The sequence below is a fragment of the Hordeum vulgare genome, chromosome 3H (genome assembly GCF_904849725.1).
Source record: "Hordeum vulgare subsp. vulgare chromosome 3H, MorexV3_pseudomolecules_assembly, whole genome shotgun sequence".
Classification (NCBI taxonomy): Eukaryota; Viridiplantae; Streptophyta; class Magnoliopsida; order Poales; family Poaceae; genus Hordeum; species Hordeum vulgare.
In genome coordinates, this window is record NC_058520.1 from 452,508,699 (window position 1) to 452,580,787 (window position 72,089).

The window sequence follows — 72,089 nt, forward strand, 5'->3', positions numbered from 1 at the left end:
AAGTGGATGCAGAAGTAGTATTCCACTTAGTACAAGTGAAGGCTAGCAAAAGACTGGGAAGCGACCAACTAGAGAGCGACAACGGTCATCAAGATGAAATGAGTTTGACTAACATTAAATGCAAGCATGAACAGGATATAAATCACCATGAATACGAACATCATAAAGGCTATGTTGATTTTGTTTCAACTACATGCATGAACATGCGCCAAGTCAAGCCACTTGAAACATTCAAAGGAGAATACCATCCTATCATACTACATCATAGTCATCTCAAAATCTATGTTGGCAATCAAGAAAAACCATTATAAGCTCTCAGCTAAATAAGCATGGCATCAGAAACTATGATCTCTAAGTTGTCATTGCAAACATGGTTCTCTCACAACAAAGCTAAATCTGGGTTGACAAGCTAGTCATATTTACAAAAACAAAATAGATAGAGTTCGTACCAGCTTTTCAGTCTCAGTCACTTCATCATATATCATCATTGTTGCCTTTCATTTGCACGATCGAACGATGAAAACGATAATAAGCACATTGGACTAAGCTGAATCTGCAGGCAAACACAAAGGAGAAGACAAAGTAATATGGCTCTTTGGAAGCTAAACAGGTAAGCATGTAAGAACCATCAAGCATTGTAACCAATATCTTCTACCTTGACACAAAGAAAAAGAAAACTAGTTACACGGGAAAGCTCCCAACAAGCAAAAGAAGAAAGAAAAATCTTTTTGTGTTTTCTCAAAAGGACACAAAACAAGAAAACAAGAAAACAAAAAGAAACTAGCATGGATAATACAGTGGAAAAGTGTGAACACCGGCTAACAAAGTGAAAGCATAAGCATGAAATATAAAGTCGGTGAGAACACGTACTCCCCCAAGCTTAGGCTTTTGGCCTAGCTTGGTTTACTCCCATGGATGATCCTGGCGAAACCCGAAGTCATAATGGGTGTTATACGGGAGTGCTGCAGCCACTGCCTGAATAGCTGTCTCGCGAAGTCGAGCAGCTGTCGCCTCTCTCTCATACTCCTCTGCCTCTCCTATGGCTATGTAGTATCTTCGTTTAACCTGAAAGTAAAAGAAAGCAGGAGCGGGAAGGGTTATATGGAAAACACGTTGCCAGTTAAATATCAAGCGGTATAGAAGACATCCATGATCTCTCTCAAGGAACTGGTAGCGTGTTAGAGCGACACGATCAAGGTAGGCTGTACGGAGAGGAGGGTCTTCTGGACGGATGGATACTCCCAGAAAATTTGCTAAGCGTGTAGCATAAACTCCACCAAAGGAATCCCCCTCACTGGCATTTTTATTCAGCCTCCTTGCTATTATAGCTCCCATATTGAAGCTCTTGTCACCAGTTACTGCGCTCTTAAGGATACTAAGGTCGGAAGTGCATAGGTGACAATGTGCACCCTTACCGTTAATGCACCTACCTATGAAGAGGGCAAGGTTGTGCAAGGCAGGGAAATGGATGCTTCCTATGGTGGCTTGTGTGATATCTCTGGTTTCTCCAACAGTAATACTGGAGACAAAGTCTCTGACCGAAGACTTAGGAGGATCAATAACACTACCTCCATCGGGAATCTTGCAAATCCTATTGAAATCCTCCAGATCCCGTGGACGAGGGTCACGGATATCCCCAACATAGGGTAATTTGCATATATTGCAAAAATCCTGCAGCGTCATGCACCGCGGGACATCGTAAATCATGAACTCAACCATGGGAGGATTCTTCCTCGGATAAAAGTTGAAGCTTTGAACAAAAATATTGGTGAGGAGGAGATATTGTGGGCACTTATCTTCAACGAACGCAGTAAGACCTGTGTTCTCCACCAAGTAATAAAAGTCTTCATAAAGTCCGGCGGCACGCAAAAATTCATCACTTGGCCACTCACACGCTCGAACTTCTGTGACTCGAGGGACTACGTACTTGGGGTGGTTCTTCTCATCCTCCTTGTGGTTATGGCTTGAAGAGCCTCTCAAGAACCTCCTCATCTTTTCCTTTTTCTAGCTCTGAAAAATTCTGAAATTTCTAGAGACTTGGAAAGAAAAGTGAACAAGGATCAACCCAACTTGTAGCAGCTACTCCTACTAGTGCCTAGAGACTGTATCACGCGCTAAAACTACTTGGGGCCAGCTAAAATCAACCTTTTAAGCTCAAGAACAGGGTCACCAAGGTAGCAAAAATTCGTGAAGGATAAAGCACTAGAGCAAAAACTAATTGGACAGATGGAGGAGTCACTTACCAAGGAGCAATTTCCCCAAAACGGTTCAGAGAATGGTGCTTTGAGCAAGGAGATCGAAAATCACAGCCAAATGAGCAAGAACACGGGTTTGAGCTGCGAAACAATTTTTTCTGGAGGTGGAAGAAGAGGCTGAGAGCTGGAATGAGTGGAGGGGGTGACTGTGGGGCCCACAAGCTTGCACCCCGCCACCAGGGGGTAGGTGGCGGTGGGGGGCTTGTGGCCCACTGGTCAGGCCCCCTGACCAGCTCTCAGGCTCAGAAATTTTCAAAAATTCCAGAAAAAATCATACTAAAATTTCAGGACCATCGGAGAACTTTGATTTTCGAGGTATTTTTCTGCGGGACGCTAGAACAGAAAACAGGAAAAGCTAAACTAATTCCATAATTTTTCTTCTAAGCAAAAGAAAATGAAGACTCAAAACAGAGGTATGTGACTCTTTGATTCATCCATTTCATGGTCATCAAAAGAAATCCGTCAATGGGATTGATGAAGTCCTTATGACAAAACCTTCTTGAATCGCAAGAGAGAACGGATAATTTTCGAATAGCCACTAAGTCACCTCAATGGGGATATGAATCTCCCCAACAAGCAAATCATACTTCATCTTGACACGAGGAATAGGGCATTCAAAGCTCCCAATGAGAATCGATGAAGTCTTTTCGATAGCATTGATGCAATGTACTGGATATCGTTTCTTCGGAAAGTGCACTGTGTGCTCATTACCGTTGACATGGAAAGTGACATTGCCTTTGTTGCAATCTATAACAACCCCTGCAGTGTTTAAAAAGGGTCTTATGAGGATGATAGCCATGGCATCGTCCTCGGGAATATTCAAGATAACAAATTCTGTTAAGATAGTGGTATTAGCAACCACAAAAGGCACATCCTCGCAAATGCCGATAGGGAAAGCAGTTGATTTGTCGGCCATTTGCAGAGAAATTTTAGTGGGTGTCAACTTATCCAATTCAAGTCTACGATAAAGAGAGAGTAGCATAACACTAACACCGGCTCCAAGGTCACATAAGGCAGTTCTTATGTAGTTTCCTTTAATGGAGCAAGGTATAGTGGGCACTCCGGGATCACCAATTTTCTTAGGAGTTCCACCTTTGAAAGTGTAATTGGCAAGCATGGTGGAGATCTCAAGATCTGGTATCTTCTGTTTACTAGTCACGATATCTTTCATGTACTTGGCATATGGAGACATCTTGAGCATATCAGTTAACCGCATCTGCAGAAACACGGGTCTTAACATCTCAACGAAGCGCTCAAAATCCTCATCATCCTTTTTCTTGGATGGCTTAGGAGGAAAGGGCATAGGTCTCTGAACCCATGGCTCTCTTTCTTTACCATGGTTCCTAGCAGTGAAGTCATTCTTGTCGTATCTCTTAGGTTGTGTATTATCAGGATTAACCGTAGGTTCAATCTCCACATCCTCATCATGGCTAGGTTGAGCATTGTTATGAACATCACTGTCCACATTGTCACCGGGTTCATGTTCATCACCTGATTGTGTTTCTACATCAGACGCAGAAATATCATTAGGTTCTTCAGGTGTGATAGTATTTGGTGAACTAGCGTGCAGGTTTCTATAATCCTTCTTCTTCTCCTTAGGATGACTAGGTGAATCAGCATTGATTCCTTGAGAATATTGATCAACTCTCTTAGGATGACCTTCAGGATACAAAGGTTCCTGAGTCACTTTGCCTCCTCTAGTAATGACTCTGACAGAGTTGTCATTTAATTCATTGAGAAGGTCGTTCTGAGCTTTAAGTACTTGTTCTACCTGAGTAGTAATCATAGAGGCATGTTTACTCAGAAGCTTCAGAGCATTGACATTTCTGTCTACACAAGCACTTAGATGGCTAAGCATACGAGCACTTTGTTCCAAATGTCTGCTAACATAATCATTGAAACGCTGTTGTTTGGCAACAAAGTTGTCAAATTCATCAAAGCATAGGCTAGCAGGTTTATCAAAAGGAATATCACTCTCATCAAACCTACGCAGAGAATTCACTTCTACTACCTGTATCGGGTTATCGAGACCGTGGATCTCTTCGATAGGTGGTAGATTTTTGACATCTTCAGATCTAATGCCTTTCTCTTGCATAGATTTCTTGGCTTCTTGCATATCTTCGGGATTGAGCAATAGAATACCTCTTTTCTTAGGATTTGGCTTAGGAGGTGGTTCGGGAATAGTCCAAGCATTATCGTTGATCAAGAGGTTATTCAGTAGAGTCTCAGCTTGTTCTACAGTTCGTTCCCTAAAAACACAACCGGCACAACTATCTAGGTAGTCTCTAGAGGCATCGGTAAGTCCATTATAGAGGATATCAAGTATCTCGTTCTTATTAAGAGGGTGATCAGGCAAAGCATTCTGTAGCTGAACAAGCCTCCCCCAAGCTTGTGGAAGACTCTCTTCTTGGAGTTGAGAAAAGTTGTATATTTCCTGCAAGGCAGCTTGCTTCTTATGGGTAGGGAAATATTTCTCACAGAAGTAATAGACCATCTCCTGGGGACTACGCACACATCCAGGAGCAAGAGAGGTGAACCAGGCTTTAGCGTCATCCTTTAGAGAGAAAGGAAACGGCTTAAGGATATAGTAGTGGCGGATCTTCTCCTCATTAGTGAAAATGTTGGCTATTTCGGATAGTTTGGCAAGATGGGCTATGACCGTCTCAGACTCATAACCGTGAAAAGGATCAGATTCGACTAGAGAGATTATCTCAGGGTCGATAGAGAATTCATAATCCTTATCGGTGACAAAGATAGGCGAAGTGCCAAACTTTGGATCATTTTTCATCCTAACTTCCCGAGATTTTTCCTTCCACTTGAGAATTAATTTCTCAGCGTCATAGGCATCCTTACACGCAAGAAAATCCTCATCTATCTCTCCCTCCATAACGTAACCCTCAGGTATATCAGGCAATTCATATCTAGGAGAGCTAGGTCTAACAGGAGCAAAAGCAAGTTCTATCTCAATAGCATCAGCAGTATCAGAAGCATCACGAGCATTGGAAGTAACTCTAGCAATATGAGCATCAAGGAACGCTCCCAGTGGAACATCAGGCAAAGGAGTATCTCTAGCAGTAGTATCACAAGCATCATCAAGCACATGCGACATATCAAGATTTCTAGGAGGAGGTGATGTCGCAAACTTACTCATAACTGAAGGTGAATCAAGTGCAGAGCTAGATGGCAATTCCTTACCTCCCCTCGTAGTTGAGGGCAAGACTTTGGTCTTCGGATCCTTCAGATTCTTCATAGTGATCAGCAGATATAAATCCCAAGTGACTCGGAGAATATAGCAATACCTCCCCGGCAACGGCGCCAGAAAAGTGCTGACGTCAGTTGTGCTTCCCTGGCAATGGCTCCAGAAAAGGGCTGATCCTGCAATCTCTAGTGTTTTCTAGACGAATGCTTATAAACAACTAACCTTCTCCTGCAACGGCACCAGAAGAATGCTGATAGCACTCCCCGACAATGAAACTGGAAGAATGTTGTTGATGGCCGACTAGCGCGTGGGTTCGCAGCAGTTTTCGAGGGTAAAGTATTCGACCCAATTTGTAGGTATGCCAGACAGGAGGTGAGAGTATACTCTCAAGTATTAGCAGCTGAATTTGTCAGATTCAACCGCACCTGAAAGATTAGTATCTGCAAGCACAATTGTAACAGCGAAGTAGCAGGTATCGGCAGTGTAACGAGCAATAACAATGGCAAGGAACAACAGTAGTGACAGCAATAGCAAGTAGCAACAGTAGCAAGCCACAGTAGTAGCAACAGTAGCAGCAGTAGCAGCAGAGCAAGACAAGTAACAGCAGTAGCAACAGTAGTAGCAGCAGAGCAAGACAAGTAACGGCAGTGATAACAGTAGCAGCAGAGCAAGACAAGTAACGGCAGTAGTAACAGTAGGACAAACTCGTAGGCATTGGATCGGTGATTTGTTTGGATGATATTCATCATGCAACAGCTATAACACGGAGAGATATGTGGCTATCTCACGTTCATCAATGTGATGTAGGCATGCATTCCGTGTGTCGTCATACGTGCTTAGGGAAAAGAACTTGCATGACATCTGTTGTCCATCCCTCCCGTGGCAGCGGGGTCCAAAAGGAAACTACGGGATATTAAGGTTCTCCTTTTAATAAAGAACCGGACCAACGCATTAGCACTTGGTGAACACATTAACTCCTCAAACTATGATCATCATCGGGAGTGGTTCCGGTTATTGTCACTTCGGGGTTGCCGGATCATAACACATAGTAGGTAACTACAACTTGCAAGATCGGATCTAAAACACACATATATTGGTGACAACATAATAATTTCAGATCTGAAATCATGGCACTCGGGCCCTAGTGACAAGCATTAAGCATGGCAAAGTAGTAGCAACATCAAATCTGAGAACATAGTGGATACTAGGGATCAATCCCCATCAAAACTAACTCGATTACATGATAGATCTCATCCTACTCATCACCGTCCATCGAGCCTACGAATAGATTACTCACGAACGATGAAGAGCTTCATGGAATTGGAGAGGGAAGAAGGTTGATGATGACGATGGCGACGATTTCCCCTCTCCGGAGCCCAAGACGGACTCCAGATCTGCCCTCCAGATGAAGAACAGGTGGTGGCGGCGCCTCCGTATTGAAAACGCGACGAAAAATTCTCTTTTAATTTTTTCTGGGACGAAAGACAACTTATAGAGCTGGAGTTGGGGCAGCAGAGGCCCGTGGGCCCCACAAGCCTGCCCATCGCCACCAGGGGGTGATGGAGGAGCAGGGGCTTGTGGCCCACTGGCCCACCCCCTGAGGTGGATTCTGGCGCAGGTATTTTTGATATTTTCCAAAACTGCTCCCCGTAAATTTTCAGGACGTTTGGAGAACTTTGATTTCTGCACAAAAATAACACCAAGGCAATTCTGCTGAAAACAGCGTCAGTCCAGGTTAGTTCCATTCAAATCATGCAAATTATAGTCCAAAACAAGGGCAAAAGAGTTTGGAAAAGTAGATACGTTGGAGACGTATCAGTGAGCTTGTAGCTGGATGTGATCTTGCAGCTGGAGGTGAGCTTGAAGTTGGATGTGATCTTGCAGCTGGAAATGAGCTTGAAGTTGGGATATGTGTTCTTCCAGGTGCCTTGAAATTAAAAAAGTAAACCTTGTACTTATTCATACTCAAGCATGATAGTTACTAAAGAATACATAAATACAAAAAAAATGAAACTACAGTGGGAAGGGAATTGCCACATGCTTATTTTTCCTCATTGCCAAATCTGGTTTCAAAGGTTGCTTAAGTTGGTGTACCTATGGCTTTGGAGCCCACAATTACCACATTTTATAGTGGCCATTCTAGAAGTGTCCTTTGTCTTTGGAACTTCAAACCTGCCCTTAAACATCTTTATTTTCTTCCTTCCTCTCTTCACATGGAAGTCAGGTGGTTCTATGTATGGTCCAGGAGTCTTTGTCCAATCATGTTCACGAGGAACAAGGTATATCATGGGTTGATATGATGCCAGGTACATAGGTTTTTTGAAGAATTTTGAAACATAGTCCTCTCGAAACTGTTTTGCCTTATTAATTGCTGATATAGCATGGTTGCATGGTATGCTAGACAAGTCCCACTTTCTGCAACCACATGTGTACTGTTCTAGGTTAACTGGATGTGTTTGCTGCCCACTTGTCACTTTCCATAGATTAACACCAGCTTGAATTGGTTTGCAAAATCTGGCCCTCTCCTTTTGCACCTCTAACTTCTCAGCATAATGAGGTGTGATCTCCCACATAGCTTCTTTTCCTCTCTCTCTATTCCTATGACACCTCACCATCTGCTTGTCCTTAATACCATCAACCATAGTCCTAATAGGTTTTTTCCTAAAATCTAAGATGTACTTATTGAACACGTTTGACAAGTTGTTAACAACCAAGTCTGTCTTACACTTAGTGTCAAATGCATGTCTAGACCATGTGTGTCTTTGTATTCCACTCAACCACTTCCAAGCTTCCTCACTCTCATTTTTCAGATCATTCATTCAATGTTAAACTTGTGTTGATTATAAGCATAGCTGGCATTATCCATACATTTCTTCAGATCTCCCCCCCCCCCTCTAAACCCAGCATTTTGGAAATTTGCATATAGGTGTCTAAGGCAAAATCTTTGATGACAGTTTGGAAAAACATGATTTACTGCATTTAGTAGCTCATGTTCAAATAATATAACATACTAAGCTACTGCATTATTGATGGTATAACATAAATATAAACAGGGACATGCATGCATACCTTTTGTCTATCAGACATGATTGTGTAAGGGCATTATTTCCCATATTCACCTCCAATACATATCTTGAGCTGGTGTAGAAACCAACACCAATTTGATGTGTCCTCCTGTTCAACTATAGCAAATGCGAGTGAAAATATGTTGTTATTTCCATGTTCCCAGTGGCAGCTAGGATTTGAGCACCAGTATTTAGCTTAATAAAGCATCCATCAACACCTAATTTTACAAGAAAGCAACATTTAAAGTCAACATCTATCATTAACAAGGTGTGATCTACAAACACTCTATATAAATGAAATAAGCATGTTACTAACCAATGAATGGCCTGCATCCATTGATAAATCCCTCTCTTGCTCCATTTATGCAGAAGAACATAGCATGAAACCTTGGTCCAGGATGTGGCCTTTTGTTGTAGGTTCTGGAGTTACCGCTGTCACAACAACTCTACTTCCAGGGTTTGTGTCCATGATGGTTCGAGCATAGTCCCTCAGCCTGAGATACTGCTGCTTGTGCTCTCCAATACAGCTTCCACAGCAAGGTTCTTGGCCCTATAGGCCATGTGCCTGGGCACATCAACACCATACTTCTCCTCGCAGTTGTCAATCATAGTTGTTATACTGGTGCTTGGATCAGATCTGAACAGTGTCTCATAGGTATTTGCAAGCCACTTAGCACTAACCCTAGATGACTCTGTACTGCTAGGACAAGTGTGTTGCAGCCTCATCTTCTTAATAGCAAATATCTTTTCCTCTTTGATCACTACAACAACTATGAAGAACTCGCACTTTTCATTTTTGCAACATGCACTCATCCTTTCGTCTGAGTTTTTGTGGTACCTGAAATTTCTTGCTTGTGTAATGTGCAAGCTCATGATCTTCATAGTCAAACAACAGCCCATGATCTTCCTCATCTGATGAAGGAATGAAATCAAGTTGCACATCCTCTAAAAAAATAGAGTGTGACCTGGTTGTGGGACCTCTCCTAACTGGTAGCTTGTGTATCTTCCTTACAGGTTGGTGCATGGGTGCTTCTTCTGCTGAAACACAATTCACCTCCTCCTCTGTAATGCCCCAAGAGTGTATCTTTCCCTTTTTGGAACCTTCTCTATGTGGGTCCACCTTGTCATTGATATGAGAGCTCAATGCATATGATTTCATGTGATGTCACCTTGTTTATTCTTCCTTTGCATGCATGCATTCCATATCATTCCATGTATTGTGTTTGATGCCTTGTGATCTTATGTGATGGTGTGATGACCTGTGGTGTGATGTGTTGATGCTATGTATGAAGTGGGTGTTGCTTGTAGTAGGGAGTATCTAAGTTGCTTTGCACTAGAGTTTCAAAACCATCTCCCTCTCTTTTACCTCAAGCCCAAATATTCTTTTGCTCCTTCTCTGTTTTATAAATGTCCATGGTTTAGGATATTTTGTGGTGGATTTGAGATGTGGATTTGCTATTTTGAAAAGGTGTTTTAAAGGTGAAAATAATGACAAAACAGATCCAATAATACTGTTTTGTAAATATTTAGTTGCTCCAAATATTCCTTTTATAATTTATTCAAATAGGTCATAATTTCTTAAGACTAGGGGTGTGCTGGTTTTATTTTTAGCTTCTATAGTTTAGCCTGTGCTTTTATTTGTTTTCTGGTGTTGTTTGTAATTGGATAAACCCTAGGGATTAAATTTCCTTCTATCTGGCGCCAACTAGTGGGCCTCCTCCCACTAGCAGGCCGAGCTGCCTCCTTCTCCTGTAGACATCGTCCTGTTCTCCTTCCTCCGTCGGTTCTTCTTCAAAGACAGGGATAGAGCGACGGCAGCAGACGCCATCACGGACGTCGAGGCGCGTCCCTCGCCCCTCCTCCTCCATAAAAAGACACCCCTCGGCGTCCGTGCAGCTTAGGGTTTCCCTCTCGCGCCGCCACCTCCATCCCATCTCCTTCTCCCTCTCTATCGACGACACCAGGTAAGGGGATCGGCTCCTCCGCCATGGCCGCGAGTTGAGGAGCTCCTCGCCGTCGCGCCCATACATCTACTTCCCCTTCGACGCCTCGGCGAGCACACGGGATCCTTCAGGAATCCATTCCCGCGGCTAGGACGACAAGATCTGCTCTGCTACCTCTCCTCGACGACGGCGGCCTTCTTCCCCGACAATTTTCCCTGAGTGGCTACTTCCCCCTTCTTCCTCTACTTCCTCTCCGGCCGAAGCATCCACCTCGTCCAGTAGGTGAGGTAGATCCATCTCCCCTTCCTCCCTGTCCCAGATCGAGAGCGGTAGGCCGTAGAGTTGCGGCCGTTCCTTCCCTGTCGCCGGAGCCGCCGTGTCACGTCGAGCCGTCATTGTAGGTCCTCTCGAGTAGATCTAGTGGTTGGAATGGAACCGTGGGAACTCCTTTTCCCTTCCATCTAGTAGCCGTAGCTGGATTTGTAGTGTATCGCCGGCGAGCACCGTCCCCTGTTCCAGCCACCGTCGGGCAGAGGAGTTGCTGAGAGGGGTTACTCAAAAGGGTAAACTCCCCTCCCCTGTTAAGATCCCATCTAGTAGCAGAGTGGTAGTGGTGGTTTTGGTGATAGTAGCTGGTCGTGGGTTCAATTCCCCCTCGGCACCCTTTTGCATTTTATTTCTTTCGGCAGAGTAGCTTAGCAAAGAGCATTTCCTGCTCTCTTCTCTGTATGTGTCGAGCCAGAGCACCTTAGCCAAGTGTCGTTCCTGTGTTGTTCGTGTGTTATGACCAGGAGGTCTAGGCTTCGATTCCTACCCCCTCCTTTTATTTTTTATTTTGCATTCTTGTGCTGTTTACCTTTGGCATGATGTAGTTGTTGCTGTGGTGTGCTTTACACCATGGGGGGAATTTTGTATCCCCTCAAACAACTTGTACTTCATAGTGTTTTGCTAATTTGTGAATAGTTGATGGAGTAGGCTTGTGAGCATGTGTGTAGGTATGTTCTTGGTAGATATGCATGTGTAGGTTGATTTGCATATATGTATGTGTAGGATCAGGTATGTGTGTGTGCACCTTGTGGATGTATGGCACTAATGAGGTGAGTCCATGTTGTGCAAGTGAGAAGCATGTGTGGGTGTTTTCCCATGTGCATGTTGTATGTGTGTGTGTCCTATCTAGTGTAAGTATGTGGTGCATGTGAGAGTGTGTGTGCTTGTGTGTGTGTGTGTGTGTCACACATGTAATGACATGATGTGCCATGACAAGCACATGTGCTTGTATGTGTAGGGTAGAGAGGCAAGTTGATGTGTGTGTAGTTAGTTGTGAATTCTATTTAGCATGTGTTGATGATTGTGATGCTTGTGCTTGTTGTATGTGTGTGGGAATGGTGGTGTGCTAAGTCACATGAGCATGAGGTCTACCTCTCATGTGCACCATTGGAGTTTTGGACATGTGCAAGAGCATGCATAAGAGATTAGCTAGTGGAAGCACATGTGATGATGCACTATTCATCTCTATGTGATTCCATGTAGGTTTTATTTTCAAGTTTGTGTCCATTTGTTCTATGCAAGTGCATAGGTATTATATATGTTTTTGGGGTAGAATCATCCCAGGAATCCATTGGTGAAGTCAGTTTTGCCTTTGGAACACTTTCTGGAGATGACATATTTCATATTTGTTCTATGTTTGGAGCTTGGTTCCATGAGATGTGGTGAGCCCAAGAGGTTGATTCTTTGTTGTGGCAGTAGAGGGTGACCCCCTCTACCACATGTTGGTTTTCTTTCATGCTTAGGAATTCATATGTGCAAGTTGTGCCTAGTCAAAGTAGGCATGTGGCTGAAATTCCAGTTTAGTGAAAATCTGTGATTTTCACTAAGTTTGAGAATCTGCTTATATTTTCTTCTCTTGTTGTTGAGCTTGTAGAGGTCCATGTGTTCGGAATAAGCCTTTGCTATCAACTGGAAAGTTGTAGATTTTGTGTTTGTCTAGCTCTCTGTAAATTTTCATTCCATTTGGAGTCCTGTAGATATTGTTTTGGGTGCTGTCAAAATGCTTCAGAGCATAAACACCTAGTGAGAATCTGGAATTTTCACTAAGTCCCTGAAAACTGATACTTTTGGCCAAGTTAGCAGCTGTGTAACTCCTTTGTGTTATCTTTTTGCTTGTGCTTGTAGTACTCTTGGATAGCTTCTGCCACATATCTTATTTGGCATATTTGGGTGGTTGTAGGTGTTGTGCATGTAACCCTCAAACTGCTATGATGCTGTTTATGGCAGCATGTATAGTTTTGATGTTTTGATGCTTGTGAGTGCATAGTTGATGGTGTGGTGATATTTCTTGCACCACCCCATCCATGTTGGTTTGTTTTATGTCTTGGCAACCTAGAAATACCAGAAGTATCCCATTGGTGTGTGTTGTGATGATTTGGATACGTAGGACGTCATTTCTTGTTTCATTGTTTACCGTTGATCCGTAGCTCCGTTTGTAATGTTCTTTATATGGTTTTGTATCATTTTCACGTGACGCATCTGTTCATGACATCCTCATGCATGTCAAGATAGATTAGAGTGAAGTTTTGTCCAGGAACTTGTATTTTCTCCTAATGCTTGTTTTAGTGAGTAGAATAGAGATGCATGTTCATATTCATCTCATGCATCATGTGCTTGTTGCATCTTGAGGTGTTGTTCTTCATTGGATGCTATTTTTACGTTGGGTAGCACCGGGATCGAAGAACGAGTACATGGATCCGGGAGAGTACGGGCAGGACGAACAAGAGCAGTTCCAAGCCGAGGACATCGTAGGCAAGATGATATGACATTGATTCCATCTCTAGACTTATTATGCTAGATTACGTTTCCTTCGTCATATGCTCACTGCCTACCACTGAAATAATTGCCTCCTGACATTTCCATGAAACCCAAACACTTATCCCTTCCTAGCAAATCTTGAATGGCTAAGTAGGCTTTGCTCAGCTACTAATGTTAGCATTGCTAGTTGCAGGTGAAATTGTCTCATGTGATAACATGAGTTTGATATCATTATGCTAAATCTGTTATTTAATTAATGCACCTATATACTTGGTAAATAACGGAAGGCCTAGTTACCGGCTACCGGTGTTTGATTCCATAACTGATCGCTCCTAACACGTTCGGGGTTGTTATGGGGACCCCCTCGATAAATCGCGTAGTGTTAAGACTTGTCCGGCAGGACCCAACATTGGTTTTAATTTGCTAATCACTTAATAATAATCTGCATAGGGATTAGCTACCCCGAGGAATTTAATCAACAACCCGGGCCAGTGCTCCTCATGAGTGTTGGTCCACCCACCTAGCAGTCGGCAATACCACCTCGGGGAAACTTGAGGTTTGGCCATTGTCCACTATGCATAGACGGTGTTGTCCTGAGACTGAGATACGCGGCTCTTATCAGGGTCGTCGACACACCGGGAGGTCCTGCTAGTCTTGTCTTACCTTAGCGATATATCTTGCATATAGGAATCCCACTGAAGCTTTGGTTCTCCCCAGAGTTGAGGTTTTCCTCTAAGGAATCCGACGAGATCACGAGATTCGTGATAGAGGATTACTTTGCGGTCCGTGACCGTTTGTGATGGACTAGTTGGAGCACCCGTGCAGGGTTTAATCTTTCGGAAAGTCGTGCTCGCGGTTATGTGACAACTTGGAATATTTGTTAACATCTGGTTATAGATAACTTAAACATAACTCTAATAAAATTGCCAACTGTGTGCGTAACCGTGACTGTCCCCTTCGAAGACCTCTCTTCGATCGGGAACACGATGGGGTTATGATTGACGTAAGTAGGTGTTCAGGATCACTTAGTGATCAGCTAAACTTCGATCGCTAGTATAGACCACCCACTATTGGGGACGGGGCCTTTAGCCCCGGCCCGTAAGGGGCTTCAGTCCCGGTTCACCAACCGGGACTAAAGGGGCGGGACTAAAGGCCTAACCTTTTCGTCCCGGCCCTCCTACACGCCGGGACTAAAGGTGCTCCACGTGGGCGCCTCGTAGCGCCCCAGGGGCATGCCCTTTAGTCCCGGTTCGTTACACGGACCGGGACTAAAGGTTTTCAGATTTTGCTGGTTTTTGGGTTTTTTTGAATGAAATTATTTTTGGGTTTTAGGGTTTTAGGGTTTTAGGGTTTAGGTGTTCGGGAGATTAACGTGATGCCTCGTTTGGTGTTCGGGAATTAGTTTTCATATAATTTAAATAGAAATAATCATGCATATATATAAGATTAACTTATCTTACAAGCGATCATATATATACAATTATATGGAGATCTGAATTATCGGGACTAGAGCCCGTCTATTCGATTACATGAACGAACATCAGTAATGGCCCTTAGCTACACTAAATCGTCCTTTGTCTTCTATAGCTTCCGTCCTCAGAAATCCCGCAAGCTCCTCTGCAACAGCAATCGCGCGTTGCTGTGGTAGGACCTTCGTCCTCATGGCCGTGTGCTATATAAGAAGAGGAGATGAATATGAATATCAATCATGATAACAAAGAATGACGGGTAAAAACAGAGGTGTGAATGTTCATTGCTTACGTCGAATCTGTGATCCTTGAACTCAGAGGTAAACGTGCGAATGGTCTCGCAAACATAGTATCCGCATAGATGCGTTCCCTGTGGCTGCTGGTCGCACTTTACGAGAATAGAATATATATAATCAAAATAATAATCTAGCATCATAAATGTATTGAAAATTAATAGAAGTATATCATACTACTACTTACCTGAGCCGCTCTAAAGGTCAGCTTCTTCGGAAAGTTACCGGTAGTCACGCACTTGAACCGCTTCCAAACCCTGCCCGACAAGGATAATGATTTGCTAAGTTTTTCATTAATTGATATATCAGAAAATCATCGAAAGAGACAGATAGAGCGCAAGAATGATTAAAATTACCCTTGGAGCATGTCCTGCGGGCTTTCGAACTGTTCCAAGGGTCTCGATAATGGGTCGAAGGCATCAACTCTTCCCTTATCAATTTGAATGTCCAACAGAATCCAATGAAAGCTGCACATGTATATATGTGTGTGTGTGTGTGTGTGTGTGTGTGTGTGTGTGTGTGTGTGCATGTGTGTGTCAGTAACTTATCAATTACACTTATAAGTGAATGGACACAACAGAGTAAAGACCCTCACCTGAAGTTGTATGGAAACAGTATGTGGTCACAGAAATTTTGATCTGTTAGAAACCTTAGAAGGTTTTCCTCCGTCTCCTTGGGTTTGTCAGTTAGCGTCGCTATATGTATTTTATCTGGGTCAATAAACCCAATATTTAGGATGCTCTTACTTTTACACTCCAGAATCTTCATTCTGCATAATAGAGTACAAGTTATATATAGACAATGAATTGAAATAACTAAACAAGTTATATGTAGACAACGAATTAAAAAACTTACAGACAATAGCAACTCATAAGCGATTTGTCGAGGGCGTCGCCATCGTACATCTGGAAGAGTTCATCAAAGTCGATATGGATTTCTTCGGAGCGGCCGTAGTACTCCCGTGGGACACTCAGCACGATCATCGTTCTCCCATTCTTTGATTCACTTAAGTAACATTTATGCAAGTAACGCATATTTGTTGGGAGATCATCTTTGCTGACCAAAGGCTCTGCCATGAAAAACTGTGGCTTAGGGGCTACCACAGCCTTGGGTATCCTGTCGTCTTGGGAAGCCAGCAAATCTTCAACCGAGATAACACATTCATCTACCAACTCCTTTGATATTTCAAAAGCTTGCCCCTGCACCGGAGGGGGAACATTCTCGGTTAACACCTTGAGGGGTGGGATCGACTGTTTGGCCTGTTGTCCAAGCTGAGGAACGTCTGATTTTTTTCTTGCTTGTAGTTGAACTTGATTTGCTCCCACTTGCACTTGCACGTGAGCTGCTCTTTTTCACTTCCTTCTGCAATGTGCGTGTATAGTCATCAGGCTTATAGTGTAAGTCATACTGTGATGGAGTGGTTATGAAGTCTTTTGCCCATGCTATGTGCTTCTCGGTGTATTCCGGGCGGGGCTCGGGTTCCTTCCTTTTCATCTGCGCATCATGCTGTTCCTTTGCTATCCTGGCGTTTTCCTCGGGGGTACGATCATAAGGTCTGATAGGAAGATTAGCATGAGGTACCTTTGGAAGGGGCGACAGTTTGCACTTTGGGGAGCTCCGTCGCTTAGAAATCATCGACGGAGCGTTCTTGCTGGCACGCTTCCGCTTAGTATCATGTGCGGGCGGCGGCGGAGACGGACGACCCAAGTCCGGCGGCGGTGATCGAGATGGACTCGTGTTGTGCTGGCCGACGTCATGTGGAGGGCTTGGAGGTAATGGAGGTGTAGGTGACCTGCGACGACTCGGAGGCGGTGTTGTCCTTGGGGCCGAGCCTGGAAGCTTGATGTAGTTCTTGTCCCATAGGATGACTCCACCCAGTACTTCTCCGAGTGTCCTCTCATCTTCGGGTCCAGCTATGTCGAGCTCCATATCATTAAACCCCGTCATGATTTCATCCACCCCGACTTTAGCAAAGACAGCTGGAATCTCACGGCCATGCCAGCGTGCATCAGGGCCAGAAGGTAAAGCTTGTCCGACGGCCACCTTCATGGATATGTTCTTGAATTTCTGATGGAGTTCACATGATGTTGACTCCTTGATTCCATCCACGGGGTAGCCGGGACCGCCCTCTATCATTCTTCGTTCATCGTCGGGCGGGGCCTCAGATTCAGCCACGCTGCTTTTCCGCTTAGATGAGGCGCCGGTAATATCAAGTGCAGGATCTTCCTGGCGCGGTACTCCTCTAAGCTCATCAATCTGCTTCTGTTGCTCGTTAATCCTGGCAAGCAACTGGTTGAACTTGTCATTCTCCTCATCCTGCTGCCGCTTCTTTGCTCTCTCTCGGCTTCTGTAAGTGTCTTGGTCTCTGGCAAACCCAAGCCACCACGGGTAAGAAGGACCGAAGCCTCGCGTTCGTCCTCCATGTTCGTCATTGCCGAGGACCAGTGTGAGCAAATCTTTATCTCTATCTGCAGTGAACTTTCTTTGTCCCTCCTTAATTTCTTTCACTATCCTTTTCCAATTCTCCATGGGTATCCTAAGATCGTCATTGCAGATGAGGTCCCCTGTTGTTTCGTCGTACGACCCACCATGCGCAAGGAACCAATTTCTTGCTCTCAATTCCCACTCATCACGGAGTGGTTCAGGTATGATGCCTTTATCTATCAGATCTTGCTCTTTCTTATCCCACTTTGGGATGGCAGTCTCATAGCCCCCTGGCCCTAGCTTGTGGTGATATTTCTTCTTGTCAGCATTTATCTTGTTCTTTTCTGATAATGCCTGGGCATCTTCTGACTCCTTGTACTCTTGAAATGCCTTCCAGTGATTCGCCTGCTTGGCTAGATACCCCTCGAATACTGGCACTTTCTGTGTCTTCAGATAGTTTTTCCATAGCTTCTTCTTCTAGCTACGGAACAGTTCGACCATCTTCTTCAGAGTCCACTGCTTGACTTTGGCCCTCAGTTTGTCTGCGGCGTCTTCATTCTCACATTCTGGCAAGTTGAAATGTGACATGAGATCATTCCAAAGATTATCTTTGTACCTTTCGGCGACATAGTCACTATCGGCCGCCCCTTTGCGCTTGTTCCACTCCCGAACGCTGATCGGGACGTGATCCCTCATGAGAACTCCGCATTGCTTCTTGAATGTGTCAGCAGCATTCTTAGGAAGCTTGGGTTCGCCCGTAGGAAATATCACCTCAAATGTGTAATGCGTCCGTGCATCCAACTTTCTAGTCGGGCCTCGTTTCGTAGTTTTGCTCGATGTGGAGGCCTAAGAGGGAGAAACATTCGTCAAATGAATGTATATGTATACAATATAGAGCTATCTCCAATATTTTTCACATATTACAAGTGATTGTCAAACTTCATATGTATACCTCGCCAGACTTCTCCTCTTCACCGGCTTCTCCATCAGTGGAGCTATCACCTTCTCCGTCATTGGACCTATCTCCTGCCCCATCGGCTTCATCTTCGTGTCGCTCGACCTCCATTCCAACGTCCTGGTTTAGATATGACGACGGAGATTCAGCTGGTTCAACGTCGGGGCCATCTTTGATTATATCTTCGAGAAGTTCTTCCTCTTCGAGGTTCCTGATATGTGGATCCATAGTTCTACAAAACACGGATTCTCTTAACCTTTGTACCAAAAAAGAATTATTCTATCAGGAACTCCGTTCCAAAACAACTTAAGTCCCGGGTCGTGGCTCCACCCGGGACTCCTAGATTTCTGCATAGTATTCAAAGTAGGAGTACTTTTCCAATTTGAGCATTCAATAAGCAAAACCAAATCGTAAAATAAAGTAGTATTCAAATTAGCATGCATTCAATTATAAGCTAATACATCATCCCTTTTGTCCGTACATCGTCGAATATTATCACTAATACTCCTCGAATACTATCATACATATAGCATCACTAATACATCTAGAACCGTAGCGCCCGACGGGTATCGGCGCGGGCAGTGGACACCCAAAGAGAAGGAACCATCACAGGATCCTAGCTCCAGTGAGATCCCCGAAGAACCTGCCAGGTATGCTCGAACCTGCCCTCCAACGCAACCATGTAGCGACGGACGTGCTCATCCTCCTCGCTGACACGGTGACGTACCACCTCCGCGGTGTCCGGAAGCCTCGGCACCCTCACTGGCCCACGCGACCGCCACCAAACAAGGATCGGGTCAACGACTGACTGGCTCCTCACCAACCTATGCCCCCCGGAAGGTAGCACCTCCCAATACCAGCCGGCGGAGCCTAGTCCCGGACAGGGCCCCTCTGATCAAGTAGGTGTCCTCCGCCGAGTCGACGACGAGGATGCGGGATAGGCATCGTAAAATGAACTAAAAAAATAAACTAGTTCTATTAATTTTCTTGCTAAAAATAAACTATTAACACTTAAGCATATACAATAGCAAAATTAAACTATTAACACTTAAGCATATACAATAGCAAAATTAAACTATTAACACTTAAGCATATACAATAGCAAAATTAAGCAATAATCTAAGAAACACTATTAACACTTAAGCATATACACTATACAATAGCAAAATTCCTCCTCTTCTTATTTTCATTTTTCTTCTCCTCCTCTTCTTTTCTTCTCTTCTCCTCCTCTTCTTTTCTTCTTTTCTTATACACTATACACTATATACACTATAGCAAAATTCCTCCTCTCCTTATACACTATACACTATATACACTATACACTTAAGCATATACACTATACAATAGGAATTAAATAACAAAAAAAATCTTTTTCTTTTTCTTCTTTTCTTCTCCTTTTTCTTATTTTCTTCTCCTTTTTCTTCCTTTCTTCTCCTTTTTCTTCTTCTCTTCTCCTTTTTCTTCTTTTCTTCTATACTGGCCGGAGTGTTGGGGAGGAGGGGGCGGGCGGCTTACCGGCCGGAGGTGTCGACGACGCGCGGCGAGGAAGACGGCGCGGAGCACGGCGCGACGGCGAGGAGGACGGCGCGGTGGCGAGGAGGACGGCCGACGGCGAGGAGGACGGCCGACGGCGGCGAGCAGGACGGCGGGCAGCCTGACGGTGTCGGTTAGTTCGTCGTTGTGCCGCGCCGGGCAGGAGAACGGGAGGAAGAAGAAGAGAAATGGACGAATTGGGTTGGAAATTTTCGAAGTCCCGCTTATATAGGTGGATCTATAGTCCCGGTGCGTGGCTCCAGCCGGGACTAAAGACCCCCTTTAGTCCCGGGTGGAGCCACGACCCGGGACTAAAGGCCTCTTTTCGGGCAGACCAAGAGGCGGGAAGCAGGGGGTCTTTAGTCCCGGTGCGTGGCTCCAGCCGGGACTAGAGGGTGTCTTTAGTCCCGGGGCGTGGCTCCACCCGGGACTAAAGCCCCTCCTCGGCCGCACGATAAGTTTAGTCCCACCTCGCCCTGCGAGGGGGACTAAGACTTGTTTATAAGCCCCGTCGCAGCTTGTCCATCGAGATCCTCTCTAAAGCACGCTTACGGGCCTCAACTTACTGAAAATTGAAACTATATTCGAAATTGTGGATAAAATTCAATCTGAATTCAAAGTGAATTCAGGTTGAATTTTGTCCATGATTTCTCATATAGTTTCAATTTTTTTCTATTTTCAAAATTAATTATTTTGACTATCCAAACTATTAACTTATTTTGTTATTTTCAATTAAAAACTATGTTTATTAAAAATTCTTTTTGCATATTTTAGAATTTGACAAAACTATGATAATGAAAAGTGTTTGAAATTGAATAAATAATTCAAAACTATTTTCTATTTTCATAATTAATAATTTTGACTATCCAAACTATTATCTATTTTGTTATTTTCAATTAAAAACTATGTTTATTAAAAATTCTTTTTGCATATTTGAGAATTTGACAAAACTATGATAATGAAAAGTGTTTGAAATTGAATAAATAATGCAAAACTATTTTCTATTTTCATAATTAATAATTTTGACTATCCAAACTATTATCTATTTTGTTATTTTCAATTAAAAACTATGTTTATTAAAAATTCTTTTTGCATATTTGAGAATTTGACAAAACTATGATAATGAAAAGTGTTTCAAATTGAATAAATAATGCAAAACTATTTTATATTTTCATAATTAATAATTTTGACTATCCAAACTATTATCTATTTTGTTATTTTCAATTAAAAACTATGTTTATTAAAAATTCTTTTTGCATATTTGAGAATTTGACAAAACTATGATAATGAAAAGTGTTTCAAATTGAATAAATAATGCAACACTATTTTTTATTTTCATAATTAATAATTTTGACTATCCAAACTATTATCTCTCGAAGTAGCAGGGTTTCGAACGAGAACTCATCTCTTACAAAGGGATTTCAATTTTTTGAACTTATTTGAACTCCATACTTTTTGTGTGTTCAAAATTCACCATTCAAAGGCACATCACAAAATTTCAACAATATCTGACTTCATTTCGTATATTTCGTGCATTTACTTAATTTTTTTTGAGCTAGTTGACCCTGAAATTGAAAAGCACTACAAATGAACTCTGAAAATGTTGAAAGTTGGCATGTTATCATCATTTCACCCACATAGCATGTGTTAAAAAGTTGAGAGGGCTACGACAAAAACTGGATGCAGTTCGTGTACAAAACGGACAATCTCTCTCGAAGTAGCAGCGTTTCGAACGAGAACTCATCTCTTACAAAGGGATTTCATTTTTTTGAACTTATTTGAACTCCATACTTTTTGTGTGTTCAAAATGCACCATTCAAAGGCACATCACAAAATTTCAACAATTTCTGACTTCATTTGGTATATTTCGTGCATTTACTTATTTTTTTGAGCTAGTTGACCCTGAAATTAAAAAGCACTACAAATGAACTCTGAAAATGTTGAAAGTTGGCATGCTATCATCATTTCACCCACATAGCATGTGTTAAAAAGTTGAGAGGGCTACGACAAAAACTCGATGCAGTTCGTGTACAAAACGGACAATCTCTCTCGAAGTAGCAGCGTTTCGAACGAGAACTCATCTCTTACAAAGGGATTTCATTTTTTGAACTTATTTGAACTCCATACTTTTTGTGTGTTCAAAATGCACCATTCAAAGGCACATCACAAAATTTCAACAATTTCGTGCATTTACTTATTTTTGTTGAGCTAGTTGACCCTGAAATTGAAAAGCACTACAAATGAACTCTGAAAATGCTGAAAGTTGGCATGCTATCATCATTTTACCCACATAGCATGTGTTAAAAAGTTGAGAGGGCTACGACAAAAACTGGATGCAGTTCGTGTACAAAACTGACAATCTCTCTCGGAGTAGCAGGGTTTCGATCGAGAACTCATCTCTTGCAAAGGGATTTCATTTTTTTGAACTTATTTGAACTCCATACTTTTGTGTGTTCAAAATGCACCATTCAAAGGCATATCACAAAATTTCAACAATTTCTGACTTCATTTGGTATATTTCGTGCATTTACTCTTTTTTTTTGAGCTAGTTGACCCTGAAATTGAAAAGCACTACAAATGAACTCTGAAAATGTTGAAAGTTGGCATGCTATCATCATTTCCCCACATAGCATGTGTTAAAAAGTTGAGAGGGCTACGAAAAAAACTGGATGCAGTTCGTGTACAAAACGGACAATCTCTCTCTATGTAGGAGCGTTTCGAACGAGAACTCATCTCTTACAAAGGGATTTCATTTTTTTGAACTTATTTGAACTCCATAATTTTTGTGTGTTCAAAATGCACCATTCAAAGGCACATCACAAAATTTCAACAATTTCTGACTTCATTTGGTATATTTCGTGCATTTACTTTTTTTTGAGCTAGTTGACCCTGAAATTGAAAAGTACTACAAATGAACTCTGAAAATGTTGAAAGTTGGAATGCTATCATCATTTCACCCACATAGAATGTGTTAAAAATTTGAGAGGGCTACGACAAAAACTGGATGCAGTTCGTGTACAAAACTGACAATCTCTCTGGAAGTAGTAGCGTTTCGAACGAGAACTCATCTCTTACAAAGGAATTTCATTTTTTTAACTTATTTGAACTACATACTTTTTGTGTGTTCAAAATGCACCATTCAAAGGAACACCACAAAATTTCAACAATTTCTGACTTCATTTGGTATATTTCGTGCATTTACATATTTTTTTTGAGCTAGTTGACCCTAAAATTGAAAAGCACTACAAATGAACTCTGAAAGTGTTGAAAGTTGGCATGCTATCATCATTTCACCCACATAGCATGTGTTAAAAAGTTGAGAGGGCTACGACAAAAACTGGATGCAGTTCGTGTACAAAACTGACAATCTCTCTCGAAGTAGCAGGGTTTCGAACGAGAACTCATCTCTTACAAAGGGATTTCATTTTTTTGAACTTATTTGAACTCCATACTTTTTGTGTGTTCAAAATGCACCATTCAAAGGCACATCACAAAATTTCAACAATTTCTGACTTCATTTGGTATGCTTCGTGCATTTACTTATTTTTTTTGAGCTAGTTGACCCTGAAATTGAAAAGCACTACAAATGAACTCTGAAAATGTTGAAAGTTGGCATGCTATCATCATTTCACCCACATAGCATGTGTTAAAAAGTTGAGAGGGCTACGACAAAAACTGGATGCAGTTCGTGTACAAAAGTGACAATCTCTCTCGAAGTAGCAGGGTTTCGAACGAGAACTTATCTCTTACAAAGGGATTTCATTTTTTTGAACTTATTTGAACTCCATACTTTTTGTGTGTTCAAAATGCACCATTCAAATGCACATCACAAAATGGACAATATCGCTCGAAGTAGAAGCGACCCCCACAATAAGAGACGACATTCTTCTTCTCTCATATATGGTGGACACTAGCTCACCTGATTTTTCAACCGTCGATGATGGTCGCTACTCCTACTTCCCCTAGTGCATAACCAATATCTAGCACAAGGAGAAGAAGGAGAAGCGACCCCCACAACAAAAGTGGTTCCGCGGCACGCCACGTGGTTCCGCTGCACGCCACGTGGGACTAATGGTCTTTCATTTTTAAATGATTGTTTTAATCAAAAACAGATCTGTTACAAAAGGGATTTCATTTTTTGAACTTATTTGAACTGAAGACTTTTTGTATATATATGTGGTCGAAATGCATGATACCATGAAGTTATAAAGGGCTAAACCATTCAAAAGTAGCAAATGAAGTTAGAAAGGGCTAAACCATTCAAATTTGGAAACTATAATGGCACAAACAGAAACTAGACATATATAAATTGGTCCAAGAAGTACATGATACTAGTCCAAACAGTACATAATAATAGCTACCATAGATATATATACAAGTGTTCGACGTTCAGAACACTACTCGTCTGAATCATCTAAATCAGAATGTCCACGTTCCTCGAGGTGACGCTGGCCATAGTTGACGACTCGAATCTTGCGGTACAACTCGTATGAAACGTATGCATCTTTTGTTGCATACTCAATGTTGATATCATCAAGTGGGCCCTTCTCCCAAAGTTTGTGCTGATACTTTGGGAAACTGGTCTTCATATCACCATATGACTCGTTCGATCAAGGCAGCTGCCATATGAGCCATCGAAGTCCTGTCATGTCGAAGCCTGAATATCGTTTGGAGATCAACGAGGCAACCAGCTGGTATCTCAATACCGAAGTTGTGCCTCATCTTCAGCTTGTCGTTCCTTATGTCCACGGAAGAAAAAGTGATGCCGCTGCGAAGGAACTCCATGAGTTCCGGACAATGCTTGTCACTCCTGCAACAGAAACAAATTAAAATGGAACAAATGTTACGTACTGCTGCAATAATAAAACATGTTTCACTACAACTAAAGAGAAACTTATCTTTAGGATTCAAATAGAACATATGCAATGGAACCTAGAGAGATCACTATAGCTATCCAATGGAACCTAGAGAGATCACTAGCTATATGCAATTTTCATGACTACGACATATCATATTGCTATCCAATGGAACCTAGAGATATCACTAGCTATATTCTATTTTCATAACCTTGGATCAAAGAACACCGCATAAAATTGTATCACTACAACTATGATTTCAATGGAACATATTGAACCAATCAGATTTTTCAGATTATGGAACACTATTCCAATCAGATTGTGTTCCCTTCAACTAATCAAAATTGTTTCACTACAACTATTTGAAGCGAACCAACTATGATTCCAATGGAACATATTAAACACTAGTTGTTTCTAATACGATTTTTCAGATTATGGAACACTATTCCAATCAGATTGTGTTCCCCTTCAACTAATCAAAATTGTTTCACTACAACTATTTGAAGGGAACCAACTATGATTCCAATGGAACATATTAAACACTAGTTGATTCTAATACGATTTTCCAGATTATGGAACACTATTCCAATCAGATTGTGCTCCCCTTCAACTAATCAAAATTGTTTCACTACAACTATTTGAAGGGAACCAACTATGATTCCAATGGAACATATTAAACACTAGTTGATTCTAATACGATTTTTCAGATTATGGAACACTATTCCAATTAGATTGTGCTCCCCTTCAACTAATCAAAATTGTTTCACTACAACTATTTGAAGGGAACCAACTATGATTCCAATGGAACATATTAAACACTAGTTGATTCTAATACGATTTTTCAGATTATGGAACACTATTCCAATTAGATTGTGCTCTCCTTCAACTAATCAAAATTGTTTCACTACAACTATTTGAAGGGAACCAACTATGATTGAAACAAATAAACTTACAATGTCATTATCTTGGATCAAAGAAAGCCTCAAAACTTACCTCGCCCATTGGAAGATCAGGACATGGCGTGCGAAGCATAGTTGGATGACGGCAACACCGCGTTGATCGGACGTGTACTCCAGATCAAGCCCCAAGAACTTCTCATGATCCGCTGCGTGGTCAAACCATCGTTCCTTCAACTGTTGAAGAAAAAACGGCACCTCCCTGCTCAGGTTCGTGTACACGACACGGAGCTTGGTCGTGCCATGCGCGACCACCTCATGAAAGCTAGTTGGCATGGTGGAAGAAGAGAAGGGAAGAAGAGAGGAGAAGAACAGAGAGGGCGACGCGAGAGAGAAGAAGAACAGAGAAATGGCGACTGTACGCTTCGGTTCGTGCTTTTCATCGCCCGAAACGACGCGGGATGCAAACCGTTTGGGCCTTTAGTCCCGGGTTGAGCCACCAACCGGGACTAAAGAGGTATACCAAATGGTTGCCACCACTACGGCAGGCCAAGTGTTAGGCCTTTAGTCCCGGGTTGATCCACCAACCGGGACTAAAGAGGTATACCAACGGTCGCCCCACTACGGCAGGCCACGTGTTAGTCCTTTAGTCCCGGGTTGAGCCACCAACCGGGACTAAAGGGGGATACGAACGGTTGCCACCACCACTGCACGCCGCGTAGCCCTTTAGTCCTGGTTTGGGACACGAACCGGGACTAAAGTCTCCTTACGGGCCGGGACTAAAGCCTCGAGGGAGGCATTGAGAATTGGGGCGACGTGGCCGGGCCTTTAGTCCCGGCCCAGAGGCAGGCCGGGACTAAATGGTCCCGTCCAAAGGCCCGTTTTCCACTAGTGACCCCCAATACATATTCTACGTAAGTTAGCCACCATATATGCTTAGGATGCTGCAACCTAAATACTCCACGTTCCTTACCTAATAACTTGACTAGTTCTGGCACCGAGGTCATAGATTGATGAGTCCCCGTGGCTCATAGATTCCTTCACAACACCAACAGGTTCAGGTACCCCCGAGACAGGTGATCCCGACGGCACGCAGGTGGCGTGGTAGTACGATGAGGAGAACGACCGCCTGTACATGAACTATCCAGAAGACTGAGGCGTGGTCGTGATCGTGGGCAAGCATGCAGGGTAGCATAGTCATTTTTCATGTTTTGTAGTCCGTAGCGGAACTACCTTGTTTGAATGTGTGATGTAACTCTGATATATTTATGAGATGGCAATTGAATCCCTTATTGTCATTCCACTATTATTATGTATGTGCTATGTTACCGTGCTTGCGAAACGCTTAGATGCGCTTCTTTCCAATTCGGGGCCTCGTTCCCTAAATCGGAAAGGACCGCATCTTAGTCGTTACATCCTCCTCCTCCTCCTCGAACAAATCCTCAACATCAGTGTCATCCTCATAATGTAAGTGCTCCTCTTCTGTTTCTTCATCTTCATCTTCATCTTCGGCATCAGGAATCTTGTAATTCTCCAGGCTGAAAGGGTTGTTATTACTATTATATGCATTCTCCTCATCAGTACTCTTATATCCCACGTGCTCCTCTTCCTCAAACACAACTTCCAGCTTCCCCTTGCTAACATTTCTACTCTCTTGTGTGCACATAGCAGCATGTTGAGTAGGTTGCATACTACTACTGATGATGTCCTGACTGTGAAAAACTACACCATTATCATCAACAACAAAAATGCATGCATCACTAAGATCATAGACAACAGGTGGTTCATATAATACTGTAGCCAAATCATCTACTCTTTGATTAATGTTGCCCTCTCTAAAAAATCCTGAACCGACAGGTGCTCTTGCCCTCAGTAACAAATTCAGCAGTAATGAATCCTCATACTGCTTCTTTAGTTGTTGCAATTTGATGTTTGTGTCAATCAGTTCAAGTCCATGCTCTCTGTCAGCTCATGTAGCAGTATTCTTCATGTGGTACAGTTCATCACTGAAATTAAATCCTACTACTGTCAACAGTGCATACATATCCAGAAATGTGACATCTGAACTGCAAATCTTCCTATCCAAATTATGCCCAACATCAAAGTGAATCCTAACATCCGATATAGCATCATCTAACCTACAATCCACGACAAAATGAAAAAAAATCAGTGCTTTACAACACAAACCCTAGCCCTCTGATTTGAACATGACAAAATAAAAAATGAAGGGAAATGATGGCTTGTGGTGGGGTTGGCCAACCACATCTCGGCTAACCGCACCCGTTGCTCCATGGACAGGGGGGCTCCTCCTCCTCTTCCTCATCGTCGGTGTCATGGAACGAACTGAAGCCGTCCAGCCCCATGTGGTAATCGCTCCCGAGGCCAGGAAGGTCGCCGTAGCCGCCCACCACACCGCCGTCGCCGGGGGTCGCCGCGGCCATCGCTTGAGATCCACGGGGAGAGAGGAGGAAAGAACTCGAGCTAGGGTTCATGGGGGTGGGGGGGGCTTGGTTCGACCAAGCCGGTTAAGGCCGACCGCGCCAGCCTCGTCCGAGTGAGCGCACCGGCACACGCCAATTGGCCACCGTGACACCTGATAGGTGGGCCCGACATGTGAGATACATGGTCAATACATACTTATACGGCTATCAGTTCATTTTATAACAATTAGGTCGAGCAATGGTACTGAAATGCGACAATGCAGAGATGGTGGAGTGACTCGTTCCATGATGGGCAAATGTGGTATGTCATGCAATTAACTCTGAGAAAACCGGCCAGTCCCTCCTCGGCCTTTCCGATTCTTGATTGCCCTACCTCTCCCCGATGAGATAAACCGATCCCGGTAATGGTATCCGCGCCATCCGCCCCTCCCATTCGATCATCAGGTTGGCGTTCGTCCAGCTGTAGCTGCAGTACGATCCAGGAAGCGGAGGAGAGGGAGCTGCGATGGTGAAGGACACCGCGTACTACGACACCTTGGGGGTCAGCACCGACGCCTCCGCCGCCGAGATCAAGAAGGCGTATTACCTCAAGGTGCGTGCGTAACCAATCCTTGAGCGATCGAATGCTGACGGCTCCCGATTTAACTGCGCTGACGATGTTTGGGTTTCTACAGGCCAAGCTGGTTCATCCGGATAAGAATCCCGGGAACCCTGATGCGGCGAGGAAGTTTCAGGTACGTTTTCCGGCTTGTGTTCTATCGCGCCGTGTGTTCCGCCCTCCCTACTCCTGTTACTGGATTCAGGAACGCAGAGCGAGAGAAAAAGAAATAGATTTTCCCCTCTGGTAGTTTGGTTGCATTTTCTGTCCCTGGTAGTATTGTTTTATATCTCATAATAGGATTATTTATATTGCACGCATTCCAGTCGTGTTCAAAAACAAAGTCTTCAAAATATCATCGCCGCAGCCATTATCTTTGTATAGACTTTAGAAGGTTACTACCTCGGTACAAATACTGATTTAAATTGCTTACTTACTGTTGCAAGGAATTAGGTGAGGCCTATCAAGTCCTAAGTGATCCTGCGAAAAGGGATTCTTATGATAAGCGTGGAAAAGAAGGTCTATCCCAGTAAGTCCTGTATTTGTGTGTATCATCTCCCATAATATAAGACATTATTACATCCAATATACCCACGTAATGGATGTAATAACGTTTTATATTGTGGGACGGAGGGAGTATTTACCTGTATTGAGATATAAAAGCTCAACACCTTTTTGGTATATATAACACAGAACAAACCAAGCTACATGTGCATTTTATTATCCTGCTGTTAGACTTCTAGTTGAAGGTGACGCTCAATTTTGACGGCAACATTTCAGGGATAACATGATTGACCCGACTACTGTCTTTGGGATGCTTTTTGGGAGCGACTATTTTGAAGATTATGTTGGTCAGCTTGCACTGGCATCCGTGGCTTCGGTGGAGATCGAGGAAGATGCGGACACTCCGGAGGCAAGGGCAAGGGCTCAAGAGAAAATAAAGGTATACTGCTCCCATAATAGTTAGTCACCTCAGAGGCAGCAGTTGCTGCACGACACTGCACCATAATAGCTTCTCTGGGTTGCAGGCCTTGCAAACGGAAAGAGAGCAGAAACTTATTCTGAGCCTTACAAATCGAATTCAACCATACGTCGATGGAAAACACAAGGAATTTGGTGATTGGGCAAGTGCAGAAGCTGAACGCTTGTCTCAAGCTGGTATCCCCGTTTTCTTATAAGCGTAGGAATTTCATTCAAGTTATGTGGCTGCACATATGCTCATTTTTGTGCCTTCCTTTTCATGATTATACCTTCTATATTTATTTTTATTCCTTGTTGTAAAAAGTGCTTCTAGGACACTTAGTTGCTCAAGTATGTAGCATGACATCCAGAAGGCTCACTTCCATTCGTTATGAACATGACACGCATTCCATTAGAGCTTATCATTGGGTTCATTCGTGTAAAATAACATTTCAGCTTTTGGTGAGGCTATGCTTCACACCATTGGCTACATATATGTTCGACAAGCAGCAAGAGAACTTGGAAAAAGTAAAATGTATATGGGCGTGCCATTCATTGCTGAGTGGGTAAGAGACAAGGGCCACCATGTAAAGTCACAGGTTAATGCAGCTGCAGGTACATCTGAGTATGTTCTTTTACCTTGGTCATTTTCCTTTGTGTTAACAATGAGCCTGATCCTATGGCAAGCTCTATTATAGGTGCAATTGCCCTGATACAATTGCAAGAGGGGATGAAAAAGATTGAGGATGGTGACAACAAGGAAGAGCAGCTACTGAAGAGTATTGAGGAGAAAAAGGATGCCATGCTCAATTCTTTGTGGAAAATTAATGTTGTTGACATTGAGTCAACGCTATGGCGTGTCTGTCGAGCAGTAAGCACTGCCCATCTCTGTTCATCCCTGACGTTTACAATAATATCATGCATGTATGCTTATATTTGTATATTCATCATGTTCATGTGTATACAATAAATAATCTTGGCAGATTTTTCACGTTATCGTGGTACTTCTTTTTCTAGTTTTTGAGAGAGAATACTGTCTCCAAAGATGTTCTGACGTCGCGAGCAAAAGGATTGAAAAAGCTGGGGACAATATTCCAAGTAAGTTACTTTACCCTTCTTACTTCTCCAGGCAATGTGTTAGGACAAAAATTACAAGCTAATCCAAGTAAAAAAGACCCCTCTGTTTTTTTGAACTGCTTTGAGAGTTAATTTGTCTTGAGTAATCCATGGGTGGACATATGGACTGGAACTGTGGAAACCAACCCCTATGTAGAAACAGCTTGGAAGATACTCCCTCCGTCCCGAGATTCTTGTCTTAGGTTTGTGTAAATTTGAATGTATCTAAATACTAATACATGACTAGATACATTCATATCTAGACAAATCAAAGACAAGAATTTTGGGACGGAGTAAGTATATGTTATTTATCTAGAACAGCATAACGAAGTTGATATTCTATAAAACTGTACCAAGGTCAAACCCAATTTCATTTCATAAATATTAGAAAAGCACAAGGTAAAAAAAAAAAACAGCAAGAAATTACACTATTATTGCTGCATTGGTCTTTTTGTATCTTTCAAATGCTACTGAATCTGATATTGAAGTATTACAATTTCATAGAATATGACATCCCACCCCTTAAATATGTTTTTTTTTATAGAATATTTAGGACATCTATATATGGTTTGGACGTCGTTTTTTATGAAGGGTGTGGTTTCCACATGATATTTTCCTAGGATGATTTGCCAGGATGAATACATCACATGTGTAAGGATCAATGTATGACTGCGGAGAAGCTTACCTTTCAAATAAGACATGATTTTTCACTGTCAAAAAATATTACCAAACTGATTTTGTTGCTTAAAAAAATATTGTTTGTCTTCTACTTGCATCACTCCATGTATCTCAAGCAAACACGAGTACACAACAGATTTATGCGATTCCACTAGGAGGGCTTCAATAGGCTTAAGCCTACCCTCCAAAAACCTATTTCAGCTAAACATACGAGTTGACAATTATATTCAGGTGCTTTACATGCAACAATTACAATGCATTTGCTAATTAGGCTTAGAAACTTGATGTTTTAAGCCTACCCTCCATTGTCATGCTAGATTCGCCACTGCTTGCAATGGTTTGAGAGTCAGAACCCATGAAGTTTTAAATTTAAGGGTCAACCTTATTGATTTTTGGAGTTTATTTAGGTAGCAAATGCAGACTTGGGACGACCATAACCGAGGAGCATACCTTACTTGATTTACTGGTGTCACTCTTAATTAACATCTCATCTTTTTAGTCCTCAGTTTTGGTTTCTTACACCTGACAGTGTGTTTATCTGTTAGTAGTACTAATGTGATAGAGTGATTTCAAATCCATCCCCATGGTTGCAAAATCATACCGAGTATTTTTTTTTTGGGAGCAATCTGGAATTACATTTACCATTTCCCATGTACAATCAGGGCGCGAAATCACCCTACCATCGCGAGAACAGCTTGCGTGTTGAATCTCGCACGGTGGAAGAGACGCCGTCGCACTGATCGGGATGTATCCTGTGCCACCAGCGACATCCCACGGCTGAGCTTTTCTTCAGGGGATCGTCTAGAGTCCATGGTGGTTCTTTCTTGTGATCTGTATAAACTCGAGGCATCATTCAGGACATCTTGCTGTGGTAGTACTATTTGTTGCCCTGCAACATGTTGATATCGATGTTCTTGGAAAAATCATGTCGATATCGATTAAAGGGTAATAATATTTCAGGCACCGTCTATATTTCAGAATATCAGCAAGTTTAGCGGTAATTCCTATCTGAGCTCAGGCTCATCTGCTCACTATGAACAGTAAATCCAAACGAAAAAGCAGAAAATTAGAATAACTAGACGATGCCCCGCGCGTTGCGGCGGGAACATTGTTAAAAAATACTCCCTCCGTCTCAAAATTATTGTCTTAGATTTGTCTAGATATGAAAGTATCTAGTCACATTTTAGTATTTAGATATACTCATTTTTAAACAAACCTAAGAAAAGAATTTTGGGACGGAGGAAGTATATGAATAAGTGATACTCCCTCCGTAAATTAATATAAGAGCGTTTAGATCACTATTTTAGTTATCTAAACACTCTTATATTAGTTTACAGAGGGGAAGACTAAAATTAGTGCAAAAACAAATATAAATATTCTTACATGACTTAATTCCTTGGGGAAATGTAATGCATGAGGTGGTATGTTTTGCATGAATGGAAAAAATAACTTATTACTTCATGCATGACTTGATAATGTGACATTGTTGCATGAAGAGAAAAAATAGCTAGTTGCATGAGGTGGTATGTTTTGCATGAAGAGATTAATGGAAAAAGTAACTTATGACTCCATACATGACTTGATGATGTGGCATTGTTGCATGAAGAAAAAAATTAGCTAGTGGGTTGTAGCTATTTAAGAATAGAGGATATGTTTTTTCTTGCGTCTAAGATGCATGAGTGCACTAGGGCCGGGCATCCAAAATTTAGTGGTTACAAATGACATCCGAGGACGGAAATCCAATTTGGCTCCCACCTGATTTTTTTTTCAAAACTAGCACCAAATTTATAATAAATTTGAAATGAACGGTAGCGTTTCTAAAAATGTTAAAAGTATCACCCGGTCGGCCTCTGGATGGCCGATGGGGGCATGTCGGTCTGCGGGTGGCCGAAGAGCCACCTGTCGGCCTGGGGTTGGCCGAAGAGGGGTCGTCGGCCTTCAGGAGGCCGAGAGTGTCAGGGGCGTAAAACGTGATTAGTATGGACTCAAATGAAAAAGGTACCAACATGAAAAACCTTCGTCTTGTTGAAACGGTTGATTTTGATATAAAAATCGTCTTAATCCGAGGTCGTATGCGACCTGTAGAGCCAAAACAAAAATGTTCCTAAAATTCAAGAAATGTTTTTTTAGAAAATATTCCGGATTTTCAAACAATGTTCAGAATTTAAAAAAATATTTATAATTTACAAATATTTGAACAATATTAAAAAAATGTTCTTTCAAATTTGTTCACATTTTTTATAAATTGTTCTTAGTTTAAAAAATGTTCATGTTTTCAGAAAATGATTGAGAAATTCAACTTTAGTTCGTTTTCATAAACAAATGATAAAAAAATAAAGAAAAATGAACCAAAAAAAAGGAAATAAGCACAAAAAGAAAAAAAGAAACTAAAAAAAGGAACTGAGCCGGCTCAGTCGGGCGACCTTCCTGTGCGCCCGAGGGACTCCCTGCCGCAAAAGGCGCAGGTAGGAGCTCCCCTTCTCTGCTTCTTCATTAGTTCCATTTTTTCTTACTTTGTTTATATTTTCTAAAACATTGTAAAAACATACATTTTGACTTTCACTAACTTTTTTAATTCACGGTGTAATTTTTTTATTTAAGAATTGTTTTAAATGTTGATGGCTTTCAATAAATCTTTGTTAAATTTAAAAATGTTCATGGATTTTACGAAACAGTTTATAGAATTCAAACAATGTTCATGTAATTCAAAAGGCATTTTCTTGTAATATTTGAAAAATATACGTGACATTTAGAAAAACAATTATACAATGTACACCAAAACTGTACGTGTAGTCCAAAATAAGTTTCATATCAGTCAAAAATGTGTTCAACGCGTAACATGCATGCCCTCTATAAAGTAATATAACATCTTTTAATCACTACTTCAGTGACTAAAGGATCTTAGATTAGTGTATAGAGGGAGTATTAAATATGTTAAAAATATTCATCATGTAATTAAAAGTTGTTCAACATGTATCAAAATAATAGTCCATATGTATATGAAAAATTGACAACATGTATTGAAAAATTAGTCATGTATTTTTTAAAAATTAGAAAAACAGAATAAAAAATTAGACATGTATTTAAAAAAACTGGTTAAGAAACACATAGTATAGAAAACCAAAAGAAAAACAGACACATAAACACACACCAAAAACCGCACATAAACTTCTAATAACGGTCTGAACCGAGTGAACGTGACCAAACTTGCGTACTCTTATGTATTCCATGCGGTCTCACCGAGTGCAGCGGGTGCCCTATGACAAATTTTCTGACATTCATTCGGTGTTTTCGAAGTAACTCTACAGCTTCTGTCTCTGACCTTGTTTTGGCTCTACAGGTCGCATACGACCTTGGATTAAGACGATTTTTATATCAAAATCAACCGTTTTGACGAGACAAAGATTTTTCATGTAGGTAACTTTTTTATTTGAGGACATCTTAGTTTTACGTCCCTGACACTCTTCGACCTCCTGGAGGCCGACGACCCCTCTTCGGCCAACCCCAGACCGACAGGTGGCCCATCGGCCATCCAGAGGCCGACAGGTCCTCCGTCGGCCATCAACAGGCCGACCGGGTGGTACTTTTGACATTTTTAGAAACGCTACCATCCATTTCAAATTTATTATAAATTTGATGCTAGTTTAAAAAAAATTCTCCCACCTACACGTTGAAATGATTTTTGAAATGCAAAAAAAAATCCCAACAAAAAATTATGTGTGTTCATAGTCACATTTAAATGGTACCTACAAATTTTTAGGCAAAAAGATCAAGTATTTTGGACCTTGTAAAAAAATGGAACACCAAGTGTCATCCCAAAATTACTTTTTCACTGACGAAACCCCGCTGCTTTATTTTGCATGAAAATTATTGCGACACTAACACAAACATCCTCTATTATTTTTAAGAAAACGATTTTTATTACTGTTTATGCAGGAGCAAATACTTCGAGAAGCTAATGTTAAAACTAATTATGTAATTAGGGGAAAATCTCCCCATAACCAACCGTCAAGCGGTTTCCTCCCGCAACGACGGTTCTCTCTCCGTCTCTCCTGGAACCGACGCATCCCTTCCGATTGCGTCTCCTCCCGTTGTATAAAAGGGCAGATCTCTGTCATCATTGAATAAGAATCTCATTTTCTTCAAACACGTTATCAGCACTTGTCTACCAGAAAAGGAGCGAATAGAGAAACAGAGAAGGGAAGAAAGACTCGCCGCTGGTGAGATGTCGCCCCTGACTACTTTCTTCCTTCGTCTCGTCAAGGAGGACAACCGCCGGAACCGCCTCGTTGCCCGTCGCCCCCGTACCCTCGCTGGACGCAGCCTGAACGCTGGAAGCGGCCGGAACGCCACTGCACGTGGCCGGGGTGCCACTGGACGCGGTCAGAATGCCGCCGGTAGCTTCGCACGGGGCGGTTACCGCCCCCCCAGGCATGCGGGTGGCCAGCGCGCCACAGAGGACGCCGCCCAGGGCGCACCCGTCGGCCTTCGCGCCACCGCGCCTCCTACCAACGGCCTCAACCCATGGCTGCTCGCCGGCCACGCCGCGCCGATGGTGCACGCTGACCCGCCGATGGTGCACGCGGACCCGCCTCCGCCCCCTCCTCCGCCAGCGCACTGGCTGCCTCCGCACACGCCAACGCCCGCCGCCGAGGATGCCGGCCCGGCTACTTACCTGTGCCAATGCGCACTGACGTGACCGCGGAGGAGGCGCTCGGCTTCGTCTCAGCGCCCACCGGTGCCTCCGGTGTCGTCCGCCTCGGAGCAGGAATGGAGGGCGTCGTGGCCAATGCCCCACCACCGCAGGAGATGAACGCGGGCCCGAGCAGCCGCGCGGAGCGGCGCTTCGGCCGCCTCTTTGGGCGTGCCGTCGCTACCCTCGACCGCCAGGCCGGCCGCCGCGCCGGCTCGTGGGCTCCGGCGAGCCTTGGCCTTGGCTTTGGCGCCACTCGCCTGGACCCCGTCGCCGTTGCGTCTTCTTCTGACGAAGAGGGCCCCCCCGTGGGGCGCCGGTGATTACCGGTGCAGTGACGGGAGGAGGGGCTCTCGGTCCTGGTGCCGTCGCTGCCTGGTTTCTACGGTTTGCTGGCGAGGTGGGAAAGAAGATGCGAGATGAAGAACGAGAGGTGGTGCTGCGGCTGGTCACTGCCTTATCATCTCGATTCCTTCTCCTTCTTTTATTCTATGGTGGTGATGTCCGTGTAATGGCTACAGCCTGGCGCATTCATTGCTACGCTGGCTTCACGCCATGCAGACCCAAGCCGAATTGGGTGGTAGTGTTTGTCTGTTTAAGTACTACTAGTACTAGTTTCGTATTTATGTATGAGCAGACCATATCTAGTATTAGTTAGTACTAATTATTGTACATAGTATAGTTTTAGACTATGTTTAGTATTACTATTTTAGTACTACTATTTACACTTAGTCTAGTTCTAGATTTACTCTAGTTTAAGATTTGTGTAATTATAAGTGTGTTTATATTATGCAATGGATTGATGATATAAATAAAGTACCGGATTTCATCTGGGAAGAATGACATGTTCTATGTGTTTACCACATATTCAGTTCGCTTGAACATGTGCTTGCGATTGAAATCATCTTCTCTCGCATCTCAAACTTGCAAAATTTTGAATATTTCTCCCTCGTCTTATTTGGAATCACAAGGTAATGAGTTGTGATCTACTGCACATGTGCAGACTATCCCCTCTTACTGTAGGGTCTACGCTTTGTCAATCTTGACATGCGATTACCTTCAATGTGTATTCCTTTATATCTAAATTGTAGCATACACAAGGTAATGGACATGCAGCCTATTACTGTGAGATCTAAGTGATCTTCAATGTGTTATGTTCACACAATTGAGGTTGAGAATTTTTCAAGTTTTACACTTGACTATCAAATTTTTGCATTCTTATTACACAACCATGATGGTTTTTAATTTACCACCCGTAAATTGATTATCTCTGGTTCCTCATGTAGGCCAAGATGACTGCCAAAGAATTTGAGGAGCTTGCCCTCAATGGCCACAATTACCCTACATGGGCTATGGACATCAAGATCAGTCTTGCGTCCCGTGGGATAGCGCGTGCAATCCAGCCCCCGGAGACTCCTCTCCCGGCTGGAGCCACGCCGCTGACAGAACAGCAGAATTATGCTGCCTTATTCATCATAAGGCACCATATTCATCCAGATCTCAAGTCTGAGTATTTACAGGAGGAATCTACTAGTACTCTGTTTCTGGCCCTCAAAACGAGGTATGAACAGCAAAAGGCAGTAGTCCTGCCTGAAGCACTCCATGATTGGACTCATCTCCGCCTTCAGGATTTCAAGTCCATTGGTGAGTACAATCATGTTGTTCATAAGATATGTTCCAAACTGCGTTTTTGTGAGAAGGAACCTACTCAGGGGGAGATGATAGAGAAAACTTTATCTACTATGCTCCCTTCTGATAGGATCCTCCAACAGCAATACCGTGCTCGCAACTACACTGTCTATTCCGAGCTTATTCACATGTTACTACAGGCTGAAAAGCATGATGAGCTACTCGCTAAGAATGGCTCTCAGCGCCCAGTTGGGGCACAACCTTTACCTGAAGTTCATCTGAATGTCGCGAATAGACAGAAGTTTAATGGTACCTTTCGAGGTAAACATTCCAATTCTGAGCACAAGCACAAGCGCAATGGGAACAGAAAATTCAGAAACATGGGCAAGGGCAAAGGCACTGCAAAGCCAAAGTTCGATAAAACTGAACTTTGCAACAAGTGTGGATGCTACTCGCATTCTACTAAAAAGTGCTCAATGCCCAAGCATCTGGTCATGCTGTACCAGCAATCTCAGGGACGCAAAGCACCTCAAGGGAAAAGGCTTGAAGCTAACTTCAACCTACATCCGCATAGCGCAAATGGAGCTGGCGATTCACAGGATATTCCTCCTGGACCAAGCAACGCCAAGATTCCTTATCCTCTTGAGGACCCTGCTGAAACGGAGGCCATGTTACTTGAGTACACCTCAAACGATGTGTTTGGCGACTTTGACTAGTCCCTCGACCTCCTTAGTGATCTATTTAACTATGTCCATTTGTGATGATTGTAATAAGAACATAAGTTTGTTGTTGTCTTTATATTGTATTGTATCAACGCATTTGATATAATAAAGATTGTATTCTATGTATTAACATAAGGTTTTCTTATTGAAAATTCTTTTGTTTTTATATAGTTTTTCTACGGGGACAATCCGATGGAAGAGGAATTATGCCTTGTGGACAGTGGTACCACAAACTCCATACTGAGGGAGATAAAATATTTCCAAACTCTGAAAAAGATGAATGGAGATATTCTAACTATCGCTGGACGCGATACAGTGATTGTTGGTACTGGACGTGCCATATTCACACTCCCAAGTGGTACACAAGTGACGATAGAGGATGCTTTATTGTATCCTGACTCATCACGTACCCTGATCAGTTATCGAGATATCCGTAAGAATGGTTTTCATATTGAAACCCATGAAGACAACAAAGAGGAGTATTTACTCTTTACTAACGATCACGGATATGGCAAAAAGGTACATGAGAAAAATCCTTCTCTATCGTCTGGTTTGTACTATACGTACATCAAACCCGTGGAACATGTTGCATACAAAGTAATTTTTCAGAATGTTGACGCATTCCAAACCTGGCATGATCGCCTGGGCCATCCCGGAATCGGGATGATGAGAAAAATTACTAGCAATTCCATTGGTCATAATTTGCTTGAGTCAAAATTTCCTCAATCTTCTGATTTTGTGTGCACATCTTGTGCCACGGGAAAGCTAATTTTGAGGCCCTCGCACCTCAAAATACAAACCGAACCACTTCAATTCCTTGAACGTATTCAAGGAGACATTTGTGGTCCCATTCAGCCATTATCTGGACCTTTTCGGTATTTCATGGTTCTGATTGACGCATCTACACGATGGTCACACGTGTGCCTTCTATCCACACGAAACCATGCATTTGCCAAGATAATGAGGCAAGTCATTAAGTTGCAAGCCCATTATCCTGAAAGTCGAATTAAGACAATTCGAATGGACAACGCTGCAGAATTCTCCTCACGTGCCTTCAATGATTATTGCATGGCTTTGGGGATTGAAGTTCAGCACTCTGTTCCATATGTCCATACACAAAATGGTTTGGCTGAAGCATTGATTAAGAGGATTAAACTCATTGCAAGACCTTTGTTGATGAATTGCAACTTGCCAACCTCTTGTTGGGGTCATGCAGTTTTACACGCCGCTGACTTGATACAATTGAGGCCAACTGCATATCACAGGTCAACTCAACGTTGACAAACACCTGATGGGTAGTTCAGACCCAGTGGAAGGGCAACCTTCACAACCCAGCTCCAGTGTGCACAAACTAGCTGGAACATCGGAACACCTAGACTCAACCGTATTGGGAAATCACGAAGAGTCTCTAGGGGTGCAGGAAATTTTCATCAACTATGTTGATTCTGGAGAATCATTTGACCGTAAGACTACGACTGTCGACATATATTTTGCTGAAAAGATTGCAGATACCCTTCTCACTGATCATGATCCGAGGTCTATCGTCGAGTGCCAAAGGCGCTCCGACTGGCCTAAATGGAAGGATGCAATCCAAGCAGAAATTGCCTCGCTTAACAAAAGGAAGGTATTCACTGAAGCAATACCTACACCTCCCAATGTTTTCCCCGTGGGATTCAAATGGGTTTTCCTCCGGAAACGGAATGAGAACAATGAGGTGGTGAGATATAAAGCAAGGCTCGTAGCACAAGGTTTTACGCAGAAACCCGGCATTGATTTCAATGAAACATACCCTCCAGTAATGAGTGGAACCACTTTCCGATATCTTATATCTATGGCAGTGCAAAATCGTCTATCTATGCAGTTGATGGACGTCGTGACCGCATATCTTTACGGGTCACTAGATTCGGACATACATATGAAGGTTCCTAACGGAATCTCCGTCCCGAATAACAATGCAAAACGCAACATGTATTGTGTAAAGCTGAATAAGTCATTGTATGGCTTAAAACAGTCGGGGCGGATGTGGTACAACCGACTAAGTGAGTTCCTTCTTCAGAAAGGTTACTCCAATAGTGATGATTGCCCATGTGTCTTCATCAAGAAGTCCTCTACAGGATTTTGCATCATTTCTGTGTATGTTGATGATCTCAACATCATTGGCAGTGCACCAGACATTGATGAAGCACGCAATCACCTAAAGATGGAATTTGAGATGAAGGATTTGGGTAAAACCAAATTTTCCTTAGGTATTCAACTTGAGCACCTTCCCTCAGGAATCATGGTACACCAAGCTGCCTATATCCAGAAAATATTGGAGAAATTCAATATGGATAAATCCTATCCATCTAAAACTCCTATGGTGGTTCGATCTCTAGACGTAGAGAAAGACCCGCTCAGACCGAGGGATGATGGAGAAGAGGTGTTGGGACCTGAAGTTCCATATCTCAGTGCAGTTGGAGCGCTTATGTATCTTGCAAATTGCACAAGACCTGATATTGCATTTGCAGTGAATCTACTTGCTAGACACAGCGCAGCTCCCACCAAACGACATTGGTCTGGAGTAAAGAATATCTTTCGATATCTCCAAGGCACAAAGGATCTTGGCCTATTTTTTCAGTTCCAGCAAAATCTAGACTCTGATATGATTGGGTATGCAGATGTCGGTTATTTGTCTGATCCCCATAATGCCAGATCTCAGACCGGTTTTGTGTTCCTACATGGTGGTACAGCTATATCATGGAAGTCTTCCAAACAGACTCTAGTGGCTACATCTACCAATCATTCTGAAATAATTTCATTATTTGAAGCGTCATGTGAATGTGTATGGCTTCGCAGAATGATAAACCACATACAACAATCATGTGGAATTGGTTCTATTGAATCACCCACCATTATCTATGAGGATAATGCGGCATGCGTTGCACAGATGCAGACAGGATATATCAAGAGCAATATCACTAAGCATATTTCTCCTAAATGGTTTTTCCCCCACAATCTTCAGAAAAGCGGGGAAATAAGCATTCTGCAAGTCAAATCATGTGACAACCTTGCTGATTTGTTTACTAAGTCTCTACCAAACTCAACATTCCAGAAATATGTTCACGGAATTGGTATGCGACGACTTAGAGACTTGCAGGCAACAGGGGGAGTTTCTTCTTGAGATATCCTTGTTCAAATAACATCACATTCTGCTATCTCTTTGTGAGTTTACATTTCAGGTTCTCATCAAAGTCTTTATGAAGAACTTTTGAAGAAGAGTTTTTGAGATGATAAAGCTTCCTGGACAATCATGAAGATAACTCCACATGGTCAAGTGTAGATTAGGGGAAGTGTTAAAACTAATTATGTAATTAGGGGAAAATCTCCCCTTAACCAACCGTCAAGCGGTTTCCTCCCGCAACGACGGTTCTCTCTCCGTCTATCCTGGAACCGACGCATCCCTTCCGATTGCGTCTCCTCCCGTTGTATAAAAGGACAGATCTCTGTCATCATTGAATAAGAATCTCATTTTCTTCAAACAGCTAAAACGCCTCCAGGACGAGGCTATAAAAAACCCGATGTGCTATTTTGTAAATTTCTTTGACAGCTGATTCTTTTTTTGCCAAAAGCTCCTCAAATGCGAGTTTCATCATTGATTTTCGCACACATCTAACGCACACGAGCATCTTTGATGCAAAAGAAATTCACAGTATTATGAAAAAAAATCATTGTTTTAATTTACCGTTCATGCTCTAAGTTTAGATATGGTTACGATCTGAACTCGAACGGACGGCATGTACTCGAACATAATGCGTACAATCAACTTGGGATGTTTTGGGACTTGTTCTTTCACTGTTCAGCTGGGGGCCTCGCAGCCTACCAGGTCGGCCCAAAACGTGGCACGCCCAGAGATTACGTGCCGTCCTCTCGTCAGGCAGTCGACGCACACGTGGCGACATGCATGCAGACGTGGCGCCCCTGCCCTTATCGCCCTGCCGCCCTGCTCCTCGTACATATACGTGGTGTCGTGGACCATGGCGCCACACAGCCCACACCCACACTGACTAGCAAGCCACCGGCCGACCCAAATTGTGGAAACCCGTTAAAAGAGTTGAAGCACCGTCGAGGGAGCGAGCAATGGCGGACTACGGCGGAGAGTACGGGCACCCGTACCCGCGCGTCGACGAGTACGGCAACCCGGTGCCGCCGGTCGACCAGTACGGCAACCCCATCCCGAGGGAACCGGGCCAGGCTCCGGCGTACGGCTCTGCCGGCGCGGTGACGCCGGCCGCCGAATATGGCGCGGGCGTGAAGCCGGGCTACGGCCTGGGCGGCGCCGTGCACCCGCACGAGAGCGTGGTGGGTGGCGCCGTTCCCCCGTCCGGCGCGGCGTACGCGCACGAGGGCGCGGTGAGCGGCGGCCTCGCCCCTGGCGAGACCACGGCGTACGCTTATGAGGGCGCGGTGAGCGGCGGCCTCGCCCCTGGCGAGACCACGGCGTACGCTTATGAGGGCATGGTCGGCAGCGGCATCGGCGCCGGCGCCGGCGACCGGATCCAGCCGGCCAAAGAGGAGCACACGACGCTGGGCGAGGCTTTGCGGCGCTCCGGCAGCTCCAGTTCCAGCTCCAGCTCGGTACGTACTTCCCTTTTCTTCGCCATGTGGGGCTTGGTTCGGTCGTAGGACGGCGCGTACTATTGGACTAGTCACTGACTGACTAATGGGTTACGCGTGGTGCAGTCGTCCGAGGATGACGGGCAAGGCGGGAGGCAGAGGAAGAAGAAGGGCATCAAGGAGAAGATAAAGGAGAAGCTTCCGGGCAACCAAAAGCACGAGGAGCATAAGGCAGGGCACGCGGCGGCGCCGGCGGCTGGGACGGGGACGCACGAGAAGAAGGGTATCATGGAGAAGATCAAGGAGAAGCTCCCTGGACACCACTGAGCAACGTGCGTGCGCCTCACTTGACACGGTTCTTTGACCATGTACGACCTAAATGATCAGTCGCTGGTGTATAGTGAATTCGCTAGCAGATTAGTATTTTCCTTCTGCACTTTTTCGTGTTTGATAGTTGTACGAGTTAGATTTGGGGTAGTTCGAGTTGGTGTGTGGCTAATGTCCGGTGCTACCGTAAGTGTAGTTCCTCAGTACTCGTATGTAGGACTGTAGGTTGTGTGTGGGGTGCCTGTGACGTGTGAGGTAAGGGCCGTCTTCATAAATTTGCGGCTCGAGGACTAATGGAAAAGCAAGACCGTGAACTTTGAAAAAATCATCTTAACTAATAAAAGAACTCACAAGATAAAAATATATCTATGATCAAACAAACGTGCTTTGGTTTAAGACACGTGCTAGCATATCCTGTATAAAGCCGTGGCACGTAAAATAATTGTCTGACCCATAAATGCGATCCTTAAATATTTAAGAGGCCTTAAATATTTAATAAAATAATTGTCCACCCATAAATGCGATCCTTAAATATTTAAGAGGGCTTAAATATTTTAAGAGGCGTGGCAAAATCCCATGCCAACCCACAAATATTTTTGAATCCCATGCCAACCCACATATTTTTGAGAGCCGTGGCAAAATCACATTCCAACCCGCGAAACCGTGTAGCCGCTGCACAGGATCCGCCATCGGACCGTGTAGCCGCTGCACAGGATCCGCCGATCCACCGTCGAAGGCACAGGATCCGCCGATCCACCATCAGAGTCACCGTCGAAGAGGGTGAGCACAGGATCCGCCGATCCACCATCAGAGTCACCGTCGAAGAGGGTGAGGAGACATTGGTGATAGTCCTTGTCGTGAAGGAGCACAAAAACGAGAACAAAAAAGGCCGCGAGGATCGATCGTCGGTCGTCTTTGCATTTTCGGAATTGACGGTTGACGATCGTCTTTGCATTTTCGGAATTGACGGTCGTCTTTGCATTCTGTGAAATCGTCATCTCAGATAGAGAGATATTGATGCAAGACTACTTCACGCATAATCCAACATATTCGTCGCACCTCTTTCGGCTTGGACCGTAGATTATTCGAGTGTAAACTGCGTACGTGATCAAGGCTTCTTATTCCACAAGAACGAAAGCTCTTATTCCACAAGAACGAAAGCAGGCACAATAATTCTCCCAGTAATAAAGAAGAAGGTAATCAATAATAAGAAAGAGATGACAAATTAAGAGAAAAGAGATAATCAGAAACCAGGTCACCTTGGATGCTCTTCTCTCATCCAGTCAGAAGTGGAACTCAAGATTCGGATCGCGGGAAAGAAACACGAAGGCGAGAGTTGAGGTTGGCGGGTCTCAGATCTAGTGGGAACATTAGAGGTATCTTCTAGGAACTCGTCTCCCTTTTCCTGATTCGCATCTTCTTCGGCTTTTGCTACGGTCTGTTCCTTCCTTCAGTCAGTCCTTCCTTCAATATTTTTGCCTGCGGAGAAGGTATCGGACGCACTGGTTTCTCTTTGCGAAAATTATTCAAGCTTGCGAGGCCAATTGTCGGTATTTTACTCAACAAAGAAATGTGGTGGGCTTAAAGAGATTTAATGCATATCAAAAAATCTTGACATCTATACGGGTAATTGCATACGACATTCCGACTGACTATGCTAATGAGTACCTTTGTATTGATAAAGATACTACAATTGAGTCAGTGCGTAGGTTTGCCAAAATGATCATTCGTGTCTTTGGTTCTGAATATCTTCGAGCATCCAACGAGGAAGAAACAAATTGCCTGGCATGCTAGGAAGCATAGATTGTATGCATTGAACTTGGAAAAATTGCTTAAAAGGCATGTCAGAGAATGTATTGTGGCAAGTCTCGTGATGTAACAATTGTGTTAGAGGTTGTAGCATCCGAGGATTTATGGATTTAGCATTGCTTTTTTGTATGCCGGGTACTCTCAATGATATCAATGTGTTGCAATGGTCTCATTTATTTGCTAGGCTTGTTAGTGATGACGCTCCTGCTAGCAATTATACTATCAATGGGAATGAATACACAAGGGATACTATCTTGCAGATGATATATATCCTCCTTGGTACACATTTGTCAAGAGCATCAAAGACCCCCAAACCAGGAAACAGTGTGAATTCGCAAGGGCACAAGAGGTAGCGTGAAAAGGCATTGAAAGAGCATTTGTGGTTTTGCAATCTAGTTTTGCCATTGTTCGTGGTCCTGGTTGTTTTCGGAACAAGCGATCCTTGAAAACGTCATGACATGTTATGTTATTCTTGATAATATGATTATTGAAGATGAGAGAGAGGCATGAACTTGGAGTTCTTCTACGACAATGTGGGTAGCCGTGTCAAACCAGCTAAAGATCCTAATCGTATTACAGCTTTTCTTCAGACCTACAAGGAGATTCGAAATGCAAACATCCACTTTCAGCTTCACGAGGATCTTGTTGAGCACCATTGGCGAAGGGTTGGGCAATAACACATTCCATTTTTCCATTCATTTTCATTTAATTCATGTGTGATTTGTATTTGAGACAAGTTTATTATTGCATTATTTAGTTTGCTTCGGTAATTTGAATAACTATTGTAATTTTGATGATTGTGAACTATGTTTTATTGTTTTAATTTGAACTCATTTGTCGGAATCGCTATTAAATTCATCTATTGGAGGTCTTCGGTTTGCGGGTCGACGCGGCGTCGTCGGAGCAGATCCCGCATAGCCGACCCATAAAGGAGCATCTTTTGTGAATATCATTTTTTACGGATCCGCTTTATGGGGTCTGACTCTGTCATCGCCCGCGCCGATTCGCAAAGTCGTTTTTCCGTGAAATGTAAACATGTTTTGCGGATCAACATTATATGGGTTTGCTAGAAATGCTCTAAGCGAGCAGGAGGGGCGATGGCGACCGCGTCATCGGCCTGCGGGGGTCCTCTCCTCCGACGCCACGTCGTGGATCCTCACTCGTCCGTCACCCCGCGGAGGCCCTGGTGGTCGTTGCTATTCATCGCATTTTATGGCTAATTGAGATGCTCCACACACCCTGAGACCATTTGGGTCGGCCCAGTTTCGGTTTTGGGGACCTTTTAGAAGGTTCCTGAATAATTTTTTTTTCGTTTTTTACTGTAATTTTTTCTTTTTTCTTCTTACTGTTTCTTTTATTTCTTATATTTTACTTTTTCCCAAGTTTTTTTTTGACTAAGATTATATTCGAATATTGTTCTTAAAATTCGAAATATATTGTTTTTTAAAAATGTTCTAAATTCTAAATATTTGTCTTTATTTTTTTTTCAAAACTTCACAAAATGTTCGGATTATTTGAAAATATTATTATTTTACAAAGACTTTAATATTTTGTTTTAAATTTTTCCTTTTCTCATTTTCCTATTCCTTTTGCTTGATATTTTCCAGTTTTTATTTTGAATTTTAAAAAATGTTCTTGTGATCAAAATTTTGTTCACAATCTATATTCAAATATTTGTGCTTAAAGAAATAATCAAGAATTGAAAAAAATATTTTTGCTTCCAAAATTTGTTCATATTTTCAAAAATGTTCGTGTTTCAAAAATTGTTCTTGTATTAAAAAAACTGAACAATTTTTCAAAACTAGTTCTCGTATTCAAAAATTATTCCTTTTCTTCCCCCCTTTTTCCTTTTTATTTACTTATTTATTTTTTCTTGTTTCTTATAATTACTTTTATTTCTGTTTTTTTGTTTCTGGTTTTTCAGAATTCATAAAAATGTTTGAAAAAATTAAAATTTCAAAGGTTCAGTTTTTATCTTTTTTCACAAAATAGAAAATAATGTTGATTTTGAAAATGCTCGCATATTTGGAAAAAATATCCTTATAAAAAATGTTCTTTCTGAATTTTTTGTTCCCTAGTTTAAAAATATTCTTAAAATTTGTTCACTAATTCAAGTTACTTTTTTGAAAAGTGTTCAATTTTTTTAAAATTTATGAATTTTGTCAAAACTTGTTTGTCGTTGTAAAAAATTGTTCAGAATTTTAGAAAATGTTCTTGAAATTACAAATTTTTTTTCTAAAATCCTAACATCTTTTGAACTTGTGAAAAAATGTAATTCCTGAAAAACGAACGCAAAGATTTTTTTAATTTTCAATTCTTTTAAATAAGAACATTTTTTGAAATTCCTAAACATTTTTAAATTGGAAGAAAATGTTGAAAACAAGAACATGTTTATAAAGTTCCGAAGAAGTATTTAAAATTTTCAAAAAAAGAAACATGAAAAGGAAACATGAAAGAGTGAAGAAAATAGAAAAAAAAGAAAAAATGGGGTGAAAAGGCAAATAGAATGGGCCGCCCTAGGTGAGCCGCTCCCTATGTAAAACCTCACATGTTTGACGGAGAGCATCGCATAGGAGCTCCTGTTGCGATTCGGGCTCGCTCAGCCTCGCCCCTCGGGGACCGCTGGGCCGATTGGGGCGAGGAGGAGGACCGGTCGGACGCATGCATGGCGACGGATGGCCTGTGCCCGGCTTCGGTTCGGTGATCGCCTTGCCGTGGTGGTTGGGCTAGAGCTTGGCGTGGATGATTTGCATCCTTCCTCGTAGGTACGCCCCTACCTCCCTCGCTTCTTCCCCCTGTCCTCTCATGCTTGTTGCCTCTCTTGCCGTGGTGGCCGGCGGACGAGGTCCTCAGCGTGTCGGGCTAGGCTGACTGCGACTTGGCGATGGTTTCTTTGCGTTGGCCGGTGGTGGTTGTGGCTCGTCCCGCTTGAGACCCTCGCGTCGCCTGCTCATCCATGGTGGGCTAGCTGCCCACGGCACACAGTGGTGCGCGGTTCTGGGCCTTCCTCTATCCTGCTTCCTCGCGGGGTGGTGGCGGCCGACCGACATCGCGACGCCGCCACACTCATTCTAGGAGGGCGAAAACCATTCCCAGCTCTCTCGCGGAGGTGCGACGTGGGCTAGGCCAACCCTTGTGGCTGGGGCGGCTTGAGTGTGGGGTGCCTCGCGGGCTGTGGTGGAAGGCCCGGGTGGGCTGGCTCCCCGCTCAGCCCGGCTTGGCTTGGAGGGTCTGAACCTCTTAAGGCACACCCGTGGCTTATTTCAAGCTCCTGTTCCTCCCGCTCCCCCTGGCGCTGCCTCCATAACTTCCATCCCCTCTCGCGACCCCCGGATCCATGCGATACTATTGTCCCCGCCCATGTCGCGGCTAGCTAACGACGACGACCCTCGGCTCAAACACCACGCGCTGGCGCCCGACGATCAGGCCCCGAATCTCGCCATCCATCCCAGAAGGCATCTCGGTACGAAGCAGAGCTCCACTCCTCCATGCTCAAGGGCAAGGCCCCCGACGACAGCGGACAACTGACTGGCGGGCATGCGGCCGTTCCCCGGAATGTTGGCACGGTCGGGATTACCACTCCCCGCAGCAGGTCCGCAGGTCTAGGTGTGCGGCTCGCTTCGACCGGTGGGAAGGTGCCTCGCCGCGACACTACAATCCGCCACAATGCGAGCCCCTGTTTCCGCCTCCAGACTGAGCTTCCGGAACCGCAAGGGGGCGTTTGCTAAGAAAAAGAAGAAGAAGAAAAAGAAAAAGAAGAAGGACAACAACCTGGTTACCCGTGGTGCGGGTTAGGCATCATCAATCACCCACCCTCCCCCTTCGGCTCCTGCCGGTGCGGTGGGCTCGAAGACCACATCCACGGTATACTTCAACTGTGCTATGGAGGGCCACTACCACGTCGACTACAAGAAGACTCCGACATGCCACAAATGCAAGAGCCCCGACCACCCTGTCCTCGTTTGCCAGGGTGATCATGTAGAAGGGGAACTGATTCTCTATGTTATGCCCTCGATGATTTTGTTGGAAATATGCCCTAGAGGCAATAATAAAAATAGTTATTATTATATTTCCTGTTTCAAGATAATCGTTTAGTATCCATGCTGAAATTGTATTGATTGGAAACTCAAATACATGTGTGGATACATAGACAAAACACTGTCCCTAGTATGCCTCTAGTTGACTAGCTCGTTGATCAAAGATGGTTAAGGTTTCCTAGACATAGACAAGTGTTGTCACTTGATAACGGGATCACATCATTAGGAGAATGATGTGATGGACAAGACCCAAACTATGAATGTAGCATGTGATCGTGTTATTTTATTGCTATTGTTTTTTGCATGTCAAGTATATATTCCTATGACCATGAGATCATGTAACTCACTAACACCGGAGGAATGCCTTGTGTGTATCAAACATCTCAACGTAACTGGGTGACTATAAAGGTGCGCTACAGGTATCTGCGAAGGTGTCTGTTGAGTTAGCATGGATCAAGACTGGGATTTGTCACTCCGTATGACAGAGAGGTATCTCGGGGCCCACTCGGTAATACAACATCACAAACAAGCCTTGCAAGCAATGTGACTAAAGAGTAAACCACATGATTTTGTATTACACAACGAGTAAGAGACTTGCCAGTAACGAGATTGAAATATGTATAGAGATACCGACGATCGAATCTCGGGCAAGTAACATACCGAAGGACAAAGGGAATGTTATACATGATTAACTAAATCCTTGACATAGAGGTTCAACTGATAAAGATCGTCTTAGAATATGTAGGATCCAATATGGACATCTAGGTCCCACTATTGGATATTGACCGGAGAGTGTCTCGGTCATGTCTACATAGTTCTCGAACCCGCAGGGTCTGCACACTTACGGTTTAGTGACATTTCTATATAGTTGAATTGTTGATGTTGGTAACTGAATGTTGTTTGGAGTCCAGGATGAGACCCGGACGTCACGAGGATTTATGAAATGGTTGAGAGACGAAGATTGATATATAGGAAGTGCCCATTTATCTCCCGGAAGGTTTTCAGGCATTACCGATAAAACGGAATATGGGTTTCAAAGTTCCACCAGGAGGGGCCACTCTCCCAGGAGGGAACCAAGCCGGCTCAAGGGTGGCGCACAAGTCCCTAGTGGGATAGTGGCCAGACCAAGAGGGCCTATTCAGCCGAAGGGAAGAAGGAAAGAGAGGTGGGGCCAAACCGAATTGGGGAAGGGGACTCCTCCTCCAAACCATATTGGAGGAGGACTCCTCCTCTCCTCCTTGCACTGGCCGAACCCTAGGGCTTGTCCCTAGGGAGCCACCCCTCCCCTCCCTCCTATATATAGTTGAGGTGAGAGAAGCGTTTTGCAGCTTAAGCCACGGTGCAACCCTCTCTCCCTCCACCACTTCGTGACACCCCGTAGCTAGTTCGGTACGGTACGACGAAGCACTGCGGGAGTAGCTCCACCATCATCAGCATCACGCTGTCGTGCTGCTGGAGAATTCAGCTACCTCTTCGTCTCTCTTGCTAGATCAAGAAGGCGGAGATCGTCATCGAGCTGCACATGTGCTGAACTCGGAGGTGCCGTCCTTTCGGCGCTAGATCGGGACGAAGTTCATGGGACGGCTTGCGATTTGGATCGCAATGACGTTAGTTTACATCAACCGCGTTTCCCAACGCTTCCCGCTTATTGATCTACAAGGGTATGTGGATCCGGTCTCCCCTCTCATAGATGATCATCACCATGGATAGGTCTTGCGTGTGCGTAGGATTTTTTTTGTTTCCCATGCAACGTTCCCCAACAGTGGTATCAGAGCTAGCTCTATGCATAGATGACATCTCGAGTAGAACACAAAATAGTTTGTGGGCATTGATTTTCAATTTGCTTCCCTCCTTAGTCTTTGTTGATTTAGCAGTATTGTTGGATGAAGCGGACCGTACCCACATTACTCGTACGGTTACGAGAGACCGGTTTCATCGACTAACATGCAAGTTGTTGAATAAAGATGACTGGCGGCTTTCTGTTTCTCCAACTTTAATTGAATCGGATTTGACCGAGGCGGTCCTTGGAGAAGGTTAAATAGAAACTTGCATATCACCACTGTGGTTTTACATAAGTAAGATGCGATCATACTAGATACACATAACAGCCACGCAAAATTTGCAACAACAAATTAGAGGACGGCTAACTTGTTTTTGCAGGGTAAGTTGTGATGTGATATGGCCAAAGACATGATATGATATATTTGATGTATGAGATGATCATGTTGTAACAGTTAAATATCGACTTGCACGTCGATGCTACGACAACCGACATGAGCCATAGGGTTGTCTTTAATTATTTTGCGCTTGGTGATGTTTTGCTTTATCACTAGTCAGTACCTTTAGGAGTAGCAGCATAGTTAGCATGACAACCTCAATGGCAGCACAATTATGGAGATCATGATGATGGAGATCATGGTGTGGCGTCGGTGACGATGGAGATTATGCCGGTGCTTTGTGATGGAGATCAAGAATCACAAGTTCATGGCCATATCATGTCACTTATGATTTGCATGTGATTTTAATCCTTTTATGCACCTTGTTTTGCTTAGGACGGCGGTAGCATTATAAGGTGATCTCTCACTAATATTTAAAGAAAAAATTGTGTTTTCCCCGAGTGTGCACCATTGCGACAGTTCGTCATTTCGAGACATCATGTGATGATCGGGTGTGATAGACTCTACGTTCACATACAACGTGTGCAAAACAGTTGCACACACGGAACACTCGGGTTAAACTTGACGAGCCTAGCATGTACAGACATGGCCTTGGTATACAAGAGACCGAAAGGTCGAACATGAGTCATATAGTAGATATGACCAACATGTAGAAGTTCACCACTGAAGCTAACTCAACTCACGTGATGATCAGACTTGAGTTAGTAAATTTGGATCATGCGACACTCCAATGACTAGATGGATGTCAATTTGAGTGGGAGTTTACTAGTAATATGATTAACTAAACTCAATTATCTTCAACATAATATAAGTAATCTTTGCAAAATTTTATTTTGTAGATCAATGGCTCGCGCAGTAGCAACCCTGAATTTTAATGCGTTCCTAGAGAAAGCTAAGCTGAAAGATGATGGAAGCAACTTTGTTGACTAGGCCCATAATTTGAGGCTTATCCTCACAGCTGCCTAAAAGCAATATGTCCTTGATGCGCCGCTAGGAGATGAATCACCCCAACTGGCGTTGCCAGAAGTTATGAACGTCTGGCAAACACGTAAGGATGACTACTCATTAGTTCAATGTGCAGTTTTGTATGGCTTAGAATCGGGACTTCAAAGACGTTTTGAACATCGTGGATCATATGAGATGTTCCAGGAGTTGAAGTTTATCTTTGAGAAGAATGCCCGAATCGAAAGGTATGAAGCCTCTGATAAGTTCTATGCTTGTAAAATGGAGGAGAACGGTTCTGTCTGTGAGCATGTGCTCAGAATGTCTGGGTAGTTTAACTGTCCGGATGAGCTGGGAATTTCTCTCGCGCCAGAGGTGATCGCTGACAGAATTCTTCAGTCACTGCCACCTAGCTATAAAGGCTTTCCGTTGAACTATAACATGAAAGGCATGAATAAGTCACTCGCCGAGCTGTTTGCGATGCTGAAAGTCGCTGAGTCAGAAATCCAGAAAGAATATCAAGTGTTGATGGTCAATAAGACCACTAGTTTCAAGAAAAATGGCAAGGGCAAGAAGCGTAACTCCAAGAAGAGTGGCAAAGCTGTTGCCCCTCCAATGAGGAAACCCGAGTCTGGACCCAAGCCGGAGACTGAGTGTTATCATTGCAAGGGGACTTGTCACTAGAAGCAGAACTGCCCCAAGTATCTGGACGATAAGAAGGTGACCAACGCCAAACAAGGTTTATTTGATATACATGTTATTTATGTGTACCTCACCAGCTCTCATAGTAGTGCTTTGTTATTTGATACTGGTTCTGTTGCTCACATTTGCAACTCAAAACAGGAGCTGCGGAATAAACGAAGGTTGGCGAAGGACGAAGTGACGATGCGCGTGGGAAATGGTTCCAAGGTTGATGCGATCACTATCGGCATGCTCTCACTTCAATTACCGCCGGGATTAGGATCTTGTTTAATTGCGAGATGGTTACTCATTTAAGTCTAAGAATAACGGTTCTTCTGTTTATATGAGTATTATCTTTTATGGTCATGCACCCAATGTGAGGGGTTTGTTTATGTTGAATCTCGATAGTGATGACACACATATCCATAACATTGAGGCCAAAAGATGTAGAGTTAATAATGATAGCGCCACTTTCTTGTGGCACTGCCGCTTAGGTCATATTGGTGTAAAACGATGAAGAAACTCCATGCTGATGGACTTTTGGAGTCACTTGATTTTCAATCACTTGACACATGGGAACCATGCCCCATGGGAAAGATGACTAAGACTCTGTTCTCCGGAACAATGGAGCGTGCAAGTGGCTTGTTGGAGATAATGCGTACTGATGTGTGCGGACCAATGAGCATAGAGGCGCGTGGTGGATATCGTTATTTTCTCACCTTCACTGATGATTTGAGTAGATATGGTTATATTTACTTGATGAAGCACAAGTGTGAAACGTTTGAAAAGTTCAAGCAATTTCAGAGTGAAGTTGAAAATCATCGTAGCAAGAATATCAAATTCCTTATCTGAGTTACTAGTTTGGTGCTCACTTAAGACAATGTGGACTTGTTTTGAAGTTAACACTGCTTGGAACACCACAACGTAATGGTGTGTCCGAACGTCGTAATCGTACTTTATCAAATATGGTGCGTTCTATGATGTCTCTTACCGATTTGCCGTTGTAGTTTTGGGGTTATGCATTAGAGACAACTGCATTCACTTTAAATAGTGCACCATATATTCCGTTGAGACGAGACCATGTGAACTAGTATGGGAAGATGCCAAAGTTGTCGTTTCTTAAAGTTTGGGGATGCGATGCTTATGTGAAAAAGTTTCAGTCTGAAAAGATGGAACCCAAAGCGGAAAAGTGTGTCTTCATAGGATACCCAAAAGAGACAGTTGGGTACACCTTCTATTTTGGATCCAAAGGCAAAGTGTTTGTCGCAAAAAATGGAGCATTTCTTGAGAAATAGTTTCTCTCGAAAGAATTGAGTCAGAGAAAGGTAGAACTTGATGAGGTTATAGAATCTCTACTTCAACCAGAGAGTAGCAAAGCATGGAAAGATGTTTCTGTAGAACCTACAACAGTTGAAGAGGAAGCTAATGATGATGATCACTAAACTTCAGATCAAGTTGCTATCAGACCTTGTAGGTCAACAAGGGCACGTATTGCTCCTGAGTGGTACGGAAATCCTGTCTTATCAATCATGTTGTTAAACAACGATGAACCTGCAAGCTATGTATAAGTAATGGTGGGCCCGGATTCCAACAAATGGTTAGAGGCCATGAAGTCCGAGATAGGATCCATGTATGAAAACAAAGTATGGACTTTGGAAGTATTACCAGAAGGACGAAAGGCTATTCAGAATAAATGGATCTTTAAGAAGAAGACGGACGCGGACGGTAATATCACCGTCTATAAAGCTCGACTTGTGGCAAAGTGTTTTTCACAAGTTCAAGGAGTTGACTACGATGAGACTTTCTCACCCGTAGCGATGCTTAAGTCCGTCAGAATCATGTTAGCAATAGCTGCATTTTTCGATTATGAAATTTTTGCAGATGGATGTCAAAACAACGTTCCTTAACGGGTTTCTTAAGGAAGAGTTGTATATGATGCAACCGGAAGGTTTTGTCGACCCGGAGAATGATGACAAAGTATGCAAACTCTAGCAATCCATTTATGGACTGGTGCAAGCATCTCGAAGTTGGAATCAACGCTTTGATGAGGTGATCAAGGCGTTTGGGTTTATACAAGTTTTTGGTGAGGCTTGTATTTACAAGAAAGTGAATGGGAGCTCTACAGCGTTTCTAATTTTATATGTGGATGACATTTTTCTGATTGGAAACAATATATAACTTTTGGGAAGCATAAATGATTACTTGAATAAAAGTTTTTCAATGAAGGACCTGGGAGAAGCTGCTTACATATTGGGCATCAAGATCTATAGAGATAGATCAAGACACGTGACAGGACTTTCACAGAGCACATACCTTGATGAAGTTTTGAAGAACTTCAAAATAGAACAGTCCAAGAAAGGGTTCTTGCTATGTTACAAGGTATAAAGTTGAGTAAGTCTCAATGCCCAATGAACGCAGAATATAGAGAAAAGATAAGTGTCATCCCCTATGCTTGAGCCATAGGGTCTATCATGTATGCAATGCTGTGCACAAGACCGGATGTCAGCCTTGCCATAAGTATGTCGGGAAGGTTTCAAAGTAATCCAGGAATGGAGCACTGGACAACAGTCAAGATTATTCTGAAGTATCTGAAAAGGAATAAGGAAATGTTTCTCGTTTATGGAGGTGACGAAGAGCTCGTCGTAAAGGGTTATGTCGATGCAAGCTCCGACACTGATCCAGATGACTCTAAGTCACAAACCGGATACGTATTTATTCTCAATGGGGGTGCGGTAAGCTGGTGCGGTTCCAGGCAGAGCGTCGTAACTGACTCTACATGCGAAGCACAATACATAACTGCCTCGGAGGCGGCTAAAGAGGGTGTCTCGATGAAGCAGTTCATGACAGATCTTGGAGTTGTGCCAAGTGCACTGGATCCAATGAATCTGTTCTTTGACAACACTGGTGCCATTGCTCTAGCTAAGGAACCAAGTTTTCACAAGAGGACCAGACAGATAAAGCGACGCTCCAATGCCATCCGCGATTACATCAAGGAGGAAGATATAAATATTTGCAAAGTGCACACAGATCTGAATGTTGCACACTCGTTGACTAAGCCTCTTCCACGAGCAAAACATGATCAACACCAGAACTGTATGGGTGTTAGATTCGTTACATTGTAAATCACATAGTGATGTGAGCTAGATTACTGATTGTAGTGCAAGTGGGAGACTGTTGGAAATATGCCCTAGTGGAAATAATAAAATAGTTATTATTATATTTCCTGTGTCAAGATAATCGTTTATTATCCATGCTAGAATTGTATTGAATGAAAACTCAAATACATGTGTGGATACATAGACAAAACACTATCCCTAGTAAGTGATACGCCTCCAATGTATCTATAATTTTTGATTGTTCCATGCTATTATATTATCTGTTTTGGCTGTTTTATATGCATTAATATGTTGTTTTATATTATTTTTGGGACTAACCTATGAAATTAGAGCCTAGTGTGAGTTTCTGTTCTTTCCTTGTTTTTGGGTATTGCAGATAAGGAATATTAAACGGAGTCCAAACGGAATAAAATCTCAGGAATGATTTTTTCTAGAACGAAAGAGACCTGCCAGACTTGGAGTAGGGGGCAAGGCACCTGCTGGGAGGCCACAAGCCTGTAGGGCGCGACTAGGGGAGTAGGCCGCGCCCCCTGGCTTGTGGGTCCCATGCAGGTCTCCTAACCCTAATCTTAGTCCTATAAATTCCCAAATATTCCCCCATTATCACAACAACACCAAAAAATACTTTTGTGCCGCCGGAAGCCTGTGTTTCTGAGAGCCTTTTCCGGTAATCTGTCGGAGGGGGATTCGATCGCGGAGGGCATCTACATCAACTCCATTGCCTCTCCGATGATGCATGAGTAGTTTACACAGACCTACGGGTCCATAGTGTAGTGCCCCAAGTGTAAACCTTCCCTATTTGGAACCTATTGCAAGTGGGTCCACCTTGTCAGGGATATGATGATATCATTTGTGCCATGACTTCATGTGATGTCCCTTATTACTTCCTTCCCTTGGATGCATGCATAACATATTATTTCATGCCCATGTCTTGTGTTGTTGCAATTTGGTCATAGCATTTCATGTGGTGGTTGTGATCTTGTGGATTATGTACCTTGTGATTTCATGTGATCTTTTGTGGTGATGTAAGATATGATCTTGTGTGAAGTATGCCTTGTGCTAGTAGGAGCAACCTTGGGATGGCTTCGGTTTTAAAACCTTTCCTTTCTCTTTTATTCCTAGCTCCAGAAAACTCTTCTTCCTTTTCTGTTTTAAAAATGCCTATGCATTAGGTTGATTTGAGTTGGGTGTGGTGAAGTGAAGTCTCTGTTTTAACTTAGCTTTGACAGGTGCAAGATAATTACAAAACAGCCCACTTATTGCCGTTTTGTAAAATATTCGATTGCCCTAATATTCATTCTTACATTTTATTCAAATAGGTTAGATTTTTCCAAGCTCAGGGTCATTTTTGTTCTATTTTTCTCCCCAGTAGATTTTCCCGAGCATTTATTTCTTCCAAGTAGTTATTCTGTAAATAGAGAGTCCAGGGAGTGTTTTGTTTTTCCTTTTGAATGGCGCCACCTGTGGGCTCACTCCCACAGGCCGGCCCATCTCCACTCCCTCTCGTGAGTGCAGGAGCCCACACGCGGCACCTTTCTTCTTCTTCTAACACCATTTCCTCCCCGCGGGTGCTGACCGTCAAGTAGCAGAGATAGTGTGCGTTGCCGCTGTGAGGGCACCAACATCGAGGGGCCCCCCTTATAACCTAGGCGTACGTGCCTCCCCTCGCCTAGGGTTCCTCTTCCCCTCAGCCGCCGCCGCCACCTCTCGCCATCTCCATCTTTCCTCCCTTCCTTCCTCGCGGTAAGTCGTCTGTAGACAATAGCAGAGAGAGCAGGATTCCATCGCCGCCGATCGCCGTGCTTCCATCGTCGCCGTCCGGCGAGTCCGCCATGTCCAGGAGCTCGGGCCTCGACCTCGCGTTCCATTCCCGGCGCTAGGAGCCCCAGGGATTTACCGCTCTGACGGCCCCGAGTTCGTCAAGGCCGTGCCCGCGGCGTTCTTCTACCTCTCCTTCGGTTCGGCAACAGGATCTTCTCCAGCCTCCTTCTTCCTCTCCGGCCGGGCCCTCTGCTCCGATCAGGACCCCTCCTTCCTTCCCCAAGGTGAGGAGCAACCTCCCCTTCCTTCTCCCCTCGGCTCCGCCTTAGATTCGCCGTGGTGTTGCGCCGTGCTTCTCTGACAGTAGATCGGCAGCAGGTTGCTGTTTGTGCATGCATCTTACTCGGTCAGGTGTGGTGTGTAGTGATGTAGCAGTAGCAGGGGAGCTCTCCCTTTCGTGTTGCAATGTCGTGGTGTAGGGGTTCCTCCGGTAGCAGCAGCAGCAGCAGGACGCCGGCGAACTCTCTGTCGCCGTGCCTCTCTGTTCGTAATAGTTCAGCAGCGGAGATGCATGTGTGTGTGTGTGTATCCAGTCCTAGCAGAGTAGCAGTAGCTTGGTGCGTGTCCGTGGCTATTGTGGCATAGCAGTCGTGGCGGTAGCGTAGGTAGATCTTCCGGTAGCGCAACAGCAGCAACCCCGGCGAGAACAGCCCGACGATCTCCCTGTCGCCGGTGCTGTGTAGAGCAGGGCCTCGTAGTCGTTTACCTTATATGCGCATCCCTCTTTGTCAGTCGTTCGAGTCGTAGCGCAGTGGCGTAGATGGTGTGTTTGAAACTTGAGGTCGTGGGCTCGAGTCCCCCCCTCAACACCTTTTGTTTTGCTATCGAGCTTTGGTACAGTAGCAGCAGAGTTAGCTTACCATGTTAGATACTCCTCTGTTGTCGAGCAGCAGGTCTATAGCAGAGTGGCACAAGCAGTGTGGTGCACCAGGGGGTCCTTGGTTCGATCCCAGTGACCCCCCTTTTTTCCCTTTTGGTGCTGGATGATTTTTTTTCCTTCCCCAACTTTGCTTGGGAAGCAAGTTGTTATTTTTTTCTTTTGCTAGATTTGACTTCAACAATTCTCTTCCTAGAATTTAGAGTTGTGTGTGTGTGCTCTAGAGGGAGTGCATGTAGGTGAGTGATGTATGCATGTGTAGACTTATGTGTGTGTGAGTGAGTGCTTGAGGGAGAATGTGTGTGCAAGTGTGTGTGTGACTCTACACACATGCTTGTGCAATTGCACAAGCCCTTGAGTTCAAGCTTTGTGTGTTAGTAGATCTGTGCATGTGTGTGTGTGTCTCCCCACACACTTATGCATACACACCCATGTGAGTGTGTATGTGTAGGTGAGTGAGTGTGTGTGTTTGTTCTTGCTCAATTGTGGTGTGAGTGGGTGTGTCCATGTGCTTGGTGATGGACTCATTACACCATTGGCCTTGTGATAGTGTGCAATGGATTATGTAGGAGTTGTTCTAGTGATTTTGCACATGTGATGATGCACTATTCTCTATATGTGATTCTATGTAGATTTTCTTTTCTAGTTTGTGCTCACTTGCTCCAAGTAAGTGCCCACATATTATATATGTTTTTGTGGTAGAAAGATCCCAGGAATCCAATGGTGAAATCATTTTTGCCATTGAAACATTTTTCTGGAGAAGTCATATTTGCATTTTCTTCTAAGTCTAGAGCTTGGTTCCATGGTTTATGATGTGCTCTTGTATTTGTTTCTTGGTTGTAGTAGTAGAGGGTGACCCCCTCTACCACATGTTGGTTTCAATTCATGATTTAGAATCCATGTGTGCAAGTTGTGCCCATCCAAAGTAGGCTTGTGGCTGAAATTCCAGATTAGTTTCACTAAGTCTGAGAATCTGGTTATATTTTATTCTCCTGTAGATGAGGTCGTGCTGGTCATTGTGTTGTGATCTAGCCCTAGCTTTCAACTAGAAATTTGGACCTGATATGTTTTTATAGCTCCCTGTAAAATTTCATGTCATTTGGAGCCCTGTAGGTATTGTTTGGGATGCTGTCAAAAAGCTTCAGAGCAAAGACAGAAAGTTAGGTGCAGGAATTTTCACTAAGTCCCTGAGATCTGATGGTTTTGGGAAAGTTTGCAGCCTTGTATCTTCCTGTGTTTAATTCATTTTTGTGTGATTCTTGCTTGTGCTGGTAGTATTCTTGGCTAGCTACAGCCATATATATTATTTGTCATAGTTGTGTGGCTGTAGGTGCTTTGCATGTAGCTCACAAAGTGCTATGATGCAGTTTATGGCAGATTATGTAGTTTTGTCATTTGAATGTTTGTGAGTGCTTAGTTGATGTTGTGGTGTTCTTCCTTGCTCCAACCCATTCATGTTGGGTTGTTATATGTCTTGGCAACCTGGAAATACCAGATTTGTGCCATTTGAGTGTGTGGTGATGAGTTTGACACGTAGGGATTCATATCTTGTTTCGTTGATTCCCGTTGATCCGTAGCTCTGATTGTAATGTTCTTTATATGGTTTTGCATCGTTTTCACGAGACGTATCTGATCATGTCATTCTCATGCATGTCAAAGTAGGTTAGAATGCAGTTCCGTCCAGGAACTTGTTTTAGCTCCTTAAGCTTGTGTTAGTGATAGAAATAGTGATGCATGCTCATTCTTCATCTCATGCATCATGTGCTTGTTGCATATTGAGGTGCTGTTGTTCATTGGATGTTATTCTTATGTTGGGTAGCACCAGGATCGGAGAGCGAGTACGTGGATTCGGGAGAGTACGTGCAGGACGATCAAGAACCATTCCAAACTGAGGATATCACAGGCAAGATGATATGACCTTGATTCCATCTCTAGACTTGTTATGCTAGTTTGCGTTTCCATGTCATTTGCTCACTGCCTACCACTGAAATATTTGCCTCTTGATATGCCATGAACCCAAACACTGATCCCTTCCTGGCAAACTTGAATGGCTAAGTAGGTTTTGCTCAGCTACTAATGTTAGCGTTGCTAGATGCAGGTGCTTTGTCTCATGTGACAACATGAGCTTGATATCATTATCTAAATTCTGTTATTTAATTAATGCACCTATATACTTGGTAAATAACGGAAGGCCTAGCCTTTTGCCGGGTGCTTTGTTCCGTTATTGCCGCCTTAGTTACCGGCTACCGGTGCTTGATTCCATACTGATCGCTCCTAACACGTTCAGGGTTGTTATGGGGACCCCCTCGAAAAATCGCGTAGTGTTAAGACTTGTCCGGCAGGACCCAACATTGGTGTTAATTTGCTAATCACTTAATAATAATAAACTGCATAGGGAATAGCTACCGCAAGGAATTTTATCAACAACCCGGGCCAGTGCTCCTCATGAGTGTTGGTCCAAACTGGGCAGACTATGGGGCCACCACAGGGCAACCTGAGGTTTGGTATACCTGTAGTGTGACTCATCCGGCGTGTCCTGAGACTGAGATACGCGGCTCTTATCAGGGTCGTCGACACGTCGGGAGGTCCTGCTAGTCTTGTCTTACCTTAGCGATATATCTTGCGTATAGGAATCCCAGTGAAGCTTTGGTTTTCCCCAGAGTTGAGGTTTTCCTCTAAGGAATCCGACGAGATCACGAGATTCATGATAGAGGATTACTTTGCGGCGTGTGTACGTTTGTGATGGACTAGTTGGAGCACCCCTGCAGGGTTTAATCTTTCAGAAAGCCGTGCCCGCGGTTATGTGGCAACTTGGAATATTTTTTTAACATCCGGTATTAGATAACTTAAACAAAAGATAATAAAATTGCCAACTGTGTGCGTAACCGTGACTGTCCCCTCGAAGATCTCTCTTCAATCGGGAACACGGTGGGGTTATGAATGACGTAGGTAGGTGTTCAGGATCAGTTAGTGATCAAGTATTCACGATCGCTAGTATAGTCCACCTTCATACATGTTCTACGTAAGTTAGCCACCAAATCAAGCTTAGGATGCTGCAACCTTAAACACTTCACCTTATCCTACCTAATAACTTGACTAGTTCTGGCACCAAGGTCTTAGATTGCTGAGTCCCCGTGGCTCACGGATTCCTCCACAATACAAACAGGTTCAGGTACCCCAGAGACAGATGATCCCGACGGCATGCAGCTGGCGTGGCAGTGCGATGAGGAGACAGACCGCCTGTACGTGAACTATCCAGGCGTGGTCGTGATCGTGGGCCTGCAGGCAGGGTAGCATAGCCTTTCTATGTTTTGTAGTCCGTATGCGGAACTACTTTGGTTGTATGCGTGATGTACTCTGATATATTTATGAGAAGGCAATTGAACCCCTGATTGTCTATCTTTATTATTATGTATGTGCCGCGTTACCTGTTTGCGAGACGCTTAGATGCGCTCCTTTCCAATTCGGAGCCTCGATCCTCAGATCGGAAAGGACCGCATCTTGGTCGTTACACATAGCTAGTAGCTAGATGGCTTCTTCTCTCTCTCTTTGTTCTTCAATACCATGTTCTCCATGACCTTCATGGAGATCTATGTGATATAATACTATTTTGCGGTGTGTTTGTCGAAATCTGATGAATTGTGAGTTTATGTTCAGATTATCTATGAAAATTACTTTAGTCTTTCCTGAATTCTTATATGCATGATTTCATATCTTTGCAAGTCTCTTCGAATTATTGGTTTGGTTTTGCCAACTAGATTGGTAGTTCTTGTAATGGGAGTAGTGCTTAGTTTTGGGTTTCAATCTTGCGGTGTCCTCACCCAGTGACAAAGTAGGGGTAGCGAGGCACGTATTGCATTTTTGCCATCAAGGATAAAAAGATGGGGTTTTCATCATATTGCTCGAGTTTATCCCTCTACATCATGTCATCTTACTTAATGCGTTACTTTGTTCTTCATGAACTTAATACTCTAGATGAAACACAAGTCGATCGATGTGTGGAGTAATAGTAGTAGATGCAGAATTGTTTCGGTCTACTTGACACGGACGTGATACCTATATGCATAATCATTGCCTTAGATATCGTCATGATTATTCGCTTTTCTATCATTTGCTCGACAGTAATTTGTTCACCCACCGTATTATTTTCCTTCATGAGAGAATCCTCTAGTGAAACCTATGCCCCCGGGTCTATTTTCCACATTATATATTCAGATATATAAATCAAAAATGCCAAAAACATATTGCTGCTATTTATTTACATTTGTTTTACTTTTAGTTCTTTCAACCTTTTATATCTATCTCTATCAGATCTCATCCTTGCAAATAACCATGAAGGGATTGACAACCCCTTTGTTGCGTTGGGTGCAAGTGTTTGATTATTTGTGTAGGTGCTAAGATTGGGGCCTTGCTTGTTCCTCCTACTGGATTGATACCTTGGTTCTCAACAAACCGAGGGAAATACTTATCTACTTTGCTGCAACACCCTTTCCTCTTTAAGGGAAAACCAACACAAGCTTAAGAAGTAGCAAGAAGGATTTCTGGCGCCGTTGCCGAGGAGGATACATAGCAAGATCAAGCTTACCAAGTACCCATCACAAACTCATCTCTTGCATTTACTTTATTTGCCTTTTGCCTCTCGTTTTCCTCTCCCCCACTTCACCAATTTGCCTTTTTATTCGTTCTTCCTCTGCTCGTCTTTCTCGTTTGTTCGTTTCCATGGCTCAACCCAAAAGTTTTGATCCATATCTTAGTAAGTTAGAAGATATTGACAATAATGCTAAGGGATTCGTGACGTTCCAATTTGACCATAATAGTTTCTTCAGGAGCGAGCTTAAAGAACAAAGGTTTATGGTGGAATACATGAATAAAGAACTTGATGGTATGACTAAGGAATTTTCTGGTTTGAAATCTCAGTTTGCTCACCTTGAAAATTTAGTAGGCCAAATTTCTGATAAACCAACCACCTTATTTAATAAAATGGTTGCAAAGCCAGAATATTTAAATAATGATGAAGATCTTAAAGTGATTGGCGTGAATCCTATTGATTCTTTGTTTTCTAATATAAATCTTGAAAAAGATGGGACTGGAGATGAGTCAACTTTAGCTAAAAGGCGTCCAATGATTCAAAGTTTATAGATGTTAATGCTAAGATTGATAAAAGTGGGATTGAAGAGGTCAAAACTTTAAATAGCAATGAACCCACTCTTTTGGATTTCAAGGACTTTAATTATGATAGTTGTTCTTTGATTGATTGTGTTTCCTTGTTGCAATCCATGTTGAATTATCCAGATGCTTGTGATCAAAATAAAGCTTTTACTAAACATATTGTGGATGCTATGATGAAATCTTTTGAAGAAAAACTTGAGTTGGAAGCTTCTATACCTATAAATATTTATGATGAGTGGGAACCTACTATCAAGATTAAAATTAAAGATTATGAGTGCCATGCTTTGTGTGATTTGGGTGCTAGTGTTTCCACGATTCCAAAAGCTTTATGTGATGTTCTAGGTTTTCGGGAATTTGAGGGTTACTCTTTAAATTTGCATCTAGCGGATTCTACCATTAAGAAACCTATGAGAAGGATTAATGATGTTCTTATTGTTGGAAATAGGAATTATGTGCCCGTAGATTTCATTGTTCTTGATATAGATTGCAATCCTACATATCCTTTTATTCTTGGTAGACTCTTCCTTAGAACAATTGGTGCAATTATTGATATGAAGGAAGGAAATATTAGATTCAAATTTCCATTAAGGAAAGGCATGGAGCACTTTCCTAGAAAGAAAATAAAATTACCTTATGAATCTATTATGAGATCCACTTATGGATTGCATACCAAAGATGACAATACCTAGATCTATTGCGTTATGCCTAGCTAGGGGCGTTAAACAATAGCGCTTGTTGGGAGGCAACCCAATTTTATTTTTATGTTTTATTTTTGTTTTTTGCTTCTGTTTTTGAGTTATGCACACATTATTACCTCTGTAATAATTGTGTTTTCTTGTTTTAATTAGTGTTTGAGCCAAGTAAGACCTCTGGGATGGTCTACGGTGTTTGCAATTTGATTTTGCTGCGAAAACAAAAACTTTTGCCCACAGTCCAGGAATTTTGTAAATTCACTCGAACGTAATTTTGATCTGATTTTTCTACACAAGATTGATATACAAATTGCCCATTTTTTCATAATTTTTCAGAAGTTTTGCGGTTATAGAAGTATTCAAAGTAATCAGATTGCTAGAGACTGTTCTGTTTTTGACAGATTCTGTTTTCTTTGTGTTGTTTGCTTATTTTGATGAATCTATGGGTTGTATCGGGGGGGGGGGGCTATGAACCATGGAGAAGTTGGAATACAGTAAATATTACATCAATATAAATAAAGAATGAGTTCACAACAGTACCTAAAGTGGTGATTTATTTTTCTTATACTAACGGATCTCTTGAGTTTTGTGTTGTGAAGTTTTCAAGTTTTGGGTAAAGATTTGATGGACTACCGAATAAGGAGTGGCAAGATACTAAGCTTGGGGATGCCCAAGGCACCCCAAGATATATTCAAGGATACCAAAGAGCCTAAGGTTGGGTATGCCCCGGAATGCATCCCCTGTTTCATCTTCAATCCATCGGTAAATTTACTTGAGGCTATATTTTTATTTACCACTTGATATGTATTTTGCTTGTAGCGTCTTGTATGATATGAGTCTTTATTTTTAGTTTGCCACAATCATCCATGTTGCACACATATTTTGAGAGCTACGCGCTGAATCGTGAATTTATTAGAATGCTCTAGTACTTCACTCATACGTCTCCATCGTATCTACTTTTCCAAACTCTTTTGCCATTGTTTTGCTCTCTAATTTGCATGATTTGAATGGAACTAACCCGGACTGACGCTGTTTTCAGCAGAATTGCCATGGTGTTTTTTTGCATAGAAATAAAAGTTCTCGGAAATGACCTGGAAATTTACGAGGATTTTTTGTGGAATATATAAAAAATACTAGCGCAAGAATCAACTGGAGGGACGGAGCCAAAATCTCAGAAGTCCACCAGGCCCGCCTCCCCTGGCCGGGCCTGGCAGGCTTGTGAGCCCCTCCTAGCTCCGCCGCCTCCAATTCCAGCTCTATATATCCCCCTTCGATCGGGAAAAAATCAGGGAGAAGAATTCATCGCGTTTTACGATACGGAGCCGCCGCCACCACCTGTTCTTCCTCTGGAGGGCAGATCTGGAGTCCGTTCTGGGCTCCGGAGAGGGGAAATCGACGCCTTCATCATCACCAACCATCCTTCATCGCCAATTCCATGATGCTCTTCATTGTTCGTGAGTAATCTCATCATAGGCTTGCTGGACGGTGATGGGTTGGATGATAGCTATCATGTAATCAAGTTAGTTTTGATGGGGATTGATCCCTAGTATCCACTATGTTCTGAGATTGATGTTGCTACTACTTTGCTACACTTAATTCTTGTCACTAGGGCCCGAGTGCCATGATTTCAGATCTGAACCTATTTTGTTTTCATCAATATATGTGTGTTCTTGATCCTATCTTGCAAGTTGTAGTCAACTACTATGTGTTATGACCCTGCAACCCCGAAGTGACAATGGCCGGAACCACTCCCTGAGATGACCATAGTATGAGGAGTTCATGTATTCACTAAGTGCTAATGCTTTGTTCCGGTTCTCTATTAAAAGGAGAACCTTAATATCCCTTAGTTTCCATTAGGACCCCGCTGCCACGGGAGGGATGGACAATAGATGTCATGCAAGTTCTTTTCCATAAGCACGTATGACTATATACGGAATGCATGCCTACATTACATTGACGAACTGGAGCTAGTTACACATCTCCCCATGTTATAACTGTTACATGATGAATGTCATCCGGCATAATTATCCCCATTACGAGTTTTTCCTACTGGTCCTTGCTACGTTACTTTGCTGCTACTGCTGTCACTCTTGCTACTGTTACCGTTGCTATCACACTACTCCGCTATTGAAACTTCGCTGAAGATACTAAGTCTTTCAGGTGTGGTTGAATTGACAACTCAACTGCTAATACTCGAGAATATTCTTTGGCTTCCCCTTGTGTCGAATCAACAAATTTGGGTTGAATACTCGACCCTCGAAAACTGTTGCGATCCCCTATACTTGTGGGTTATCAAGACTATTTTCTGGCGCCGTTGCCGGGGAGGCATAGCTCTATTCTCTGAGTCACTTGGGATTTACGTCTGTTGGTCACTATGAGGAATCCGAGAGATCCAAAAACTAAAGTCTTGCCCTCAACTACGAGGACAGGTAAGGAACTGCCATCTAGCTCTACACTTGATTCACCTTCAGTTATGAGTAAGTTTGCGACACCACCACCTACTAGAAACTCTGATATGTCACCTGTGCTTGATGATGCTACTTCTGCTATCCATGATGCTTATGATGATGCTTTGCTTGATACTGCTTTGCCTTTGGGTGCATTTCTTGATGCAAAAATTGCTAGAGTTGCTGCTGAATGTGATGATACTTATGAAACTGCTGAAATTATTGAAGTAGAACCTGCTGTTTCACATGTTAGAACCAGCTCTCCTAGATATGAATTGCCTGATATACCTGAGGGTTATGTTATGGAGGGAGAGGTAGCTGAGGACTTTCTTGCTTGTAAGGATAGCTATGATCTTGAGAATTTATTGTGCAAATGTAGGAAAATCTCTGAATGCTAGAATGAAATACGATCCTAAGTTTGCTACTTAACCCATCTTTCTGACTGATAAGGATTTGAATACACTGTCGATCCTGAGTTAATCTCTTTGGTCAAATCTGATCCTTTTCATGGTTATGAGTATGAAATGGTTGTAGCACATCTTACCAAGCTGAATGATATAGCCACCCTATTCACGAGCGAGGAAAAGATTCGCCATTACTATATCCTTAAACTGTTTCCTTTCTCGCTAAAGGATGACGCTAAGACTTGGTTCACTTCTCTTGCTCCTGGTTTTGTGTGTAGTCCCCAGGATATGATCTACTACTTCTTTGAGAAATATTTTCCTGCCCATAAGAAACAAGCTGCCTTGCAGGATATATAAACTTTGTGCAAGTTGAAGAAGAGAGTCTCCCACAAGCTTGGGGGAGGCTTGTCCATTTACTGAATGCTTTGCCTGATCACCCTCTTGAGAAGAATGAAATACTTGATATCTTTTATAATGGACTAACCGATGCTTCTAGGGACCACCTAGATAGTTGTGCTGGTTGTGTTTTCAGGGAAAGAACTGTGGAACAAGCTGAAATTCTATTGAATAATATCTTGAGCAATGATAATGCTTGGGCTATTCCCGAACCACCTCCGAAGCCAACTCCAAAGAAAAGAGGTATTCTATTCCTCAGTCCTGAAGATATGCAAGAAGCCAAGAAATCTATGCAAGAAAAAGGTATTAAAGCTAAAGATGTTAAGAATCTACCACCTATCTAAGAAATACATGGTCTTGATAACCCGACACATGTAGTAGAGGTAAATTCTCTTCGTAGATTCAATGAGAGTGATATTCCTTTTGTTAAACCTGCTACCTTATGCTTAGATGAATTTGATAACTTCGTTGCCAAACAACAAAGTTTCAATGATTATGTTAGCAGACAATTGGAACGGAATGCTCGTATGCTTAGTCATTTAAGTGCTTGTGTGGATAGAAATGTCAATGATCTTAAGCTTTTGATTAAACATGCCTCTATGGTCACTACTCAAGTAGAACAAGTACTTAAGGCTCAAAATGAGTTGCTCAACGAGTTGAATGACAATTCCGTTAGTCGTCACTAGAGGTGGTAAAATGACTCAGGAACCTTTGTATCGTGAGGGCCATCCTAAGAGAATTGAACAAGATTCTCAAGGAGTTAGCACTGGTGCACCTAGTCATCCTAGTAATAAGAAGAAAAAGAAAGATGGTAGGAACTTGCATGCTAGCAAACCTGCTGCTGTAACACCTGAGAATCCAAATGATATCTCTGTTTCTGATGCCGAAACACAATCTGGTGATGAACATGAGCCTAGTGATAATATCGATAGTGGTGTTCATGATGATGCTCAACCTAGTAATGATAACGATGTGGAGATTGAACCTAGTGTTGATCTTGATAACCCACAACCTAAGAACAAGAGATACGATAAGAACGACTTCATTGCTAGGAAGCATGGTAAAGAAAGAGAACTATGGGTTCAAAAACCCATGCCCTTTCCTCCCAAACTGTCCAAGAAAAGGATGATGAGGATTTTGAGCGCTTTGTTGAAATGATTAGACCTGTCTTTCTGCAAATGTGTTTGACAGATATGCTCAAAATGTCTCCTTATGCTAAGTACATGAAATATATTGTGACCAACAAAAGGAAGATACCTGAGGTTGAGATTTCCACCATGCTCGCCAACTACACCTTCAAGGGTGGAACTCCTAAGAAACTAGGTGATCCCGGAGTGCCCACTATACCTTGCTCCATTAAAGGAAATCACGTTAGAATTGCTTTATGCGATCTTGGAGCTGGTGTTAGTGTTATGCCTCTCTCTCTCTATCATAGACTTGAATTGGATAAGTTGACACCCACTGAAATCTCCTTGCAAATGGCCGACAAATCAACTGCTTTTCATATCGGTATTTGCGAGGATGTGCCTGTTGTGGTTGCTAACGTTACTATCTTAACGGACTTTGTTATTCTGGATATTCCCGAGGATGATGCCATGGCGGTCATCCCTGGAAGACCCTTTTTAAACACTGCAGGGGCTGTTATTGATTGCAACAAAGGCAATGTTACTTTCCATGTTAAGGGTAATGAGCATACGATGCACTTTCCGAAGAAACAATATCGAGTACATTGCATCAATGCTATTGAAAAAACTTCATCGATTCTTATTGGGAGCTTTGAATGCCCTATACCTAGTGTCAAGATGAAGTATGATTTACTTGTTGGGGATATGCACATCCCCGTTGAGGTAACCTAGTGATTATTCGAAAATTCTTCGGTTTATGTGATTCAAAAAAAGTTGTCAAGGAGACTTGATCAACCTCATTGACGGATTTCTTTTGATGACCATGAGATGGATGAATCTAGGAGTCACAACCCTCTGTCCCCAACTTGTACTTTCTGTTGCTTAGAAGAAAAATGATAAATTTAGTTTTATTTTCCTCTTTTCTGCTTTCTCCGTCCCTTAGAAAAATGTCTTGAAAATAAAAGTTCTTCAGATGCCGTGAAATTCAAGTATGATTTTTTCTGGAGTTTTTGAAAAATTCTGAGATAGAGAGCTAGTGAGGGGGATGCGCGAGTGGACCACAAGCCCAGGAGGCCCGACCACCCCCCTGGCCGGGCCTGGCAGGCTTGTGGGCCCCATGTGGCCCCCTCCACTTATTCCAGCTCCCATCTCCTTCTCCTACCTCCAGAAAAAAAATCATTCCACAGCTCAAACCCGTGTTCTTGCTTCTCTTGCTACATTTTTCGATCTCCTTGTGCAAAGCCCCACTCACCAAACTGTTTTGGGGAAATTGTTCCTTGGTATGTGACTCCTCCATTGGTACAATTAGTTTTCGCTCTAGTGCTTTATTCGTTGCGTATTTTTGCTGCCTTGGTGACCCTGTTCTTGAGCTTTGCATGTTCATTTATTTGGCCCAAGTAGTTTGGATGCATGATATTGCCTCTAGGCACTTGTAGGAGTAGTTGCTATGAGTTTTGTTGAGCCTCGTTCACTTTTAACTTGAGTCACTAAATTTTTTAGAAAAGGAAGATGTTCAGGAGAAACTATCATGGTGGTTCCTCAAGCAAAAGGGGTCCCCGTCTCTCGATTCGGGAACCCGACTCTTATCAGTCGACGAACGCACATGTACAACCATGTGAATGGCCTTCCGATGAATTCATGATTGATGCAGGTTTCAAAGACGAGTTTGTTGCATTTGTTCACAATGCCGGGCTCGAAGAATTCATCTCCAACAAATGCGAACAGTATACTATGCTCACTGCCTCTTTTGTTCTTAGATTCAGATTTTCAGTTGGCTATGACTCATCCATACTGTTTGATCTTTATGACAAATCGTATACCATGGATTTAGAGGATTTTAATAGAATTTGCAAAATACCTGATTGGGGTAGTCCCAATGATCCTCCTAAGTCTTCGGTTAGAGATTTCTTTTCTAGTATAGCTGTTGGAGAAACTAGAGATATTACACAGGCTACCTTGGGGAGCATTCAATTCCCTGCCTTACATTATTTTGCCCTCTTCATAGGTAGATGCATTAACGGCAAGATTGATTATTGTCACCTCTGTGCACCTGACCTTAGTATTCTTAAGAGCGCAGTACCGGGTGATAGAAGTTTCAACATTGGAGCTATAATCGCGAGGAGGCTGAATAATAATGCTAATGAAGGGGATTTATTTGGTGGGATCTATGCCACTCGCATAGCAAATTTTCTTGGAGTACCCATCCGCGAAGGAGATCCTCCGCTCCATACAGCTTTCCTTGATCGCGTTGCTATGACACGTTATCAGTTCCTTGAGAGCGATAATGAATCCCTCCTATACCGGTTAATATTTAACTGACAGCGTGTTTTCCATATTACCCTTCCTGCTCCTGCCTTCTTTGACTTTCAGGTAAAACGGAGATATTACATAACCAGAGGAGAGGCAGAGGAGTATGAGAGGGAGGCGAAGGCTGCTCGCCTCCGTGAAGCAGCTATTCAGGCGGTAGCTGCCCCGATCCCGTACAACCCCCATCATGATTTTGGATATCGCCCGGACCAGCCGTGGGAGTAGACCAACTTAGGCCAAAAGCCTAAGGTTGCGGGAGTACGTGTTTCTCACCGACTTTATATTCATGCTCACACTTTCACTTTGTTAGTCGGTGTTCACACCTTGCCATTGTATCATCCATGCTGGTTTATTTCTTTTTCTCGCTTTCTTCTCGTGTGTTTGTTTGATTTGAGAAAAACAAAAAATATATATTTAGTTGTAAGTTTACTTTTCTGCTTGCTTAGTGGTGTTTTGAAAAGAAAACCCAAAAACATTTCCCTTTCTTCTTTTTGCTTGTTGGGAGCTTTCCCGTGTAAATAGATTTCTTTTTCTTTGGGTCAAGGTAGAAGACCATGGTTAAAATGTTTAGTGGCTCTCACATGCATATCTGCTTATCCGTCAAAGATCCATATTACTTTGTTTTCTCCTGTGTGTTTGC

The 72,089-nt window shown here is 43.0% G+C and overlaps 2 protein-coding genes across 3 annotated transcripts; both read left to right on the plus strand.

Annotated features, from left to right (window-relative positions):
- The first annotated feature begins 28,447 nt into the window (after positions 1–28,447).
- On the plus strand, positions 28,448–32,487 carry LOC123440142 (chaperone protein dnaJ 10-like). Of its 2 annotated transcripts, none has more exons than XM_045116716.1 (9): positions 28,448–28,726; positions 28,809–28,868; positions 29,179–29,261; positions 29,513–29,675; positions 29,761–29,890; positions 30,149–30,307; positions 30,391–30,563; positions 30,676–30,790; positions 32,149–32,487. In XM_045116716.1, the coding sequence occupies exons 1-9, from the start codon at positions 28,640–28,642 to the stop codon at positions 32,190–32,192; spliced, it is 1,014 nt and encodes a 337-aa protein (XP_044972651.1). In that variant the 5' UTR covers positions 28,448–28,639; the 3' UTR covers positions 32,193–32,487. The 2 variants fall into 2 exon arrangements, with proteins under 2 accessions (XP_044972651.1, XP_044972650.1); XM_045116715.1 differs by having other exon boundaries at positions 28,450–28,726; positions 30,710–30,790.
- Positions 32,488–42,563: 10,076 nt separating this feature from the next.
- LOC123440144 (dehydrin Rab25-like) lies at positions 42,564–43,555 on the plus strand. The gene is made up of 2 exons (XM_045116717.1): positions 42,564–43,144; positions 43,250–43,555. The coding sequence occupies exons 1-2, from the start codon at positions 42,647–42,649 to the stop codon at positions 43,448–43,450; spliced, it is 699 nt and encodes a 232-aa protein (XP_044972652.1). The 5' UTR covers positions 42,564–42,646; the 3' UTR covers positions 43,451–43,555.
- Positions 43,556–72,089: the final 28,534 nt, after the last annotated feature.

Bases quoted from the DNA above. Each gene is read 5' to 3' on its own strand.
- LOC123440144 (XM_045116717.1), top strand. From the start codon at position 42,647: ATGGCGGACTACGGCGGAGAGTACGGGCACCCGTACCCGCGCGTCGAC. The intron at 43,145-43,249 runs GTACGTACTTCC...CGCGTGGTGCAG, and splicing joins CCAGTTCCAGCTCCAGCTCG to TCGTCCGAGGATGACGGGCA.
- LOC123440142 (XM_045116716.1), top strand. From the start codon at position 28,640: ATGGTGAAGGACACCGCGTACTACGACACCTTGGGGGTCAGCACCGAC. The intron at 29,262-29,512 runs GTAAGTCCTGTA...GCAACATTTCAG, and splicing joins GGAAAAGAAGGTCTATCCCA to GGATAACATGATTGACCCGA. The intron at 30,308-30,390 runs GTACATCTGAGT...GCTCTATTATAG, and splicing joins ACAGGTTAATGCAGCTGCAG to GTGCAATTGCCCTGATACAA.